The 72,089-nt window shown below is 30.7% G+C and overlaps 4 protein-coding genes, 1 non-coding gene and 3 pseudogenes across 5 annotated transcripts; 5 read left to right on the plus strand and 3 right to left on the minus strand.

Moving 5' to 3' along the window:
* Positions 1–3,495: 3,495 nt before the first annotated feature.
* LOC125859834 (F-box/FBD/LRR-repeat protein At1g13570-like) lies at positions 3,496–6,208 on the plus strand (annotated as a pseudogene).
* A 3,457-nt stretch (positions 6,209–9,665) lies between these two features.
* On the plus strand, positions 9,666–12,815 carry LOC125853637 (F-box/FBD/LRR-repeat protein At1g13570-like; annotated as a pseudogene).
* An 8,340-nt stretch (positions 12,816–21,155) lies between these two features.
* Positions 21,156–23,561, plus strand: LOC125859919 (F-box/FBD/LRR-repeat protein At1g13570-like; annotated as a pseudogene).
* Positions 23,562–34,750: 11,189 nt separating this feature from the next.
* On the minus strand, positions 34,751–34,824 carry TRNAV-AAC (transfer RNA valine (anticodon AAC)). The gene has a single exon. It is a non-coding gene; the product is annotated as a tRNA-Val (tRNA).
* A 7,337-nt stretch (positions 34,825–42,161) lies between these two features.
* LOC125860007 (dormancy-associated protein 2-like) lies at positions 42,162–42,602 on the plus strand. Its single transcript, XM_049539928.1, has one exon. It carries the CDS (start codon positions 42,162–42,164, stop codon positions 42,600–42,602), a length of 441 nt encoding a protein of 146 aa, XP_049395885.1.
* A 941-nt stretch (positions 42,603–43,543) lies between these two features.
* On the minus strand, positions 43,544–46,911 carry LOC125875894 (growth-regulating factor 9-like). Its single transcript, XM_049556959.1, has 4 exons — positions 46,620–46,911; positions 46,208–46,495; positions 44,659–45,249; positions 43,544–44,176 (listed from the first exon to the last, which is right to left on the minus strand). The coding sequence occupies exons 1-4, from the start codon at positions 46,660–46,662 to the stop codon at positions 43,836–43,838; spliced, it is 1,263 nt and encodes a 420-aa protein (XP_049412916.1). The 5' UTR covers positions 46,663–46,911; the 3' UTR covers positions 43,544–43,835.
* Positions 46,912–62,758: 15,847 nt separating this feature from the next.
* Positions 62,759–64,553, plus strand: LOC125871711 (fasciclin-like arabinogalactan protein 10). The gene has a single exon (XM_049552362.1). The coding sequence runs from the start codon at positions 63,050–63,052 to the stop codon at positions 64,295–64,297; it is 1,248 nt and encodes a 415-aa protein (XP_049408319.1). The 5' UTR covers positions 62,759–63,049; the 3' UTR covers positions 64,298–64,553.
* A 4,614-nt stretch (positions 64,554–69,167) lies between these two features.
* Positions 69,168–70,152, minus strand: LOC125871746 (enoyl-CoA delta isomerase 1, peroxisomal). Its single transcript, XM_049552408.1, has one exon. It carries the CDS (start codon positions 70,107–70,109, stop codon positions 69,363–69,365), a length of 747 nt encoding a protein of 248 aa, XP_049408365.1. The 5' UTR covers positions 70,110–70,152; the 3' UTR covers positions 69,168–69,362.
* Positions 70,153–72,089: the final 1,937 nt, after the last annotated feature.

A 72,089-nucleotide genomic window follows, 5' to 3' on the forward strand; every position in this document is an offset into this window, starting at 1 on the left:
GGTTGTCACGAACTTATTGCAATCAACCAATTAAAAATCTATATAAAAAAAAGGTAGAATAACACATAATCTGAACCACGTAATCTGAAGGTAAATTGACAAAACGAATAGCACATAATCTGAACCAGAGAAGATGTACTACTCAAGGTAAATTGAATTTTTAAAAGCTTCATTATCTCTGATAAATCAAATTTTTTATTTGTTTGTATATAAAATTAGCACTTGGTTGAGAAGAATTATTTTTCGTCAAAAATCTGTCAATCCCAAATCACAAGAATCAACAACAAATTATTGCAAAAAAAAAAATTCTTATAAAGAAGAACTTACCAATTTACACAGAGATAATAGGAGTAGGACTTCAATTATGCAGTGGAGAATACTTGTAAGTTGTAGATTTTCTAGCAATTATATATTTTGTTTAGAATTGTGCTAGGAAAAATTAGTCTTATATTTTGTTTAGAATTGTGCTATGGCTTTTGTTTGTTTTTAAATTCAATTTATAAAAGAATGGGACCGGATGACAAAAAAAGGTGGTTAAAAAAGGGGGTGAGGCCAGATGAGGTGGCAAAAATGAGTTTTAATAAAAGCAATTTTTAAAAAGTTTTTTTAAGAGAAAAGGCTGAATTAAAGTTAGGAAAATATTGCCTTCGCTGGGAATTGATCTTGTGCTGTGGCGCAGCGAGTTGGCGCATTCGACCAGTGCACCTACAACAACTTTTGTTTATTAGGGTGCACAACTAACTATATATTCATTGTAACAACTATATATATACGACTTTTTAAAAAAAGTTACGGGGTGCATGTGGGTTTGCCCTTGGGTGAACCCCAAGAAGTCATGGAAGTGCCATGTTTTTGCTTAAATAGTACTTGTGCTTTAGTTTGTCTATTATGACTTTAGGCAAACAAGTTGATGTCATGTGTTTAAATGATGTGTCAACTTCGAGTCAAAATAAAAACGAATTAAAAACCGCCACGTGTTTAAAAAGGCGTGTCTTGACCGATTACAAGCAAAAGTTACAATATATAGAGAGATACATGCATCATATAAACAACATTGTTTCTACAGAAAAAGAATGAAACAAATTTGCTACCATTTTTACACAATAAACATTGAGTCATTCTTTTCTTACAAATAATATTAGTCTCTTAATTGTTAGTTTCTTAGAGATCTAACTATATATGGTTCCTTTCAGGAAAATATAAGGTGGTGATTGTTATGGGTCCAACAGGACGGGTAGATCTAGCTTTTCCATAGATCTAGTCGATTCAGAGGTTGTGAATAATTGACAAACACATCCATCTAGATCTATGGAAAGTTTAGATTTTCCCGTTCCTGTTGCTCCCATGACTATTACTACCTTGTTATGAGATTTCCACTCCAGTACATATTCGCATTAAGAGGTTGTCATGAGATCTTTCACTGTATACTTAGATCCTATGTTGCTCGGACTCAGGTGGAGATATCTGATACGAGCTGCGGATCTAGAGGTCAGGTCGGATCCTCTATGATCTAAACTTTAAGATTCGTGAATATAGATCCATGTATGAACTGGGCTGTGATTGAGCTAAAAATAATGCATATACAGTAAACTTGAGGAGAAAATATTTATGAAGAGGAATATCTTGGAAGGAGATGAAAGGAAAGGGAGTGATAATAGAAATTTTAGCCTACAAGGTACTCAATTTTCTTCAATTTCACATTAGTTTTTTTTTTAGTTTCTCCCTCGAATTTGGTCAAAGTACCCCAAATTGATTGACCAGATTGGATACGAATCTCACATCCACTAACCCACACACCATCGTGTTAACATCAGTGCGACATTAAAAGTGAAAAAATCCGAACAACTTAGGTTAGACCCTCCATAAAAAAATATTTGTAAGAAACAAACGTGCAATACTCATGTCATGCAAAAGTTAAAAAGAGGGTTGAGATTAGGCCACGTCAATAGGTGGTTGGTTATATATACGCAACAGGAGGAGAAAGCCATGGAAAATATCTGGTATCATTTCTTCCTCATTTTCTTCTCTTTCTCTTCTCCCTTCTTCCTAAATTCTGATTCACTTCTCATCTCTTCTCTACAGATCTAATGATGGCTATGGAGTATTGCTTAGTTCATCGTAGTTAATTTTACTCTTGTAATCATAATCCATTTAGCATTTATAAATCAGAAAACTGTCCCAAAATCTGAATTCCTTTTCCTTTTCCGCAATTGTGATTTTGGATCATAACATAAGATGTGAAAACGGCTACACATTTTATTGTTTCCGGCTTTCGATATCTCACAGACTCTCAGTACAGGTAAAGTATCTTGTATAGTCTTTGATTATTTGCTCTCAAATTCTACTTCTTTGTTCAATAATCAACTTATCATGAATCCATCAAGTTAGGTTTTCTTTGGGATTTTTTTAATTTTAGGGATAATCATGTCCCTGCCAGTTTAACCGACTAATTAACCAGTACCATAGGTTGTAATCATCTTGTGTTTTCACGTTGCTGGAATTTGAACCTTACATATCGTAATTTTCAACCACTTTATTGATCAACTGCCCAGAAATGAGTGGTAATATCACCAGAAGATTAATTTCTAATTATTTTTTAAGCGGAGAAATCACGAGTACTTGGTGGATAATGGACTCACTCCTCTATGCTTCTTGACTTGAATATTAGGTTAGGGTTCGAACCTATTGCATGTAAGAATTAGGGGTGGATATTGGTAAAAGGATCACAAGTAACTAATTAGGACATGCTGCAAAAAGAATTGGATTGTTAATATTTGGTTATATGACTTTTTAACAAAGTCAATCAGAAAATAATTTAGACATTTGGTTTCCACATGTATTAATTGTTAATGGCATGGATGAGCCTTTTTTCAAACAAAATGTTATAATTATTCTTTTTTCAAAGTTAGATGGCATATTTGAGCCTTTTCTCCCGTTTTATTTATTATATATAAATGGGCAAGTTAGGCGTACTTCAAGAGCTAAAAGTAGGGAAAATGCATAAGTACCCCAACCTATGCCCGAAATCCCAGAGACACACTTATACTATACTAAGGTCCTATCTATTACCCCCGAACTTATTTTATAAATAATTTTCTATCCCTTTTCGGCATACGTGGCACTATCCTTGAAAAAATTATCAACACGTGCTGGGCCCACAAGATAGTGCCACATAGGCAGAAAAGGGGTAGAAAATTATTTATTAAATAAGTTCGAGGGTAATAGGACCTTAGTATAGTATAAGTGTGTCTCTGAGATTTCGGGCATAAGTTAGGGGATACTTATGCATTTTCCCCTGAGATGAGGGAACATTACTTTGTGGATCTTAATCTTGCATTACTCCAATCCCCTGGATGTTCTCTCTTTGACATGCTCCTGTTTTTATGTCTAAGGTGTTATAACTCATTGTGCTTTCTATACTATGTCTGTTTTATCTACTAAAATTGCATCATTGGATAGAGTATATAGTTACTACTATCTTGGGAAGTTATAACTATGGGACTTAATTGTGAACTGTGAGTTCAATTGGAAAGAAAAGTAAAGTGACCGCTTTTTCCTCAAGCTCAAATATTGAGGAACCTTGGCTAATGCAAGGAGGAAAATGCTTATATAAGTTTTCAATAGATTAGATTGGAATCGAGAAGAATAATGAAACCTTTGTAGGAGTTAATGGACTAGCTTTATCGATACTAGTGGTGTTTAAGTTCGCTGTCATCCTATCTTCCAGTAGTGGAGCCACGTTTACTGAAGGGGTATAACTGAATACCATTTTGCCAAAAGATTATATTGTGTATATAGGGGGATATCATTTTATGTGTACATATATACTTGTTGAATCTCCTGCACACGAGAACATTTTTTTGAATCTCTCAATGAAAATCTTGCCTTCACCCCTATATTGTCTTCAATCTATGTTCTTTCCCGTGCTCAATCATGTATCATTCTCCACTTTTGTATGTTGCTTTAGCTAGCTTTCTACAGTGAAGTTAGTTATAACAAATTGTAGTAACCGACTAACAAACTATTCAATCAATGAACTAACTAACCGACTTAAGATTTAATAAGGTGAACTGTGAGGAGAATTCCGTTCAGTTTGCGAATTTCGATCCGATTTCAGCAAAATGGAATTTACTTAAAGGTGAACTGTGAGTTTAATTGGAAAGAAAAAGTAAAGTGACTGCTTATATTGAGAAACCTTGGCTAATGCGAGGAGGAAAATCCATGTATAAGTTTTCAATATATTAGATGGGCGGAATATCCAGAAGAGGAATGAAACCTTTGTAGGAGATAATGGGCTAGCTTTATTGATACTAGTGGTGTTTAAGTTCGCTGTCATCCTATCCTTCCGTGGTGGAGCCATGTTTATTGAAGAGGGTTCAACTAAATACCATTTTGTCAAAAGATTGTATTGTGTATGTAGGTTAAATATTATTTTATGTGTACATATATACTTGTTGAATCCTCTGCATACAAGAGAACATTTTTTTGAATCCCTTGATGAAAATCTTGCTTTTGCCCCTGATCTTCAAACAATTATTTTCTCTCTTTGATATTGATAAATGATAAAATTTTATACAGTTGCAGACGTTGAACCACTAGTTATTTTCAATATATTACTGAAATGTATTTGGATATTGCCTTTATCTCTGATTTTAATTTTCAGAGTTGTTGACAAACTTGTTTGGTTAGACCATGAGGAATGCTTTGACATCTTGTGTAGATACAATTAGCAATTTGCCTTGTAATGTTTTCGATGTTATTCTTGGGTGCTTGCCTTGGAAAGATGCAGTGAAGACCAGTATCTTGTCAAAAGACTGAAGGTACAAATGGGTAACATGTCAAGAACTTGATTTTAATGATGAGTTTTTCAAGTCTTTCAAACAAGATGAAGAAGCCAAGATAATTATTTACCAAGTCCTATTAGTCCATAAAGGACCAATACTGAAGTTTAGACTCTGTAGTTTTACGAGTTGTCCTGATATTGATCATTGGATGCACTTCTTGTTGAAGAAAAATGTCCAGGAATTCACCCTTCATGTAAGATCAGGAAATCATTTACCTTATCACCTTTTTACATTCTAACAACTAAGGTATTTGGAACTTCAAGATTGCTTGTTCCACCCTCCACTCGGTTTCAAAGGGTTTGAGAAGCTTGTTAATCTCGACCTTATGCATGTCACTTTTGATCCATCAATATTAACAAATCTCATCTCTAAAAGCCCGTTGCTTGAACAATTGAGGTTGTGTTTCATCACAAATTTTGACACCTTTGAAGTTGATGCTGCTAATCTCAAATTCTTTGAGTTTATTGGACAAACAAAATCCATTTCCTTCAAGAACGCTCTTATGCTTGAAAAAGTTACCGTGTGTTTCATTGGACATCGACTTTTGACTGATACATCTCATTTTTTCTCTAATCTTACAAAGTTCTTTCATTACATGCCTTCACTGCTGGAACTGAATCTATGCGGTTCAATATTAGGGTAACGTACATTTGTGATATTACTATCATAACCAAATGATGAATCTGATTGGTATCTTAAAGTAATTTTTAACTTGCTTCTAGTACTTGATGGAGGGAGGTGAACCAGAGAGTTTCCCAACTGCTCTAGACAATATCAGATCTCTCAATTTTTCGTCCATGTCATTAAGCAAAATCGAGGAGGTTCCAGGTATTGTTTACTTGATTACAAGTTGTCCTAAATTACAAGATCTTACAATTGAATTTGTAAGCACTCTCTTGTTTTTTTTTCATTAAGGTGATTGAATTAACATGATTTGTTCTTCATCTGAACTCGCCAAATTAACTGTTCCTTGGAAATTCTTTTAGGACCCTGTGGTTGTGGAGGATATTGTTGAACCTGTGGTAGAATTTCTACGATGCCAATCATTCTCATTAGGTGCTGAAAAGCTTCAAAGAGTTCATGTGAACTTGTTTATAGGTCTTGAGATGGAAATGAAATTTATGAAGTTCATTTTGGCCTCTGTACTTGTACTTAAGGAGATTTTCATTTTGAATTTTGCGTATCTCTTTTATCGTTCGAATAAACAAATGATGGAGGGGATGAAAGAAATCAGCAGAGCATCACCTAATGTTGAATTCATATTTGAATAAGTCGAGTTGGAAGATCGCGGTGAACCCCAAGAAGTCATGGAAGTGTCATGGTTTTGCTTAAATAGTACTTGTGCTTTAATTTGTCTGTTATGACTGTTCAATCAAATTCAAGGCCAACAAAATGTTACTACGTGTTTAAATGATGTGGCAGCTCCGAGTCAAAATAAAAACAAATCAAAAGTTGTCAAGTGTTCAAAAAAGCGTGTCTTGACCGATTACAAGCAAAAGTAACAATATATAAGGAGATGCATATATCATAAACAACATTGTTTCTACAGAAAAAGAATGAAACAAATTTGGTACCATTCTTTTCTTGCAAATAATATTAGTCTCTTGTTAGTTTCTTTCTTAGAGATCTAACTATATATGATTCCTTTCATAAAAAGATAAGGCGGTGATTGTTATGGGTCCAATAGGACGGATAGATCTAGCCTTTCCATAGATCTAGCCGATTCAGAGGTTGTGAATAATTGACAAACACAACACATCTATCTAGATCTATGGGAAGTTTAGATTTTTTCATTCTTGTTGCTTCCATGACTATTACTACCTTTTTATGGGATTTCCACTCCAGAACGTATTCGCATAAGAGGTTGTCATGAGATCTTTCACTCCATACTTAGATTCTATGTTGCTCGAGCTCAGGTGCATATGTTCGATACGAGGTGCGGATCTAGAGGTCGGGTCAGATTCTCTATGATCTAAATTTTAAGATTCGTGGATATAGATCCATATATCGATGGGGTGGGATTGAGCTAAAAATAATTCATCTACATAAAACTTGCGGAGAAAATATTTATCAAGAGGGGAATCCTGGAAGGAGATCAAAGGAAAGGGAGTGATAATAGAAATTTAAACATACAAGGTACTCCATTTTCTTCAATTTCACATTTGTTTTTGTTTAGAATTTCTCCCTCGAATTTGGTCAAAGTATTCAAACTAGTTGACCAGATTGGATACAAATCTCACATCCACTAACCCGCACCCCATCGTGTTGACATGAGTGTGACATTGAAAGTGAAAGAGTCCGAGCAACTTAGGTTAGACCCTCTCATAAACAAATATTTACAAGAAACAAATGATGCAATACCCATATCACGCAAAAGTTAAAATTTAAGGCTTACAATTTAAGTGTTTCTCTGTCATGTCAATTTTCTGTTATAACATCAGTGACTCTGTCATTGACATGTTACGTTGTTACGTTTTATTTGTCTTCTAATTTATGGCTTCCTCTTGTTTATTAAGGGAAGTTCGTCTCTACTAAATACATATTTCTAATATTGCTATTCATTTACAGAGCTAGTGAATTATTATGATATATTTTTTTAATTTTTAAATAAAATTCGTTTGTATTTTATTTCTTGAATGAATCATTTAATATGTATATCCTTACTAGATATAGGACATGATCCCTTCCTTCAGAATGCAACAGGTTAAACCTTCTAATTTTATTTACGAACCTCCCTGAATCCTCTTTGTCAAGGAGTCACGTTAGTAGAGTAATAGCTAACTTAGANTGGGCCCACAAGATAGTGCCACGTAGGCCAAAAAGGGGTAGAATATTACATATAAAATAAGTTCGGGGGTAATAGAACCTTAGTAAAGGTTATGTGTGTCTCTGGGATTTTGGGCATAGGCTGGGGGGTACTTATGTATTTTCCCAAGAAAAAAAGATATAGGACATGGAGCCCAATATATGTTATTTTCTTTGTCTCAATTTATGTGATATAGATCAAACTTGAGAAGTTATTCAATTTTTTAGCATTAATTTTTACAATATTTTAAATTGTTAATGTATATTATTATTTTTGTCCCAATTTATGTGACATAAATAGAATTTCAAAAATTAACTTAGTTTTTTTATATATCTTTTAAAAATTTAAAGTTGTCAATCATTATAATTTATAATAATTTTTACGTATTTTCAGATAATATGTGTTAATTTTCATGTTTCAGTTTATCTGTATTGATAGAATTTTATGAAAAGCAACGGTATAGTTGGGCAATAAGGCCGGGTAATAAAAAAATATTCTCAAGGAAATCAATAGATAGATAGAGTAACAGATAAGGGCCCGTTTGGCCATAGATTTTTCAAATAATATTTGGGGGAAAATTTGGTAAATAGTGTTTGTTCATACAATTTATCATATTTGACACATATTTTTGGCAAATATCCCAAATTTCCAAATACTAGTTTTTTCTAGTATTTGGGTCAAATCTCATTATTTGAATTTTTTGAAAATTGAAATTTTACATCAAACTTTTATCTTTTATAAAAGCACCCTCTATAGTAGTTGTTTGCGTTGTATTACATAATTTTTTACGTGAACACCAAAGTAGTGATGAAATATTCAGTGAATATGAAAGTGATGATATGATTGTTGATGAACAATTGGCTCAGGGTAACAAAGCCATGTGCTTTGTCTACTTCACGATGTATGGAATGATGTTTGTTGCACTCACCCCAAACTACCACATTGCTCTAGTGTCATGAACACTACTTGTTATTTGTTGCAACAAAGATCCAATTGATTTGTAATACAAATTTATGGTTAGTTTTGATAGTTTTTAAAACTTATGGGTGTAAATCATATTTTTCTAAATAAGTGAAATATATCTCCTAAATACTAGGGATAATGGTCTGAAAAATACCTCAACTTTGATTGAATTTGCTGTTGCAATATTAAACTTTCATGAGGACCTATTACCTTCCTAAACTATTTAATACTGTATTTTTTACCCCCTGAACTATTTAATAGTGTATTTTAAAGGTATATATGTGCCCACGTGGACACATTACTATTTATAATTTTACATTATTTTTATGTCCACGTGGGCAAATATATATGTTTAAAATACGGTATTAAATAGTCTAGGGAGGTAATAGGTCCTCATGAAAGTTTAGTATCGTAACAACAAATTCGACCAAAGTTGAGGTATTTTTCAGACCTTTATCCCTAAATATTATGGCTAAACACATGGTAAAATTTCACCCAAATTTTTACTCAAATAATATTTGCCAATAATATTTAGAAATCTATGGCCAAACGCTAGCTTACATTCTGATTATCACACATTAGTTACTCTAATCAGTCAGGACTCAAACAATTTATTTATTTTTGGTTAAACAAACAATGTTACTCAAATGTGTACTTCAACTCGGACAAGAACCCGGAATTTGAAAACGTCACGTGCATCAATATTATCTTAGCTTAAATATGAACTTTAAGCTAAATTTAAAATAAAAATAGTGAAAAATGAAGATTCGGGTGCATCAATATTATCTTAGCTTAAATATGAGCTGTGATTTCATAGATAATTCTTCTAGTGTGTACCAACAACACAAGACACTCATACACTCCTCATGAGTGCACTGCTAATTGTATCGTAGTTTCCAGCCATTTCTCAGGAAGGACTCATTTGTCAATTATTTTTCATGATAAACTCAGCAATTGACAGACAAGCATATGTTGATGAAACACACAGGTGAAAGCTGCTAACTGATGGCTTCTACATTAAGAGAAAAGAAAATATGAAAGGGTTCAAATACACCCCTATCTGTCCTGCATTTCGGGTAAAATCTTACTGCCTCCGGCTTTCGATCCCTCTGAGACTCTCAGTACTGGTAAGCATCTTTGATTATTTGCTCTCAAATTGTACTTCTTTGTTCAATAATCAACTTATGAATCCATCAGAGTTAGGTTTTTGAATGGATAATCATGTCTCTGCCTGCCAGTTTAACCGACTAATTCTCCAGTACCATAAGTTGTCCAAATCATCTAGTGTTTTCACGCCGCTGGAATTTGAACCTTAGATATCGTGATTTTCAACCCATCAACTGGCCAGAAATGGTGTGGTAATATCACCGGAAGATTAATTCCTGATTCTTTTTGAACCGGAGAAATCACTCATACTCGGTGATAATGGACTCACTCCTCTATGATTCTCCACTTAAATATTAGGTTAGGGTTCGAACCTATTGCATGTAAGAATTATGGGTGGATATTGGTAAAAGGACTGCAATTAACTAATTAGGACATGCTACAAAAGAATTGGATTGGTAATATTTGGTTGTATGACGTTTAACAAAGTCTATCAGAAAACAATTCAAACATTTGGTTTCCACATGTCTTAATTGTTAATGGCATAGATGAGCCTTTTTTCAAACATAAATATCGTAGATGATCCTTTTCTCAAAGTTAGATGACATATTTAAGCCTTTTCCCCTTTATTTAAAAATATAAATGGGCAAGTTATGCATACTTAAAGAGCTTAAAGTAAGATGAGAGGAGGAAACATTGCTTTGTGGATCTTAATCTCGCATTACTCCGGTGTCCTGGATGTTCTCTCTTTGACATGCTCCTGTTCTTTTGTCTAAGGAGTTATAACTCATTGTGGTTGCTCTTCTAAGTCTCTTTTATCTACTAAAACTGCATCACTGGAAATAGTATATAATTACACTACTATCTGTGGAAGTTAAACCATATATAATATGACTTATTTGTGAACTGTGAGTTCAATTGGAAAGAAAAGTAAAGTGACCGCTTTTTCCTCAAGCTCAAATATTGAGGAACCTTGGCTAATGCGAGGAGGAAAATCCATATATAAGTTTTAAATAGATTAGATGGGTGGAATATCGAGAAGAGTAATGAAACCTTTGTAGGAGTTAATGGGCTAGCTTTATCGATACTAGTGGTGTTTAAGTTCGCTGTCATCCTATCTTCCAGTGGTGGAGCCACGTTTACTGAAGAGGGGGNGTATAACTGAATACCATTTTGCCAAAAGATTATATTGTGTATATAGGGGAAATGTCATTTTATGTGTACATATATACTTGTTGAATCCCCTGACACAAGAGAACATTTTTGTGAATCCCTCAATGAAAATCTTGCCTTCACCACTATTGTCTTCAATTTATGTTCTTTCCCGTGCTCAATCATGTATCATTCTCTAATGACGTTGAACCACTAGTTATTTTCAATACATTACTGAAATGTAGTTGGATATTGCCTTCATCCCTGATTTTAATTTTCAGAGTTGCTGACATGCTTGTTTTGTTAGACCATGAGGAATGCTTGGACATCTTGTGTAGATACAATTAGCAATTTGCCTTGTAATGTACTGGATGTTGTTCTTGGGTGCTTGCCTTGGAAAGATGCAGTGAAAACCAGTATCTTGTCAAAAGACTGGAGGTACAAATGGGTAACACGTCAAGAACTTGATTTTAATGATGAGTTTTTCAAGTCTTTCAAACAAGATGAAGAAGCCAAGAGAATCATTTACCAAGTCCTATTAGTCCATAAAGGACCAATACTGAAGTTTAGACTCTGTAGGATTACGAGTTGTCCTGATATTGATCATTGGATGCACTTCTTATCGAAGAAAAATGTCCAGGAATTCACCCTTCATGGAAGCTTAGGAAACAAATATCATTCACCTCATCATCTTTTTACATTCCAGCAACTAAGGTTTTTGGAACTTCAAGATTGCTTGTTCCACCCTCCACTCGGTTTCAAAGGGTTTGAGAAGCTTATTAATCTCGATCTTGTGCGTGTCACTTTTGATCCATCAATATTTACTTATCTCATCTCTAAATGCCCGTTGCTTGAACGGTTGAGGTTGCGTTGCTGCACAAACTTTGACATCCTTGAAATTGATGCTGCTAATCTCAAATTCTATGAGTTTATTGGAAAACAAAATCCATTTCCTTCAAGAACGCTCCTATGCTTGAAAAAGTTACTGTGGCTTTCCTTGGACGACAACTTTTGACAGATACATCTCCCGTTTGCTCTAATTTCCCAAAGTTCTTCCATTACATGCCTTCACTGCTGGATATGGATGTATGCGGTACAATATTAGAGGTAAGGTACATTTGTGATATTACTATCATAACTAAATGATGAATCTGATTGGTGTCTTAAAGTAATTTTTGACTTTCTTGTAGTACTTGATCAAGGGAGGTTTACCAGAGAGTCCCCCAACTGCTCTGAACAATATCAAATCTCTCACTATTTCGTCCATGTCTTTAAGAAACGCCGAGGTGGTTTCAAGTGCAGTTTACTTGATTACAAGCTATCCTAAATTACAAGATCTTACACTTGAATTTGTAAGCACTCTTTTTTTTTTTTCATTAAGGTGATTGAATATGGTTTCTTATTCATATGAACTCGCCTAACTAACCGTTCCTCAAATATTTTTTAGTACCAAGTGTGGGTGGGGGATATTTATGAACCTGTTGTACAGTTGCTACGAGCCCAACCATCCTCAAGCGGTGTTGTGAAGCTTCAGAGAGTTCAAGTGAACATGTTTACTGGTCTCGAGATGGAAATAGAGTTTATGAAGTTTATATTGGCATCTGCACCTGTACTTGAGGAGATCTTCATTTGGAATTGTACGCGTTTCCTTTTTCGTTCGTGTAAACAAATGATCGATGAGATGAAAGAATTCCGCAGAGCATCAACCAATGTTGAATTCACATTTGAAGAAATCGATATGGAAGGTGGATATGAACATGAAGAAGTCATGGAAGTGCCATGATTTTGCTAACATATTATTTTTTTGTAGCACTTAGTTTGCCTGTTATGCCCTGTCTTGTCTGTCTATATTATGCAGTATATATGTGCTTGACTAAGTAAGTTTTAACAGTTTGATGAACTATGACTCTACTTGTAATGGTCACTGTATTACTATGTTATTCCCATTTTGGCCCGTGTTATACAATTATGCATATTTAATCTTTTATTAACTTAAATGTGTAGTTTTGTCTATAAAATTGAATAAATGGGGTAATCTTTTGTCAAGGTGGAGTCTATCTAAATAAGCAGTAATAAAAGAAGTTTTCAAAGTGGATAATGAAACTTGGAGGTCCGAATAGGGATAATCGGATATGTTTGGTAACATCAAGGTCAATTTTTGTCCTATTTTTAATAGGTCAAGGGAATTGTCGGGCAAAAAATAAAAAATTAAACGAAGGATAATTTTGTTTCATTTTCAATAGTTCAAGATTCTTTTTGGCCATTTTTTTTTTTTTGGTTTTATGATAATTTTGTTTATCACTTAAATGCCTTGGATCTATAACAGATACCACTTCTTCTTTGTTGTTTGGGCATTTGGAACTGTTAGCAGTTGAGGACGAACTTCAGGCTTTCTATGAGTAGAAATCCAATTATCGAACTTTAGTATACACACAATAAACTGAAGTGCTGATGATTCAGCCCAAGTGTATTGGAGATTATAACAAGGAGACTGCAAAGAGCTAACATGTACCTAGCCAGCTGTCATTATTAGTTAGTTCCAGCTGTCATTATCAGTTAGTTAGAAGATATTTTGTATAGATAATTAGTCGGTTAGAAACTGTATATAAGGTGTGACTCAACAGTTGTAGAGGAGAGATATTAGTTCCATTCACAAGATATTCCCTTTTTATAAAGCTTCATTGTAAAGTTCAATAATGGAGGTTCAAGCTTTACATCTAGTTCTTCACTGATTACATACAATCTATGAGCAGTTTATCATGGTATCAGAGCGGATGTAGTCGATTGTGAGGCGCATCAATTTTTCTGTTTGATTTTCAATTTTTCGATAGTACTGAAAATTCAATTCCTACAGTTGCAGTAAATGAAGAGGAGGATCAAGTTGTGCAAGCACCAGTTGTGACTGAGACTCAACCTGAAGTAGATGCAGAGGAGGCTCATGTTGTGCAGACACTAGTTGTGCCTGAGCTTGCCACAACACATGACATGCTAGTAGTTGAAAATGTCCAGAAAAGATCAACAAGAACAACTAAAGCTCCTATATGGCAGAAGGATTTTGTGACTTCAAGAAAAATTAATCAAACCAGTTGTCTTTATTCTATTTCTGATGGTGTTGATTATAACAGCCTTTCCAAGTCATATCAGTGTTATATTGCCAATTCTTCAGCAGAGGTGGAACTAAATTCTTATCATCAAGCTATGCATGATGATAAATGAGTTCAAGCAATGAAGGAAGAGATCACAACACTGAAAGACAACAACACATGGGAACTTGTACCATTGCCTCATGGAAAGAAGGCTATTGGCTGCAAGTGTGTATATGAGTATTGAGAGGTTTAAAGCCAGATTGGTCGCAAAAGGGTACAACCAAAAAGAGGGTTTGGATTACCAGGAAACATTATCTCCTGTTGTTAAGATAGTCACAATAAGGACAGTATTATCCATTGCAGCAACAAAAGGTTGGGATGTTCAACAAATGGATGTTTATAATCTTTCTTGCAAGGAGATTTGACTGAGGAAGTATACATGCAGCTGCCACAAGGCTTCCACCAAGAATCAAAGGATAGAAATCAAGTATGTAAGCTAGTTGAATCACTTTATGGATTGAAGCAGGCCTCTAGACAATGGAATGTTAAGTTGACTAATATTGCTAGTTGCAGGCTTTCAGCAAAGCCACCTTGACTATTCTCTCATGACCAAGAGGACTGGTGCTGATACTCACATATGTTGATGATCTTCTGGTGGCAGGAAGTAATAATCAACTGATAGAAGAAGCAAAACAGGTCTTGAAAGACAATTTTAAGATAAAATATTTGGGAAGTCTTAGATTCTTCTTAAGAATTGAATTTGCTAGAAGTTCAGAAGGAATTTTAATGCATTAAAAGAAGTATGCCTTGGGTTTTATCTCAGATTTGGGATTAGGCAGTTCTAAGCCAATAGGCACACCAGTGGAGCAGAACCAAAAGCTCACTACTCATGAATTTGATGATTTTTTTGGAAATGATTATGATTGACCTTTATTGGATGTTAGTTAATATCAGAGACTGATTGGAAGATTGCTATATCTCACACTCACAAGGCATGACATTTCATATGTTGTTCAAAGCCTAAGTCAATTCATGTATGCCTCTAAGACCTCTCGCATGACTGCTGCCATCAGGATAGTGAAATGTGTTAAACATTCACCAGGCCTTGGAGTGCTCCTTTCAGCAACATCAACAGGTTCCTTACAAGCCTTCTGTGATGCAAATTGAGGGTCTTGTATTAATACTAGAAGGTCCATTACTGGTTACATAATCAAGTATGTAGATTCACCAATCTCATGGAAGTCTAAGAAATAATCCACTATTTCCAGAAGTTCAGCTGGGGCAGAGTATCAGAGTCTTGCCTCTACTGTTGTAGAAATCACTTAGATCATTGGTCTGTTTAACACTTTGGACATACCTCTAAGCCTACCAGTTCCTTTACATTGTGACAGCAAAACAGTTCATCCAAATCGCTGTTAATCCAATTTTCCATAAACGAACGAAGCACATTGACATCGATTGTCACTTTATTAGAGAGAAGGTCTTGAAGGGATTTGTGATCATCCATTATTTGTGCTCCTCTGAACAACAGGCTGACCTTTTTACTAAGGGGTTGAGTAGGTGCCAACATTCTCATCTTATGTCCAAGCTAGGATTGAAAAACATATTCATATCACCCAGCTTGAAGGGGGATATTGAAAATTATAACAAGGAGATTGCAAAGAGCTAACATGCACCTGGCCAACTGTCATTATTAGTTAGTTCCAGCTGTCATTATCAGTTTGTTAGAAGATATTTTGTATAGATAATTAGTCGGTTAGAAACTGTATATAAGGTGTGACTCTACAGTTGTAGAGGAGAGATATTAGTTCAATTCACAAGATATTCCCTTTTTATAAAGCTTCATTGTAAAGTTCAGTAATAGAGGTTCAAGCTTTACATTGTTGACACCCAATTTTGATCCTCCCCGATAATAATTAATTTCTGAGTTTCTTAATTTTCAAATGATTTAAAATAATTCTTTATAAAATTTAAAATATTTTTCAAGTTAGTTTAAATGGTTTGTCACTTTTTATAATTTTTAAATAATATGTGTATACTTTTGAACTTTATAAATATTCAAAAATCGTCTCAAAATATTTTGTTTAATTAAATATTTGGTTAGTTTGTTTAGTTATTTAGTAGTTTGCTATTTTGAGTTAATTAGTTAGTTTATAATTAAGTTAATTATTATATAATTATGTGTCTAATTAGTATATTTTATGAAGGTTCAAAAATTGTCTCAAAAAGATTTTAGCTTTATTTAAACATTTGGTTATTTAGTCGTTTATATTGTTAAATTAATTGGTTTATAATTAAATTAATTATTTTATTTCGTTAAGATTAAGAAACTCGTTACTTAATTAATATTAATTCGTCTATTCCGAACTTTAAACCGAATTTGCAATCAACTCAATTTGGTTAACTTCTTAAATTCAATGGGCAATCCTTTCGCTCCCCTCCCTAACTCATTATCAACCTTATTTTGGGCCTAATTTTAATTCAATTCAAAGCCCTTTACATTAATTCAACAACTTCCTTACCAATTCCAACAACAATTCCCAGCCTACCAACGTACAATACCCACCATAACATACACCAACCGACCCATTTTTTTTTCCAGCCCTTTTACCCTTTACCCGGCCCAAGCAGATCAGTAACAATACAATATAACAATCCAAACAATACAGTGAGGACAATAGTACTAGCCGACCCCTGTTGCCCTTTTTCTTCATGTCAAAAGTGACCAGAAAACGTACAGCAACGGTCCCAAACGTGTTGACACACGCAACAGCGGGACAGAGCATGCGTCTGCCCCATTTCCTCTTCCGGAATGGGGCGAAACCTGAAGAAAAAAAGATGTTCGCCCAAAATGGTGAGAGGATTCGAATTTGAATTTGGGGATGGGCCTTGAACCGATTTTTGGGTCCCTTTTCCCCCCATTATTCTGAACCCTAGTTTCTTCTATATATTCTTGGATGTTCACTGTAAAAGGGGGGGATTTTTTGAGTTTTAAATTTTTTGGTTAGGAACGTTTGTTAGAAAAAACAAAGGGGAAAAAGTTTTGGAGTCAAGAAAACAAAAGATACATAGAGCTATATAGGTTTTTTTAAAAAAGAAAATATAAACTTGAAAAATCAAGTATTACAGAGGGTATTCGGGAGTTGGTTTTCTTTTCCGAGACATTCTCGCTGCTCGTCGGAACTCTCAAAATTTGTGCGTGGTGGTGAAGTCATCGCTCCTCAGTCCGTAGCCTCATTTCGCTGCCCCGAGAAAGGTAAACCCAATCCCTTTTATTTTTCGCTATTACATTCTGTTTGAGATCGTATGTATCCAGATTCTCGTGTGCTGAAAATCCTGTATGCTCATGCCTTCGTTTCTCTTGTGTTGCGGTTGTTCGATGGGTGTTCTACATAACAAAAGATTTCAGATGTTTGAATCCAACTATTAGCATCTTTGTTTTCAGAGCCAATAATGGAAAACTTCGGTTTAGTTTGAGTAAATCTGCTCATGTTTGAGTTGTTCATTTGTTATGGTTAATCTCGATATTGCAAGACTTTGGTGGTCTGTTTCGTTGTCATCATCATATCTGCCGATCCGAACCTGTTATTAAGCTTGTATTGACCTGCTTCTTCTTTTAAGTGCCTCTTCCTCTATTATTCATCATGGGTCGTTCTTCTTGTTGACCTTAAATATCTTAAAAGCTATAGGTTAGTTGGTGCAGCAGTAATATGTGGTCTTATGGTGCTGTCCGTATTTGTTTTAGCTCAAGGAAGAGCCAAGTGTTCCTTCACCTCTCCGTGTAGATCATCCGAATTTGTTTTTTTTTTCTTTTTTTCCGTTTTTACTGTTATTGGTAGTGATAAGCTAATTTTAGCTCCAAGTTCTTGTTTGTTTCTGTATAATTTTTATTCTAGTTTGGGTAGTGGGTGAGCACGCTATTTCCGGCATATATCGTACCATGTGCATCGAAATGTTCCAAGCATGCCTTAGTTTCTTTTGCATTTTTGCTTTGTTTTGGTTTAAATAATATCCCCTGGTTTATCTTTTTTTTTGGAGTTTGGAAGCCACTGGGACCCCTTTTGCCATGATGTCGATCACCTATAATGTCAACTGCATAGTAGGTTGATTGGTAAATTTGCTCATACTATTAGGATTCATTATTTTGCACGCATATGAACAATAGCTTGAATGTATATTTATTTTGTTTGTTAATAGGATTTGGGTCATTAGCGTTCTATATTGTTTAGTTTGGCCAAGTTTATTTTACCACACATTATCATGAAAGTTGAATTGATAAGTTGTCTTAGATATATTATTATTTGTGCTATCTCGAGGTTCTAATTTGTATATTTTTTATTCTTATTTTTATTGCATGTATATTTGGCCGAGTTCCCCGTAAACTCCTATTTCTCTTCCCCCACATTCCGAGAGCGAGCCATAAAGGCTCATATCCCTTCAGTTGAGTTAATCGGGTCGGCGAGACTGATGAACAGGTGTTGGGAAATCCATACAAGGCTGAAAAATTATATTTTCAAGCTCCGAAAGAGTCAAAAACAGGCTGATATGCCTGCTGTATACACCGATATACGGGCAGAAAATACCATATACAGGGCAAAAACGTGAAAATATAGGTGGAAAACATGGAAATACTGAGTTAAGAGAAAATTACAGGTTCGGGAGTTCGAGAATTGATGGTATACGTGGCGTATATATTTGGTGTATATCATCTGGAAATGAAAAAATGGGTCAAAAGGCAATTTAATTGGATTTGGGCCAAAGCCCAAATCTAATTATCTCCTCTCCCTCTCTTATTATTTGTATTGTGTTATTTGACTAATTTTGATCATTTTATGGTTTAACTTAATTAAATTCCCGTAGATAGCCATTTCATTTTTATCTTATTCAAATTAAAATATCTATGTTTTATACTTAGCGCTATTTTATTTGTCTCGTCACTTAGGTTATTTCCCTTTAGAAAATTCCCCTCTAGTTCATTTCCCTTTAGATAAATAAAATGATAAAAAATAATAATAGTAATAAATAAGTAGCTTAAAATAAAAATGAGTTCTTACTTAGTTAAAATTTCCAAAAAAAAAAGAATCAAAATAAATGAGTCCTTCTTACCTAGTTAAAATTTCAAAAAGTTGGTTTAAATAGATGAGTCTTTTTTTTTTACTTGGTTAGAATCTCAATAAAATTAGTTAAAATAAATTGAGTTCTTTACTTAGTTAGAATTTTAAAATTAGTCAAAGTCATTAGGAGTTCATTTACTTAGTTAAAATTTCAAAATTAGTCAAAATCATTTTTAGTCAAATTGTCGGTCAACCGCAAGTTAGCGGGCATTCCGAGGGCCTAACACCTTCTCGGAATGTACATTTGAACTCAAATCCTTTTTCAATTGATTTTATCTGTTTAAATCTTTTGAAAAATCTTTATTTTTTCTTGATTTTTTTACTAAAAATTAAGTGGCGACTCTGTCCTTTTGGAAACCCGATTTCTCTTAAACCATAAGTTTAATCGGTTTTTTTTTTCGAAAACTCAGTCATTTTCCTTTTACATATCTTTTTAGGTAAAACATACATCTAGTTCTTCACTGATTACATACAATCTATGAGCAGTTTATCAAAGTGCACACAGTGGAAAAGGGTTTAACATTCGTGATTTGTCTTATATACGCATTTCGTCAATTATCAATTCACAGATGCATCCATCGTTATCTTTTATCAATTCATAAATGCATTCATCGTTATCTTTTATTTTACGTATAACCCCAAATAATATAAAAAATCGTTTCTATTGAATAAATAATTCTAGTATTTACTATTCATCAACTAGTAAATTATTATAATATATATTTTTCAATTTTCAAATAAAATTAATCTTATTTTACTTCTTGAATGAATAAATAAATAATTTCAATATGTATATCCTTATATGAAAAACATACTATGTGACTTTTATGGACAGTGTCATGAGATATTTAAACTTTTTATTTATTTTAAGGTATACTTAAGATTAAAAAAATAAGGTTTAGTATATATATATATACTAGAAAATTTTAAAATAAGTGATTTGATTGGTTGGTTAATTGGTATCTTGAATTTATATTAATCTAAATACAGTAATAAATAAATTCTGACTTAAGAAGATGCTATAACAAGTTAATTTTTTTGAAAATACGCTTTGTAGTGAGGAATCCGATTTATTAAAACCATACCATTGTTTTTCTTTGGTATCGGTATGGTTCGATTAATTTTTGGATTTTTAACTTCTAAATTGTCACCTCAAAATATACTATTATTAAAATATTTATTTCCCAAATATACGTTCTTGAAGAAGCACGTCAATTATTTATCAAGAAATCAAGAATGTTAAGCCTTCTTGTGTATTGTTTGATCTTAAACATTTAATAGAAATATTTTTCATACATTTTGCCATAAGATTATATTTATATTTGAAAAATATTATAAAATATATTTATTTATTAAATTTAACATATTATTAATATATAATTATATTTACATACGTATTAGAATATTCGGTTTGGAATTTTTTTGATTTTTTTTTATAAATTAAAAGGGTCATCCCAATTGTTCGGGATGGTTACAAACTTAAATAAAAATCCGTGATTTTATTAAAAAATGATATAAATCAATTTAGTACGGTTAAATTCAATCGATTTTTCATATTCTTTTGACACCCTACATCAACTATAAACTCAAATGCCTAATTAACACTAGATATAATTAGCTTGTGCAAGCACTGTTTATCCTTATTAGATTTATAAAACTTGTATATAAAACGATAATGGAAAAGAAATAAGAAGAATTTTCTAAATTTGAAAGAGTAGCTAACCTGAAAATTTATGAGATCAAAACTAAGAAAGAGTGTGTGAAACAAGAAAAAAGTTTACTAGAAAAAATAAGAGAAAAGAAAAAGAGCTTTTATATATCCATCTATATATGAGGACTGAGGTGGCTTTAGTCAAAAGAGATAAAGCCACGAAGCTAATGTATTGGCAGTTGAAGGAAAAACCACGTAATATTAAGGGTGAACTTCTTTAGAAGCATAGAACTTAAAATGACAAATATACCCACAATTTGAAATTTAATAACAAAAAACAAACATGTTAAATCACAAACATTAGGGGCATTTTTGTACAAATAAGAAAAGTAGGAAAATATAAATAAATTTCAACCTCTCTGTCCTGCATTTCGGGTAAAATCTTACTGTCTCCGGCTTTCGATCTCTCTGACTCTCAGTACTGGTAAGTAAGCATCTTCTATAATCTCTGATTATTTGCTCTCGAATTTTAGTTATTTGTTGAATAATCAATCAACTTATCATGAATACATCAAATTAGTTTTTTTTGGTATTTTTTTCTTTTTTTATGGATAATCATGTATCTGTCTGCTAGTTTAACCGACTAATTCTCCATTACCATAAGTTGTCCAAATCATCTTGTGTTTTGATACCGCTGGAATTTGAACCTTAACTATGGTGATTTTCAACCCACTTTATTGATTAACTGGCCAGAAATGGTGTGGTAATATCACCGGAAGGTTAATTCCTGATTCTTTTTGAACTGGAGAAATCACGAGTACTTGGGGGATAATGGACTTGCTTCTCTATGATTCTCCACTTAAATATTAGGTTAGGGTTTGAACTCTATTGCATGTGAGAATTAGGGGTGGATATTGGTAAAACGATCACAAGTAACTAATTAGGACATGTTACAAAAGAATTGAATTGGTAATAATTGGTTATACGTCTTTTAACAAAGTCAATCAGGAAACAATTTAAACATTTGGTTTCCACATGTATTAATTGCTAATGGCCTGGATGAACCTTTTTTCCAAACAGAAAAATGTGGATCTTAATCTTGCATTACTCCGATCCCCTGGATGTTCATGCTCCTGTTTTTATGTCTTAAGGTGTTATTAACTCATTGTGCTTGCTCTTATAAGTCTCTTTTATCTACTAAGCTTCATCATTGTATAGAGTATATAGTAGTACTATCTTTGGAAGTTATAACGATGGGACTTTTAGGTGAACTGTGAGTTGAATTGGAAAGAAAAATAAAGTGACCGCTTCTTCCTCAAGCTCAAACATTGAGGAACCTTGGCTAATGCAAGGAGGAAAATCCATATATAAGTTTTCAATAGATTAGATGGTCGGAATATCGAGAAGAGTAATGAAACCTTTGTAGGTGTTAATGGACTAGCTTTATCGATACTAGTGGTGTTTAAGTTCGCTGTCATCCTATCCTTCCATGGTGGAGCCATGTTTATTGAAGGGGGTTCAACTGAATACCATTTTGCCAAAAAATTGTATTGTGTACGTAGGTTAAATATTATTTTATGTGTACATATATACTTGTTGAATCCCCTGCACACAGGAGAACATTTTTTTGAATCCCTCAATGAAAATCTTATCTTGCCTTCACCACTATTGTCTTCAAATCTTGTTCTTTTGTGGCGCTCAATCATGTATCATTATTTTCTCTCTATGATATTGGTTAATGATTAAAAAATTTATGCAGTTGCAGATGTTGAACCACTAGTATTTGGATATTGCCTTTAGCCCTGATTTTAATTTTCAGAGTTGTTGACAAACTTGTTTTGTTAGACCATGAGGAATGCTTCGACATCTGGTGTAGATACAATTAGCAATTTGTCATGTAGTGTACTGGATGCAATTCTAAGGTGCTTGCCTTGGAAAGATGCAGTGAAGACCAGTATCTTGTCAAAAGATTGGAGGTACAAATGTGTAACACGTCAAGAACTTGATTTTAATGATGAGTTTTTCAAGTCTTTCAAACAAGACGAAGAAGCCAAGAGAATTATTTACCAAGTCCTTTTAGTCCATAAAGGACCAATACTGAAGTTTAGACTCCGTAATTTTACGAGTTGTCCTGATATCATTGGATGCACTTCTTGTCGAAGAAAAATGTCCAGGAATTCACCCTTCATGTACGCTTAGTAAACAAATATCATTCACCTCATCATCTTTTTACATTCCAGCAACTAAGGTATTTGGAACTTCAAGATTGCTTGTTCCACCCTCCACTCGGTTTTAAAGGGTTTAAGAAGCTTATTAATCTCGATCTTATGCATGTCACTTTTGATCCATCAATATTAACAAATCTCATCTCTAAAATCCCGTTGCTTGAACGGTTGAGGTTTCGTACCATCACAAACTTTGGCATCCTTGAAATTGATGCTGCTAATCTCAAATTCTTTGAGTTTATTCATCTGAACTCGCCTAATTAACCGTTCCTCAAAAATTCTTTAGTACCCTGTGGGCGATAATGTTGAACCTGCTGTACAGTTGCTACGAGCCCAATCATCCTCATATGGTGTTGTGAAGCTTCAAAGAGTTCGAGTGAACATGTTTACTGGTCTCGAGATGGAAATGGAGTTTATGAAGTTTATATTGGCATCTGCACCTGTACTTGAGGAGGTCTCCATTTGGAATTTTACACGTTACCTTTTTCGTTCGTATAAACAAATGATCGATGAGATGAAAGAATTCGACAGAGCATCACCCAATGCTGAATTCACATTTGAAGAAATCGATATGGAAAGTGGATATGAACATGAAGAAGTCATGGAAGTGCTATGATTTTGCTAACATATTATTGTTTTGTAGCACTTAGTTTGCCTGTTATGCCCTGTCTGTCTAATATTATGTAGTATATATGTTCTTGGCTAAGTTAGTTCTAACTGTTTGAAGAACTATGACTCTACTTGTAATGGTCACTGTATTATTATGTTATTCCCATTATTTTGGCCCCCGTGTTACACAATTATGCATATTTGATCTTTAATTAACTTAAATGTGTAGTTTTTGTCTATAATATTATTGTTTAGTCGTCGAAACTTGAAAAAAATCTGGCTAGTAAGTGAAATATGCGTATAGATAATTTTTTTTTTTTTTGGGTTAAAAAAATTGTTGAAAAGACGACTTTATTATATAATTTTTAATACTAGTTGATTGACTACTACTGAATTTGACTGCGCTTCGCGCGGTTATAAAAAACATGAATGAACTTATAAAATTATCTTTTTTTAAGGCATAATACATAAATATGTCTTTTAACTTGGTCTGGGCTTATATTTATGTCTTCCAACTTTGAATGTGCACAAGTAAACAGTTAAACTTGTATAGAGTTGAATAAATAGACGCACGCATCTTACGTGTCATCCTATAATGTCCTACCTATATTAAGCCACGTAACTTTATACAAGTTAAAGATCTACTTGTGCACATCCAAAATTGAAGGGCATAAATGTGAAATAATATCAAAATAAAGGTATACTTATGTATTATGCCTTTTTAAAAATATAATCAAGAACAAGTCAAATTTCACTTCAGGACAAGACACTTGAAAGAAGATTTTTGTATATAACCTTAAAAATTAAGCTTACATGTACGTTTCATTTTTAAGATAGGTAGCAATATCATCCTCTAAACATTAGAAACCTCAAACGTTTATTTATTCAACACTAATGTGAATATAAGAAGTTTGTTTTTGAGTTCAATTGCCATAATTCATTTGATGTACGGAGAGGATTAAAATTGATTGAAAAACTCAAGTTTGCCTCGTTAGTATAGTCTTTGTTAAACAAAATTCATTGTTTAGGCAATATGTAGTGATTAAAATTAATTAAATGAATTGTTAGAAATGAAATGAAAAATCAATAACTCATCAATTTTACTGTTTCATAAAAATGATCAAGTTAATTGAGTTGGTTCATCATCATCCTCCATCCAACTTACTCTTAGCAATAATCAAAGAACACATACAAGCCAAATATTTCAGTCACTACAGAGCTTTGTTTGGAGAATGTGATATGACTATTTAATGGCCAATATCTTTACAATAAGTTTGTTAATCAACAAAGAACTAAGAGTAGTGTACTTTTATGAGTTATGCCCCATTGGCCGGATATTCTTATATTAAGTTTGTCAATAAACAATTATCGACTGTGCACTCTGAAGAGTTGTGAAACTATGTGTATTTAATGTACATATTACTGTACAAACATACATATATTATGGATGTGTTGCAGTGCAGCCTCGTTGACAACTAAATAGATAAACACTTTGCTGTGATGGACAACATATGTTGGCCTTTTTGGCATCTAAATGACCAAAATTCATGGAATTTAGTCCGACTGAGTTTCAGTCCAGATGGACATTCTCTTGTTTTGTGCCTACACCATATGAATGTCTTGTTTCTGCAAAATAAAACAACAAAATTTATCCAATAAATTTGAAACAACAAAAAACAGTCTATTACAAACTGACTTCCATAGCCAGATTTAATTTTTACGAAACAATTATAATAGCGGCCACAACAAATTGAATTCAAAATACTAAAAGGTCATTTCCTTGTGGTACTACTTGCTAACAGAAACATAGCGCAACATTTGTACCAAAATAAATATTCAAGAACATCCAAAAAGTTTATCATGTACTAAATAATATGTTGTGAATCGAAAACACTCAAATACAATGTTTACTTTCGAAGTTGCACAGGTAAATTAACAAAATGGAAGAATCATTACAAGAGAAGATTTACTACTTCAGGTAAATTCATTTTGCTTTCTTTTTTAAATAAAAATTATGCAAGAGATAAAATAGAGAACTCATAGCAAAAGAAGGTTTTACTACCTTACATAAATCAATTTTTTTGATTTGTTTGTATAAATGAATTCATTAGAATATACGTGTGTCGATTTGATCATTTTATGCCAGCAAGAATTATTATAGACGAATCTAGCAAAACAAGAACGAAATTCTATTTAGGAATTCAATATACCAAAAGATCTAAAGACATCAAAATATCCTCTAACATTCAATTTGTGAACTGTAAAAATGATGTCCACCATGAAGTATCATTTCTCATATTCTAATCTTTTTTATTTACAAATAATGAGTATAGAGAGTACTGAAATGATATGAAAAGTTATGAGGAAAATAAATTTTTGATTCTCTTTTATGACAGTAAAAAATATAGATAAAAGTAAGAAGATAGTAATAAATTGAGTAAAAAGTAAAAGGAGAGAATTTTTTTAAAAGAACTACCATAAAAAGAAAAACACAGAAAAGAAAAAGAAGTTAAAAGTACTTTTTATTTTACTTTATCTGTAGTCACTTCTATCTCTTTCTACTTTTTTAATTTAACATTTGAAATATGAAATTATAAAAATATATATCAATTAAACTTAATATATATAACTACTTAAAAAGTAAATAAGATTATAGTTTATAATATTTTTTGAATTTTTTTAACATAGTACATAGATAACAAAAAAATATATGAAGTCAAGAATAGGAGCAGAAAAAACTAATTATAATATTTATTCAAAGAGATATTTTTGGCAAATTTTATAGATCAAAAGGGAAAAAAAAGGAAATAATAGAAATTTCATGAATAATAATAAATTATGATAATAAGGAAGAGTGATGGATGATATTATTTTTTTAAAAAAAAACTTTAAAAAATAGAAGATAGAAAGAGGAATTTAAGAAAAAAAAAATAAATAGCAATAATATGAGGAGAGAGAGATAAATAAGGTATTTGTTTTTTTTTTAAAAAAAAAACTGATTTTATAGATCAAAAGAAGATAATTTTTGTGAATAATAATAATAAATCATGACAATACGGATATATTTAAGGAGGAGAGATAATAAGATTTTCATTTTAAAAAAACTACTAAAACGGTAAAGAAAAATGAAATTAAGAAAAAATAATAAATTATAGTAATGATAAGGAGATATGAAAGGCAATAAATCGTAATAATGATGAGAAGAGAGATAAATAAGGTAAATATATTTATTATAATATAATAATATAAAGGTGAGTACCATAACTAAGTTAAAAAATATTGTATTAAATCAGATACTATTTTATAACTTTTTTGAGTTTGTGATAATAAGGTGGAGAGATAATAAGATTTTTTATTTTTAAAAAACTATAAAAATGGAAGGTTAAAAAATGAATTTAAGAAAAAATAATGAGTAAATTGTAGTAGTGATAAGGAAAGATGAAAGACAATAAATTGTAGTAATAATGAGAAGAGAAATAAATAAGGTAAATATATTTATCATAATTAATAATATAAAGGTGAGTATCATAACTATGTCTTAAAAAAATATTAAATTAGATACTATTTTATAACTTTTTTTTGAGTTTTTTAACATTAAATATAAATAAAAAAATATTTAAAAACTCAAGAAAAGGAGAAAAAGGAGAACTATGATTCTTGATCAAAGAGATATTTTTTATTCTTTTTTATATATATTTTATAGGTCAAGAGAGAAAAATTAAGAAAAAAAGAGAAATTTAGAGAATAATAATAATAATAAATTAATAGTTATGATAATGAGAAGGAGAGATAAATAAGATTTTATTTAAAAACCTTAGAAATAGAAGGTGGGAAGATGAATTAATTTTTTCTTATAGTAACAATGAGAAGAAATAAAAATATATAACAGGTTGCAGTAATATTACGAAAAAAAATAAATATTTGAGAATTATTTTTTATTCAAATTTTATAAATCAATAGAAAAACGCTTATTAAGGAAAAAGAAAATTTTATGAATAAGAATAATTAATTATGGTAATAAACTGGAGAGATAAATAAAAAAAATATTTTAAAAATTATAAAAATAGAAGGTAGAAAGTGTAATAAATTGTAGTAGCAATGATGAGGAGAGATGAAATTAAGAAAAAATAATAATAAATTGTAGTAATGATAAGAAGATATGAAAGACAATAATCGTAGTAATGATGAGAAGAGAGATAAATAAGGTAAATATATTTATCATAATATAATAATATAAATGTGAGTATCATAACTATGTTAAAAAATATTGTATTAAATAAGACACTATTTTATAATTTTTTTGAGTTTATAATAATAAGGTGGAGAGATAATAAGATTTTTTATTTAAAAAACTATAAAAATGGAAGGTTAAAAAACGAATTTAAGAAAAAATAATGAGTAAATTGTAGTAATAATAAGGAGAGATAAAAGACAATAAAGAGAAGAAAGATAAATAAGGTAAATATATTTATCATAATTTTAATAATAAAAGGGTGAGTATCATAACTATGTCTTAAGTTAGACACTATTTTATAACTTTTTTTGAGTTTTTTAACATGAAATATAAATAAAAAAATATTTTAAAACTCAAGAAAAGGAGAAAAAGGAGAACTATGATTCTTGGTCAAAGAGATATTTTTTATTCTTTTTTATATATATTTTATAGGTCAAGAGAGAAAAATTAATAAAAAAAGAGAAATTTGGAGAATAATAATAATAATAAATTAATAGTTATATAATAAGAATGAGAGATAAATAAGATTTTATTTAGAAAACCTTAGAAATAGAAGGTGGGAAGATGAATTTTTTTTTATAGTAACAATGAGAAGAAATAAAAATATATAACAGGTTGCAATAATATCACGAAAAAAGAAAAATAAAATATTTGAGATTTATTTTTTATTCAAATTTTATAAATCAAAGGAAAAAACTTATTAAGGAAAAAGAAAATTTTGTGAATAAGAATAATTAATTATGATAATACTTGAGAGATAAAAAAAAATTAAGAATTATAAAACTAGAAGGTAGAAAATGTGATAAATTGTAATAGCAATGATGAGGAGAGATAAAAAAAATAATATATTTTAAATATAAGATATTTTAAATATATATTTTTTTAAATTGAGACATCAATCCTCAGTTATAATTTTAAAATAAGGATATCAACATATAATTATTTCTTTCATGTTCATGTCATTGGTGTTTTCATGGATGAGTGCTAGAAGTTAAATTACATCCAGGAATATCATTGAAAATCTTAGGAGTATTTTTAATTAAATTTATAAAAATCTTCTAAATCTCAAGATTTATGTAACGCCATACCATGGTTTAATGTGTGTGGATTAGGTTTTTATACAATGACACCATACTAAGCAATTTATGTCCACCTTTCCCTTAATTTATATATCAAATCACTAACACAAGCAAGTGCGTACCTCATATTTTACCCTCTGGCAGAGACTCTCAAGCTCTCTCGCGATACTCTCTACAGCTTTACCAGAATAAATAAATAAAAAATACAAAATTCAACATTTCTGCCTAGCGTGTTGTCTTTCCGTGCGAGGGTTTCAGTGGGTAGCATTTGTAGTAGTCCTAGCCTTGATCTTGTAGTTCTTGCCTGTGATCCTATAGCCAGTTGTCATTTATTGCGTTTCACCTCGCACAGTATTTTCTTGATTTTATTGTCTCCGTTGTTGATTATGCACTTTTCTCTTATTGGATACTATGTCTTATATAATGTTTCCTCTTCTTTTACTTGGGTTGTAGTACTTGAGCTGAGGGTCCTCCGGAAACAGCCTCTCTACCTCCATGAGGTAGTGGTAAGGTCTACGTACCCCTCCCCAGACCCCACTTAGTGGGATTTCACTGGGTATGTTGTTGTTGTTGTTGTTGTATAAATAATCTCATTATTTAAAAGAATTAAATGGAGATCACAACCAATGAAAAAAATTGTAAAATACACTTATTTTTTAATTTCAAAATATTCACGTTGATCTACATGATCAATGCCAAAACTTATCTGTATATATTCCTCTACACCTTTTTATTTACTATATCTCCATAATAAATTCATACCATATCTTTCATAATAAATAAATAAATAAAAAATAATATGAATCCCCTACTTTCCTCCAATTACTTACAAAAACTTCACACTTACCTTTACACAAACATTTAACAAATCCAAATTAATTCATACAATTAAATAGTAGCATAACGTATAAATGAAAAAAAAATGGTATAAATACCACAAACAAAATAATAAACATCCACACACACCATTTATTTTCATAGTCACCATCGGCTCATAGTGGTTAATTGAGGGTAGTTTTTCAATATTCAATATTATTATATGGAACTTACTATTTATTGCAATACTCTATCCTTAGTTTGACTTTGACAAATACTTATACAGAAGTACTACAATGGATAAAAAATATAAGCTCAAATAATTAGTTCAGAGAATTGTCAAGGTAAAACATTAATGATGATATTCATGACTATATTAAATTGTTCTTCTAAACATTTATTTTTTAATACAGATACAACTGAACAATCAAGAAAATCGGTTAAAGGGATGTATGAAAATATTATGCAAGAGCGAATTGAATATTTCAGAAAGGAACAAGAGCAATTGAAAAAATATATATACAGAGGAGTTTCACAAGATAAAACAAACAAAGAATGGCATGACATTTTTCATGTATTGGTTTCTATATAATAGGGAGCTGAAATAAATTATGATTAGAAAATATATTCTACAAACATCAATCAATAAAGAATGATAGGCCGTTGTTGATGTATTTATATATTTTAGCAATGAAAATAAAGTATTTTTTTAATAGAGTATATATTCTGACTTATTCATTAAGAATGTATTATTCACATTAAATAGATACTACATTTGATAAGTTTCATTATGTATCATCATTTCAAATGAAAGATAATGATATGCTCAAATAATATAATGATATAATTGATCCAAAATAAAAAACATCCTAACACATATCTATTAATCCTCGCGCGAAGCGCAAACGTTGTTCCCTAGTAAATAATATAAGACTATCTAATACCTTTAATCAAACACGGGATAAAATAATCTCACATCTTATTTCATATTATTATATTTTATGCTTCACACCAAACGACTCGTTAAAGTTTATTAAGTTGGTCTGTTTTGGACCAAAGCTAACAGACTAAACTCTTGGGGGAATTTTTGGTGGGCCTTTGATCATGAAAAATAATTACTTTATTTGAAATTTTTAAAATTGAAATTGGAGATGTGTCTAGCCGTAATATATTTTTTAAAAACTTATATATGTGTCAAATGCTATAAAAAAAACAACAACAATTTATGGTTTGGATTTCTTGAATTCAAAGATTTAAAATTCAAATCAAAATTTTTGTACTCATTCTGAACCTTCTTAACTACTTTTTTTATGAAATTATATCAAACTTATTGTTGTTGTTGTTGTAGTTTGAATTGTCTCCATGCTCACCTCTAAAAATAATAATTTTTTATACTATTAGTTAAAAAAAAGTTTGGAAAATGTATTTACCAGCTTTCCGAGCATGACTATAAAAGGAAATAAAAATCTTTAAATTTTATTAAGTAAAAACGCTTTAAATAACGTCCATAATAATTAAAAGGTGAATCGTTGTATTAGTCCATAATAATGTACTTGATTTTGAATTGATATCTCGTTAAGAGTGAATTTTGAATCTCTTAAAAATCACTAAGCCGCCTTTTGATTTTGTGTTCAGCAAATTTTGCATATATATAATATAATTTTTTGTCAATCCCCCCTCTCCCCCCCTCCGACCTAAATTCGCTCCTACTATTGAGGTGTTTATAGTCATCAAAAACAATTACTTTTAAGGATAAAATGAAAAAAATACGTAATTTTATCTTAAATTTATAAAATAATAAATAATTTAAAACAATTACTTTCAAAACTGTGATTGATAATTTGACATAGAAGAAATAATTTATTTTACAATTTTACCTAAAGTTTTTGTTCTACTAGACCTTCGATAATTATATCTACAACAAGAAATATTAACAAAGATAAATAAATAAATATTTACCCTTTGACACATAAATATGTAAAATTAATATACTATTGCTTTTAAATTTTAATTAAAGAAAAGGAATAATCAACCAAATATGGCACTAAAAGAATTAATGCCGAAATGCCTAACCCACCCTCTTGAAATATTAAATGCTTTAAAAAGTCTGGTGTTTTAATCGAATATTCATTATTAAATTTCCAATAGTATATTTTTGGAGAAAACACATAAAAACCCGTTGAATTTAGTCGGATAACTACTTTAACACTTAAACTATACGGATATTTAAATATCCCATAATATCTTTGAAGTGAAATTGGAGTATTTAATGATACTTAAACGTATGTATAGTTTAGGTGCTAAAGTAAGTTATCTGACTAAGTTAGGAGGTTATTTATGTGTTTTATCTATATTTTTGTTCCAAAATACTACCTCCGTCCATTTTTATTTATCATGTTGCGTTTTTCGAAAGTTAAATTAGATTACATTAATTCGATATTTTAAACAAAAAATTTAGATATTCAAAAACTATACGAAAAGTACTATAAATTGCAATTTCTTGCATATCAACATGATGAAAAAATATATCGTAAAATGTTAGTCAAAGTTTTTATAGTTTGACTCTAAAAAAGGAAACCATGACAATTAAAAGTGGACGGATGGATATAATTATGTTAGGTAATTTTACTCTATCACTCTTTGAATATACTCCCTCCGTCCACTTTTATTTGTCATGGTTTCCTTTTTTAAAGTCAAACTTTAAGAATTTTGACTAACATTTTATGATGTATTTTTTCATTGTATTGATATGCAAAAAATTGCAATTTATAGTACTTTTCGTATAGTTTTTGAATATCTAATTATTTTTTTTTAAAATATTGAATTAATGCAATCTAATTTAATTTTGAAAATTAGTCAAATTCACTTTCAAAAAGCGCAACATGACAAATAAAAGTGGACAAAGGAAGTAGTAAATATAATGTTTTGAAATATGTAATAGGAAATGACTATAATTAACGATAAGCGTAAATTAGGAACTAAGTATAAAATTATCCATTAATTTCATAAAATGGACAAGTATTATTAGACATTTATTTTTAGTATATGAACAAGTATTTTAGACGGAGGGAGTAAGTGTTATCTAATTTATTAAACAGTTCTTATCAAATAAATGTAAATATGATTGAAGAAACACATAAATTTTGTCCTAATTTTACGATGATACTAAGAGCATATTTGACATTATTGCTACAAACAACTTATTTTTAGAAGCATTTTTTTTTAAATAGCTTTTTTAAAAAGTGTGTTTGAAAAAAGATTGTGTTTGATTAATTCATTTGAAAGTGTTTGATAAATAGATTGTGTTTGGCTAATCATTTTAAAAAGTGTTTTTGAGAGTAAAATTATGAAAAAAAACAAGTATCAATTCACTTTTAATATTTAGATTGTTTATAAAGAGATCATTATTTTAAATATCTACTATAAAGTCTAGAACTACTATTTCAATTTTATTAAATTAATATGTATATATTTAAATTTTGAATCAATATTATAACTAGATAAAATAAAAAAATAAATTAAATATTAGTATAATATTAACATAATATAATTTAAAACATCAAGCAAAATAAATTTAAAAATTATTCCACAAATTAATATCACTACATATGAAAATTCACCAGAATAAATAAATAAATAAATAAATATAATGAATATATTGGTAAACACGAGAAATAATTTTCTGCTTCTACTTCTGCTTTTTTTAAGAAGTAGAAATTTTTAACTTTTTCCTAACAGCATAAAAATTATTTTTGCTTTCAATTAAAAACAATTTTATATGTTAGCCAAACATCTTAATTTTTTTTTAAATGTGTTTTTCGTCAGAATAAGTGTTTTTGACCTACCAACGGCAAGTCAAACAATGTAACAATATTTTTTTTCAACTAAAGTGACACGGAGAAGGGGTGAGTAATATTTAGAAGAATTTGAAACGTCCGAATTACCAAGGAGGATAATAATAATAATAGCAAGTGGATCACGCATGTAGAATCCTAACATAATTATATTTCTATTGAAGGAGAGAATATGTTAAGATTTGTCTACACAAAATTAAAAAGATTATAATATCATCATCATCCCCTTTTGTTCCTTCTTCAATTGTCATGGGATTGTGTTTAAGCAAAAACTCTGCCTCCAAAAATAACGTAGAGAAGACAAAGAAGAAAAATAATTATGTTTATGGTACTAGAACAACACGGGATAGCACAACTTGTAGTAGTGGAAGTGTGGCTTATATATACGGGCTAGCGGCTACTGGAGGCGGTGGTTGTGGTGGAGGTGATGGTTGTGGAGGAGGTGGTGGTGGTTGCGGTGGAGGTGGAGGTGGTGGTGGTGGTGGTTGCGGTGGTGACAGTGGTTGTGGAGGAGGTGGTGGTGGTTGTGGAGGAGTATGCTAGGACCAATTTAGTCCCAATTTCGACTTCTTTGTAAATATTCATTGCGACAATGTTGGATATAAGAAATAGCACTAGTGGTATATACTCCTCATAGTGCAAATAAGGACCATATCATGCCTGTAACCCTTTTTCTTGGGCATGGATTTTAGTGTCCTTTTTAATTTGTTTAATTCTAATTAATTTTAGTGGTATTTTTCTTAATTATGTCATCTCTTGTAGTGATAATTTTACGTGGAATACATTAATTTCCTTTTTTATCAATGAAGATGTGAATTCTTAACTGTTTGGTTATCTAAATTATAACCTACATGCTATACTAACTAGTAGTATATTGCTTGCGCGCACACAGACAAAAAATATAAATAAATTTATATGATTATTGGCTACTTTATATAAAAGTAAAACCGGTGTTTAAATATTTGAAAGGGAAGAAATCCTATATTTCAAAGTTTTTTCTTTTATCATATAAGTTTAGTTTACCATCTTTTTAAGTTAGTTTTTGATTTAACAATGCAAAAAGTTTCTATGTGTCATATTCCTTGAGATATTACATTACTGCAGTAGTAATTAGTACCATATTTTTTACTAAATAATTAAGATATTCAATTTAATAAAATTTGTTAGTATTTTATTGGACACTGTGAAAGTTCTGAAAACAAAAAATATAAGATGGCGTCGCCCGGACTCGAACCGGAGACCTTCAGTGTGTTAGACTGACGTGATAACCAACTACACCACGACACCTTTGATGACAATGTTGAATGCAAATTATTTAAATATAACCATTAATTGCTAAGATCTCGTGTTCCCTTATATACCACCTAGTTGCAATGTTCCTTTCGTTTGCTGAACAGAAAAGAGGATGCCTGTTAGGGCTTTTTTATGTTTGAAAGATAAATTGGTTGGGTCAATGTTATAGATTAGGTCGAATTCACATATAACTAACATAAAAATCATAGTTATATGTTATAGCTATAGTTTACATAATTGTGCTCCATAACAAATTTTATGTTTGCTATGGAGCTTTTGATTTATATAATTCGTTAGATACATCCAATTTTATATAAATTGTTCAGTTTTGTATAAATTTATTTATACATTGTAATTTGTCTAATAAGATCTGTATTTGTATAATTATAAGTGTATAAGACGAAAATATATGTATTTGTATTTGTATATACACTTTTCTCTCGCTTTATACAAACACAAACGCATTTTATACATTTGTATACCGAAAATGGCTAATCGTATACCGAACCAGATGGCAAAAAAGGGGATGTTTGCTGCGAATTACAAATAAATAAACTATGACTATAACATTTAATTAATAGTTTGCTATTTCATACAATTTTCCCTTAAATTATTGGGGCAGGGAGGGTAATATCTAAATTTGATTAATTTTAAATTGAATAATTCTTTTAATTCTAGTTGTCCATGTGTCCTATGTTAGTCATAAGAGTATATTCAGCCCGAAAGTATAACAGGAAGGGTATATTTAGTTCGAAAGTATAACTTGGAGGTATATTTAAACTATTCCTACAGTATAGGGATATATTTGGCCTTTATCATAATCTAAATGGTAAATTTTATCTTATTTTTTAAAATCGTGTAATTACGTAATTTTCCTAAATACTAGGATACTTCATATTTTTGTAGCCTTTAATATTTGGAGGGCCTTAATTTACTTTAGGGCGCCCCGAAATTGACCATAGTCATAGTCTCGTGAATTGTAACCAATTATGGTAAGAATTAAAATTTAAAATTAAACCCAACCCAACACAAAGTGGGATGATAATAATAGGAAAAATTAGCTAACTAGTCAAAATTTCTAACATAATTATTAAAAACATCTACACTTTAACATAATTATTTAAAATGTCAATATGTCAATATTTTAGCAAATAAAGTGTATCCATCATATTCTCTCATATTTTTTCAATTTAAGTTTTATCTCTCTCATATATAGCAAATTATATGTTTATAATTATCCTCCTAAAATAAATCCTATTTTCACTCCCCTTCAACTACAATTTTCACTCTCCTTCAATCCCACTTTCTCTATTCATTATTTTTATTCCCCTCTCTTCGTCCAGATTCTTTCTTCTTCTTTTTTCAAAATGAAAAAGAATTATATAAAAGATATGTATCAAATTATCATTTGATCGGATAACTTCTTATTGGATTTATAATTATTAAGTTCATATCAATATATATGCATCAGATTATCATTTGATCAGATAAATTCTTTTTGGGTTTATATTTATTAAGTTCATATCAATATTTTTTAGTTTTGATTTGTATATTTTGAGTCTTTTATGTATTTTTGTGTTCCAATATAAAATCGTTTATTTAGTAAATTTTCTTTTGGGTCTGTATTTTTATTAACCTCACTACTATTTAATTTGTGTTAATATTAGTATTGTCAGTTGTATTTTTCATATGTCAATTATATTTTCAGAACATTGCATTTGTTTGAATGAAATTATAAGCGAATTAAATGATATATATCTTTACTTAAATTTGTATGCATACTAATATGTATGTTGTATTCTTTATATTTGAATTGTATTTTTCAGTAATATCGTATTTATTTTAACATATTGTATTGTATTCATGTGCATTCAAATCATTCATTTTGTATGTTATGTTCAAGTTCAATTATCAACTATAATTGTATTCAAAATAAATGTATTTTGTATGTTGTATATCAATTATTTGTACTCATATAGTTTCATTTTAACTTTTGATTAAACAAAAAAATTGTATTCAAAACTGGATTTTACATTTCAAAAATTGTATTCTAAAGTCGTTTCTTAATTGTTCATCAAATTAATTATTCACTTTTATTTATAACTTTTGATGTAAACAAAAGTTGTATTCTAAACTGATTTGTATTTCAAAATTTTCTTCCCAAACAGAAAAATAGAATTTAATTGAATTCACTTCAACAGAAATTGAGTAGTATCAATGGAAATTTAATAATTGATATTGGAGAATTTGATGAAGAAGAGGGATGGGTGCTATGCGTTTATTTTTAAATTTGTAACTTATGAGAATTTTAATTGATATGTTCTTTTTTTAAAAAAATTCTCTCCTCTAAATTTTTCATTTCTGTTATTAAAAATAAGTGTATTCTTTTAATTAAATCAAATAAAAAAAACATAAATCAAATACATAACAAACTAAAATTTTGACATTTTTAATAAATATTGAAAGTGTGGCTAAGGGGTCCTATTAAATGCTAAAATATGACATTTTGAAAAATTTCCCATAATAATATAATCCCAAGATTACTAGATTTTGGACCTTGATTAGCTCTATATAATCTTTGTCATTCTATAAGATTTTTCATAATATCATAAGCCACTTTTTCTACTTGTCTTTTAGATCACAGTACAATTATTCTTCATTGTACGTACCTTATACTATTAATTGTCATGGGATTGTGTTTTAGCAAAAAGTATTGCAGCACAAAAGAGAAGAAAAACGATTATGATCTGTTTAATTTAGGAAGGACTACTCTCGATAGTACTACTTATTACCCTACTACTGCCGGAGGAGGAGGAGAAGGCCACCGTCATCATCACGGAGGCAACTACCACCATCACGGGGGTGGACGTGGAGGTGGCGGTTGGGGAGGTGGAGGTGGCGGTTACGGAGGTGGAGGTGGCGGTCACCACTATCACGGTGGTCATCATCATTGAGGTGTGTGGTGGTTGTGGAGGAAATTAGCATCAAATTAATTTTAATTATTCGTTAGGAAATATAGGACTAGTATTTTTTTCATTCAGGATTATCCATGCCTTCAACTTTTTTTTTTTCTTTACAAGGCATGCATGGGTTTAGTTTGTTTTATTTTTCATCTATACAATTCCAATAAATCTTAATTAGTTGAAGATATATACAGTGTTGTTAATTATAGTGCAAAATTAAAATACTTTCTTCTCTCTATTCCTAATTCCCTGCCATAAGCATCCACATGATCACCTGCAAAGCAATTATCAGTAACAAAACATATTAATGGGAGGACTTAGAAGGAGATAAAATTCAAAATCAATAGATTGATGGCTTTATTGTTTGGATGGTTGTTATGTATTGTTTTATAATATATTGTATTGTGTTTTATTGTATCGTATTGTATTATTTTAATGAATACATTGTTTGAATGGATTGTATCGTTCTTCATCGTTATATAATGTCACACTCCATAATTTGAATGATAAAATTATAAGAAAAGTAGGGTTTTCCGTCGTTACATAATGTCACAAGTCCATAATTTGAATGATAAACTTCAAGAAAAGTAAGATTCTCTGTCGTTACATAATGTCACACGTTTAGAATTTGAATGATAAACCTACAAAAAAAAATTGGGTACGAGATAGAGTTACTATGAAAAGGAATGATAAAAGATGAAATCTGATAATGAAATAATATAAAAACAAAATAAGAAAGAAAATATTAAGGTAACGACGTGATCACACAAAATCAGTCATTACATTAAATGGTCTTTTCATCATTACCTAACGATGAATTTAGATGATACGATGCAATAGAATTTAAGTAACAATTAAAACAAACAGTTGTATTTAAACTAACAATTAAATACAATACAACGAGTAACAACCATCCAAACCAGGTAGACTCTGATTCCTTTCAACTTTTTTTTGTTTAAAATCATTTAGCAGGCCTTCCGTCTGATATGCAAACAGGATGGAAACTATTCCTAGTTGCAATGGTCCTTCCGTCTGCTGAACAGAAAAGAGGATGTCTGTTAGGGTTTTTTTATGTTGGAAAGATAATTAAATACATTGTCTTCTCTTTCAAGCCTCCATTCCTTATTCATTTTGGGCAGACGCTTCTCTATTTGGAGTTTATATAATTAATATTACTCCTCTTCATATTCTTAATTTTACGTCATCTTATGAAAAATTGTACGGTAAACCACCTAATTACAGTTTGCTTAAGGTCTTTGGGTGTTTATGTTTTCCTTGTGTTGCACATTCTTTTTCTCACAAGTTTCTTTTACGATCTAAGGCTTGTTTATTTCTCGGTGTATTTCCGCAACATAAATGATTCAAATGTTTGGATCAATCCACTAATCGGATAATTCTGTCACGTCATGTAAATTTTAAAGAATCCTTTTTCCCATATAGTTCTACGTTTCCAGCGACTCCTAGTACTCTTACAGTTCCTTTCTCACAAACCACCCCTCCTATATTTTCTCCAGTTCAGTTCCCTTATATGTATGTTTCACCAATTATTAACTTTGATTTTATCTCCACGTTCGATACAACTTCTTCCCCTTCTATCTCTATTTCTCCTAAAAACTTGTCTATAACTTCTTCTAGGATTATAACTTCCTCATGTTCAAATAATCAATTTCCTCAACCACCTACCCACACACATGTTGTGCGCAGTTCTCCTATTTTATCTACATCGCCTTCACTTATGCATAATTCACGTATTCTAACTATTTTTCTTTTATCCCCACAAAATCAACAACCTCTTTCTTGTGAAATTACCTCCACTACAGATCATGTTATGCGACATTCTCGCCAAGATGCATCATCTTTTTCTAATTTAATATCTTCTCCAACTTTAGATCCTAATCACTCAGATAGCCGTGCCCATGCCATGTTTACTTGTTTGATGATCGGGTCGCTAAATCCATGTGTTTTCCCCTCAGTTAATGTATTTATTTCCACTGCACCAGTTGAGCCAACATGTTTCACACAAGCATCCAAAGACTCTAGGTGGTTTAATGCAATGAGTGAAAATTTTAATGATCTCGTCCAAAATGATACATGGACATTAGTCCCTCCACCTCCCAATGTGAATATAGTAGGAAATAATTGAGTATATCGGATTAAGTATGATCTTACTGGCTCTATAGACCGCTTCAAAGCTCGTTTGGTTGCACAGGGATCTTCTCAACTGGCAGGTTTAGATTATACAGAAACTTTGCTCATGTGATCAAGTTAAGCAATGTTCATATAGTGTTATCTTTGGCTTTTCTTCATAATTGGTGTATGCATCAATTAGATGTATTTAATGTCTTTCTACATGGAGAGCTAAATGAAGATGTTTATATAAGGCAACCGAAAGGTTTTGAGCATTCTCATTATCCACAACATGTGTGTAAGCTAAATCGTGCCATTTATGGGTTGAAACAATCACCTAGAGTGTGGTTTACTCGACTTGCAACTTATATTTTGGACATTGGTTTTAAGTTGTCTACCTCCGATCACAACATGTTCCCTTTTCAACAGGACAGTTCTATTTTGATACTTCTTATTCATGTTGATGACATTGTTATTTTTGGCTCCTCAGAGCGGCTTGTTTCTGATTTTATCAAATCCATGAAAGCTGAATTTGCAATGAAAGATCTTGGTTTCGTTCATTAGTTTTTAGGTGTGGAGATAGTTCACAATACTATTGGGGCTCCTCTCCTGCAACGGAAATATATATCGGATCTTTTGCATCGATTTTATTTGGCTGAAGTTAAGCCTGTCCAAACTCCTCTTTATAGTAAGCTTGATTGACATTCTGTGGACACCCAACTTCTTGATGATCCTTCTCTGTATCGTAAGATGGTCGGCAGTCTTCAATATTTATCATTCACACGACCGGATACACAATATATTGTGAATATGGCTTCCTAATTTTTGCATCAACCTCTTCTTATTCATCTTCAAGCCGTTAAGCGAATATTCCGCCATTTTAAAGGCACTCTTGCTTATGGGTTACAGCTGAACAAAAATACTTCCACCTCTTTAACTCTATTCTCAGACTCGGACTGGACGGGATGTACATCAACTCGTCACTCTATCTCTGGATTTTGCATTTTCCTTGGGAGTAATTTGATATATTGGTCTACAAAGAAATAACCAACTGTTGCGCGCTCAAGCACTGAAGCTGAATATCGTGCTCTGGTTGTTGCCACTGGCGATGCTATATGAATATAATTTCTTTTACGTGACTTGGGTATTTATTTTCCCACTCCTATTATTGCCAAATGTGATAATATTAGCGCCATCCATCTTGCACATAATCCAGTTTTTCACTCAAGATCGAAACATGTTGCTTTGGACTATCATTTTATTCGCGAAAAGATTGCCCAAGGTGACCTTACGGTTTCTCATGTTCCCACCTCACAATAGCCTGCAGATGTTTTTACGAAAGGTGTCTCTGTTACAAAATTCAAGGAGTTTCGGGACAATCTTCATGTTTGTTCCTCCACTTCAGATTGAGGGAGGGTGATAATGATATTATTTTAAATATAATTTAAAGAGTTATGTACTTGTAATTGCCTTATAAACAGCACATGTTGAGGACCTTTCTATTCACACAGGCCTTGGTTCATTTTCTCCATTCTCTCTGTAACTTAAACTTCAACTTCAATGTTATAGATTAGGCCGGGTTAAATTATTGAGGCGGGGAGGGTTATAATTTGATTTATTTTAAATTGACTAATTATTTTTAATTCTAGTTGCTCATGTGTCCTTTGTTAGTCATAAGGTATATTTAGCCCGAAAATATAAGTGAAGGGTATATTTAGCCCTAAAATATAATGAGAGGGGTATATTTAGCCCGAAAGTATAACGGGAGGGGTATATTTTGCCCCAAAATGTAACTAGGGTATATTTAAATTATTTCCTACAGTACATACAAAGATATATTTAGCCCTTTACCGTAATCTAAATAGTAGAAATTTTTAAAGATTTTGTTATTTTAAATCGTATAATTACATAATTTTCCTAAATACTACCGTACTACATATTTTTGTAGCCTTCAATATTTGGAGGGCCTTAATTACTTTAGGACGCCCCCAAATTGACCATAGTCTCGTGAGTTGTGACTAATTATGGTAAGAATTAAAATTTAAAATTAAACCCAACCCAACATTAAGTGGGATAATAATATAATCCCAAGATTACTAGATTTCGGACCTTAGTTTGCTCTATATAATCTTTGTCATTCTATAAGATTTTTCATAATATCATAAGCCACTTTTTCTACTTGTCTTTTAGATCACAGTACAATTACTAATTCTTCATTGTACGTACCTTATATTAATTGTCATGGGATTGTGTTTTAGCAAAAAGTGTTGCCTCACAAAAGAGAAGAAAGACGATTATGATCTGTTTAAGTTAGGAACGACTACTCTCAATACTACCACTTATTACCCTACTACTGCCGGAGGAGGAGAATGCAAACGTAGAGGCAACCACCACCATCACGGAGGTGGAGGTAGAGGTGGAGGTGGCGGTCACCATCTCAAAAAAGAGGTGAACATAGAGAAGAAAGACGATTATGATCTGTTTAATTTAGGAAGGACTACTCTCGATAGTACTTATTACCCTACTACTGCCGGAGGATCAGGAGGAGGAGAAGGCCACCGTCATCATCACGGAGGCAACCACCACCATCACGGAGGTGGAGGTGGCGGTTGTGGAGATGGAGGTGGCGGTTACGGAGATGGAGGTGGCGGTCACCACTATCACGGTGGTCATCATCATTGAGGCGTGAGGTGGTTGTGGAGGAAATTAGCATCAAATTAATTTTAAATATTCGTTAGGAAATATAGGACTAGTATTTTTTTCATTCAGGATTATCCATGTCTTCAACTTTTTTTTTTTTTTTTACAAGGCATGCATGGGTTTAGTTTGTTTTATTTTTCATCTATACAATTCCAATAAATCTTAATTAGTTGAAGATATATACAGTGTTGTTAATTATAGTGCAAAATTAAAATACTTTCTTCTCTCTATTCCTAATTCCCTGCCATAAGCATCCACATGATCACCTGCAAAGCAATTATCAGTAACAAAACATATTAATGGGAGGACTTAGAAGGAGATAAAATTCAAAACCAATATACTGATGGCTTTATTGTTTGGATGGTTGTTATGTATTGTTTTATAATATATTGTATTGTGTTTTATTGTATCATATTGTATTATTTTAATGAATATAATGTTTGAATAGATTGTATCCTTCTTCATCGTTATATAATGTCACACTTCATAATTTGAAGGATAAAACTATAAGAAAAGTAGGGTTTTCCGTCGTTACATAATGTCACAAGTCCATAATTTGAATGATAAACTTACAAGAAAAGTAAGGTTCTCTGTCGTTACATAATGTCACACGTTTAGAATTTGAATGATAAACCTACAAAAAAAAATTGGGTACGAGGTAGAGTTACTATGAAAGGTATGATAAAAGATGAAATCTGATAATGAAATAATATAAAAACAAAATAAGAAGAAAATATTAAGATAACGACGCGATCACACAAAATCAGTCATTACATAAAATGGTCTTCTCATCATTACCTAACAATGAATTTAGGTGATACGATACAATAGAATCTAAGTAACAATCAAAACAAATAATTGTATTTAAGCTAACAATTGAATACAATACAATACAATACAACGAGTAACAACCATCCAAACAAGGTAGACTCTGATTCCTTTCAACTTTTTTTTGTTTAAAATCATTTAGCAAGCACTTTCTTGTAACAAAAATAGTCATCAATTAGCCCAGAGATACAGTAGGAAAAAGTACATGTCTATCATCTCATCAAACCTATTACAAAACAGAATTTTCAATCCTAAAAGATTTACAAACTAGCTAAGGACTTGTACACGGCCACAAAATCATCTTGATGGACACTTCTCAAGTACTCTCTAAGTTCACACATCTTCCCAAAAAGAACACCAACAACACAAAGTTTCCACGATTATCTACTAATGCGACACAAATGCTGGTATTTCATCGGTGATAGTGGTGGCATCACTAATACTGTTACTGTTAGAATCATCATCTGTAATGTTTTGGCGCCCTGGGATTGTGTAAATGGAGAGACTGGTGTTCAAGTTTCTTCGAGTATCATCATTTTCGGGTGGGCAAAACCTGTATGAAGGAGGTTTAGAAGGTGGAACAACAACCGAAACAGAGGCTACCCTTTTTCTGTTGGCTCCCCTGTGCATGTGAGTCTCACAGTACTTTTGACAAGGAACAACAGTCTTGCTGCATCTCCATTTCTTTCCATCTGATCTTCGGCACCTCTGTTGGTCAGCTTCTGAGCCTGTGTTACAACAAAAAAAGGTTTAACCGTTAAGCATGAACTATTCTCAACAATCATCAAGGTTGCTGAGCTAATAAAAGAAACTAACTTCTCCTTCCACTGTCACAGCTTTATGCAGAAGGAATTTAAAAACTACAAATAGATCATCAGGTTAAAAGCCTACCTAACAAAATCTAGCCAATGCAGAGGACTAAAATAAAAAACGTTATCGATTACTATCAAATATGAGGCAAGAAATTATTTAGTATTGCACAAACCCAAGCAAATTAATAAAAGGAGACCATACAATCCTGATTCATCTAATAGTTTCATGAAGCACCCACTATGAGGCACTGCTCAGAAGAATTTTTAAATAATCCACTGCAAGATAATTTTCCTGGAAAGGCATGCTACTTTTACAGTTCTTAAACCGATGAAAGACAAGGTAAAATGAAGACGGAAAGAAGTTCCTTGAATATAACATATTGGAATCGGTGGTTTACCTATAGAGTGTTGCAGGTCACTCTTTGTAGATAGACCAAAAATTGGAACCAAAGCACCATGCTTCCTAGCTTCTCCGCAATTCTGTTTTTGGTTGGTTTTGCTGGGACTAATACGATTGAAATCAATGTTCTTACTATCAGCATTGTCACCAGAAATGAAAGATGGGGTTCTTACGGACGTTGTGATGTCCTTTCTATTGCAAATCATGTAGTTGTCTTGCTTCTCACTGCCGTTGCCAGAATTGATGAATCTTAGTTTAACAGATGAGTCCTCGATGCCGTTGTATTGGTTACTTCTGCTAGTAGAAGACAAACAGGATGTTTTACTACTTGCAGGAGCACATTTGCTGCCAGGGTCATCGGAACTGGCATACAGTTTAGTTATCTTGGAAATGATATTTGTATCATCTGATCTCATATCATGTTCAGAAGATTCCACAGGCTTTCTTGAACGTCGACCTCGATGCACATGCTGCCCACAGTACTTCTGACCTGGAATCACATCCCTTTTGCACCTCCATTTCTTCCCATCAGTTCTTCTACACCTTCCTGGTTCAGGATCCGTCATGCTCGTATAATCAAATCTCCCCACTGCAACCAGAAGCCATATTATTAAACATTAAAGTATTACAACATGCTTCAAAGAACCTAAGTATTCACATAGCCAAGCTCTTCATTGTGCAAATGAGTACAACATGGATTAAACACTTACTCTATCCCTTACCTATCAAAGACTATTCAGCACCAGATATGCATTCCCCACATCAAACCAAGTATGATGTAAAGACTTTTAGATGATAAAAGCACAAGTAAGCCTATAGGCTACTGAGTTTCTAAAATTTAGAGCTCATAGACTCATATAGTAGGAATGACCATAATAAATAACGCTCGCACTGTTCCGAGGAAAGATGGCGGAACGAATGAACATGATTGTCCAAGGACCAATCTAATCAAATACAGGGCAAATGTTTTATCATAAAGCAACACTTAAATGCATAATGACCACCAAAAATATGCATCTCACAGTATAGGAAATAAAACAGTAGAGTCAATCTAACAAGAGAATCAAAAAGCATTGTAGACTTCAGAATATTATCATATCAAGGTAAACGAAAAGAGCCAAAATTCGAAAAAGAACAGAATCCAAAAGCATAACAGAGTCAGAATATCAACTCAAAGAAAAACAAAAGCAAATCTTTTCCAGCAACTGAACTTCATCCAATGTACCAAGTTTCAGAAACCAAAAAACTCATTTCCAATAGCATAAAGTCAGTTCAATGTTCTTGAGATCTTAGCATTCTTATCAATAGACTTTTCAACTCTGTTATTCAAAAAAAAAAAAGTTAAAAGTATCCAGAAACAAACACCACAGTTCCACTTCCCCCTATTAGACCTACTGAATACAAAAGGAGAATCATCCAACAATTTTCCAAAAGTTCAAGCAAAAAAAAAAAACACATTCTTGAATATTTTGCAATTGTTCTTGATGGAATTCAACAAACACAAAACTTAAAAAAGGCAAATTAAAGCCAAAGAATAGGAACTTTACAGGTAGGATATAGTTTGTAGATTCCCCCGTCACCCAAGGAGCTTGAAACACTATTCCAAATGATGAAAAACAGATGAAAAGGAACTGGAAGACCAGAAACTAAATACTTAAAAATCACAGCTTGGAGTTGAAGTTCTTGAAACTGAGCTGCTGTGAACAGAGAGTTAGAGGATTTGGAATCTTTTTCATCTTCCTCAACAACATGGCTTGAACTTCCATAGCCTAAAGACAGCTCTATGCAAGGTGGTGACCCTTCTTTCTTCTTTATTTCATCCTCTTTTCCTTTTCCTTCATCAAAATAAGCATAATTTCATCAGTAACACAAACCCCACATAAAAAAAATCCAATCTTTGACACACATAAATATAAACATATGAAGGTAACAATAAACAGAGAGAAGAAGGGTAAAGACCTGAGAGAGAAAGAGGGGTGGCAGAGAATAGATGAAGCTGCATTTCTTGACTTCACATGGAAGGAAAAGGAAAAAGCAAAACCTGCAACTAAACCAACCCAGAATTTACTATACAGAAATGAGAGAGTGGTTCAGCTTCTGAGACTACAGCTGATATTGCTGACACTTGCCAAAGATGCATCACAGCAAAAACTGATGAGCACAGTAAGAGAGAAGAAAACAAAAAAGCTACTTCCTTTATTCAATTTATATGATATGTATCACTTATTCAGAATTAATTTGAGTAAATTTTAAAATTTATATTATATAAGATTAATTAAATATTTCAAAACTATACCCAAAAAAAAAAATTAATTCCTCATTTTCTGTTATAGGACATGTTGACTCACACACCACATATGAGTCTTGTTTGAAATAAGTCATAAGTTATAAATTCGTTCAAATAAGTTCAATAGTAACAAAGTAGCTATAAAAAGTGAAGGAATACTTACTAATATAGCAAAAAAAAAAAAATATGTAATTTAGAGATTAGTACTATTAAAAAGACAAAAAAAAAAAAAAAAAGAGAGTAAGGAATATAATTGAAGAAGAACACGGCAGTGAAGCAATGAAGAAAACAAAAGAAGTTAGGTCACAGTGATTAGTGGGATGGAAGTGTCAGCTGCCATTTCATTTTTCCTACTCCCTCCGTCCCTTTTTAGTTGTCCACTTTAGAAATGACACACAGATTAAGGCAACAATGATTAGCACAGTGAAGTTACAATTTTACCCTTATGACAACTTTTCACTTCAAAATTACAACCACTTATTTGAATTCAAGTGAAATAAATTGGAGGGAAACAACATACACTTTTACAATTTTCAAGAAGTGTAAATAAGGGTATAATAGGAAAAAATTTGTTGTCCTTTCTTGATTTGTCAAAATGGACAACTAAATAGGGACAACTAAAAAAGAAAATATGGACAAGTAAATAGAGACGGAGGGAGTACTAGCTTTTGTCTGTGAATATGAACATGTAAGTAATTAAAGTAAGTGGTCAGAATTTGTTCTGACATTTGGTCAGTTTTCTTACAGCATTAAAGCCAAATAGCAGACTCCATCAGACAAACAACCTTCAGAAGAATTTCGTGATATCTACTACCATCACTTACCCACCTTTTTATCTCTTTACTCTATGGTTAATTACCACTACCTTTCTCCCTTGTATCACTCTTCTTCTTTTCTTTTTTTTCTTTATTCATATTGAAACACGATTAATTTAATAAATTTTTATTTATCAAAAAAGTACTTTTTAACAAGACATTTGATAAAGAAAGAAACAGTTTCATTATTACAACACATTCTTTGATGGTTCTATATCACTCTTGAGTACTCTATTGGGCTTTCTTCTTCTTCTACGTTTGGTCATAGATTTCCCAAATAAAATCTGGAGAAAAAAATTAGCAAATAGTGTTTGTTCATATAATTTGTCATTATTTGGCAAATAACTCAAATTTCTAAATACTAAAAAAAACTAGTATTTGGGCCAAATCTCATTATTTGGGAACTTTTAATAATTCAAATTCTACACCAAATTTTTATCTTTTACAAAAACACTTTCTATAGTTGTTGTTTGTGTTGTTTTACATATTTTTTTACATGAACATCAAAATAGTGATAGAATATTCAATTAAGTATGAAAGTGATAATATAGTTGTTAATGAAAATGATAACAATCCGCTGAGGGTAACAAAGTCAAGTACTATGTAATACACATATGGTTAGTTTTGACAGTTTTTAAAACTTAAGGGTGATTCATATTTCTTAAAAATGTGAAATATATTTCCCAAATAGTATGGCCAAACACATGGTGAAATTTCACCTAAATTTTCACCCAAATAATATTTGCCAAAAATATTTGGAAATCTACGGCCAAACGCTAGCTTAAAGATTGATTAATTTAAAGTTATGTTATATATTATTTTTTTGTTTTAATACTTTTAGATTTTGAGATTAAAATAAGTTTTTTTTTAATATGATATTTTTATAAATATTTTAAATAATCAATTATTGTGATTTATAATGCTTTTTACGTAGTTTTCAATTGTATATATTTTATTTCATAAAATTTAACGATTCTATGCATAAATTACTGTTAAAACTAAATGATTTGATTCTCAAATTTTTTAATTTTTGTCACATAAATTAGAATAAGGAGAATATCATTTAAAATGAAAATGCTCTCTAGTAAAACAAAATTATACCTCAAATTTGAATTTGAGATCTTTAGGATAAAGAGTTTTTGTGTATCTCACCATAGTCATTGTTGATATCTGAGGGGTTGTTTGATAGACTTGTATTAGAGAAAAATTATGCATATATTAATTTTTTCTTGTTTGACGTAATTTTTCAACATATATATAATTATATAATACTATATTATATTTTGATATTATTTTGTGTAGAACTAATGCATTACAAATAATGAAATTAGCAATATAAGGGGGGTTTAACACATGCATATGAATGATTAAAAACACACTTATTCTTAAAAAGTGTATAAAACTAGAGAATTAGGAGGATATTTTTGATTTTTTTGTATATAAACAATATTAAAAACAGTATACAACATATACAGATTATTTTCAACTCACTAACTCATATAATAAATAAACAATAATATCAGCATAATTAATTCATATGTGCTAATTCCGGCATGATTTACTTAATGCATTTGCTTTGTGAATAAAATAAATAATCGTTTGGGAGGAGAAACAAGATATATGAATTAGGATTGTATCCTTGTTATTCAAATTGTTTTAATCTATTTATCTCTAATACAACACTATTTTAAAAAAAAAATAATCCATATGATCATGTTAAAATTGTAATAATTTGATTTAATGAGACTAAAAGTTTATTTAATGAAAAACGTGCCAAGTGATGTATAAATGTTGTGCTATTATGTGATGTATTCTTAAATAACTTATGCATTTATTACTCAAACGAATTATATACGGGTAAGAAAAAAAAATCAGCCTTTTTTTATATAGTGAAATTGAGTTTTATACTCGAAAAAATTGGGGTCTTAACAGTTTTAAAAAAACACTGCAATTACAATTCATAATAAAAAATCTTCAAAACTCATCCCATTTTTATAAATTTATAACATCGACAATCCCCAATTTCTTTTCTCAAATTTGTGAAGCTACGCTCATTTTTTGGGAACATGGTTTGACTATTCACCTTATGTATGATAAAGTGTGATATTCGTGGTATACTTTTATCGTTTTAGATTGATCTATTCCTCGAAAATAATAAATATTTATTTTTAGCTCTACGCTTAAACGCTATTATTACTCCCCCATTATTTTTTTATTTTTCTTCATTGAAATGTTTTTCCAACACTTGAAAGAGCGTGTGGATTCGCATGAAGAAATTTCTAGTCCGAATTTGAAATTGATTTTATTTAATAGTTTGAGTTTGAATTTAGAATTGAACATATCCGACATTCCGACTCGAATGATTTAGGCTTAATTTTATGTGACGAAAAGAGATTCATGTAGTGTTGATTCACATATGTTTTTTTTAAATATCTTCTCCGTTCATTTTTATTTATCCACTTTAAATTTAACACATTTTTTAAATTAGCAAATAATATGATTATTTTACCATAACTTACATATTAATTAATATAAAATATTACATTTTAAAAAACAAGTGATTAATATTAAGAATATATAAACATGAATGAAAAAAAAAACTCTTACTAGGAGATCATATTATTATATGTGAATAAAAGAAGAAAAACGTCCCAACTGATGTATCACTTAAAGACTTTACATAATGAAGGTTGGTTTTTATACATGAAATTGAAAAAAAAATATTTGTTAGTAAGCTGATATGATCGAGTGGTGATAGGGATAATATCAAATAATTGTAATACAAAATTATTGTATAAAATAAGATAATATTTTGCTGATTAAGAAAAATAATAAAAGCAAAATTTAATTGACATTATAAGAAAACTAATATGCACATACCTTGCACAAGGTTTATTGACGCCTTAACAATATAATAAAACATTGGAATTAAGATTCATAGCCCAAAATCTTCAAAACTCATCCCATTTTTATAAATTTACAACATCGGAAGTACCTAATTTATTTTCTTCTCTAATTCTTCAAGCTACGCTCATCTTTGGAACATCGTTTGCACCAGTGGCGAATTTAGAGCAAAAAATAGGGCACTGGCATCTGTGGTCTCTTAGTAAAATTAAATATTTTATATATATTTTTTCTAAAATTTGTATAATATTAAATTTTGGCATGCCTACTACAAGAAGTCCAAATGATCCACATGGTTAAATGTTGGTCTCTTGACCTTGAGGATTAAGGATCAATTTCCACTTCAATACATTTTACTTGATGCATCCATGTTCGAAAAATTCTAGCTCTGTCGCTCAGGTTTTCACGCTACTATAGTACTATTACTGTCCATTATTTTCTTCCTCTTTTTGTGCATTTTTCTTCTTTAAAATGTTTTTTCAACACTTGGAAGAGTGTGTGGATTCACATATAGAAAATTTGAGACCGTTTGGAGTCAAATATATCCGACATTTCAAGTCCGGATTTGGAATCGATTATATCCAACAATTTGAGTTCGAATTTAGAATTGAATATATCCAACATTTTGAATTCGAATTTAGAATCGAATATATTCAATATTTTGAGTCCGAATTTGAAATTGAATATATCTGACAAGCTTAATTTTATGTGTCATTTGATAAAATATATTAGAGAAAATAATGCACATATTAGTTTTTCCTTATTTGGTATAATATTTCAATGTATATATAATTAAAAGTGTATTCTTTATTTGCTATTATTTTATATATAATTAATGCATAGCAAATCATGAAATTAACAATACAGAGATTTTTAGTGCATGCATAAACAATGATTAAAGATATAATTATTCTTGGAAGTGTATAAAACTAAAGAATTAGGAGATATTTTTGTAAACAAGCATTTTAAAAAATATTATACAACATATTATTTTGGGATAAGTGTCTAAAAAACACTCCAATTTTGGTTGAATTTGTTGTTGCGATATTAAACTTTCATGAGGACCTATTACCTCCCTAGACTATTTAATACCGTATTTTAAACATATATATTTGCCCACGTGGACATAAAAAATAATGCAAAATTATAAATAGTAATGTGTCCACGTGGGCACATATATACCTTTAAAATACACTATTAAATAGTTCAGGGGGTAAAAAAATACGGTATTAAATAGTCTAGGGAGGTAATAGGTCCTCATGAAAGTTTAGTAGCGCAACAACAAATTCGACCAAAGTTGAGATATTTTATAGACCCTTATCCCTATTATCTTTGATACACCAATACAAATAATAATATCAGCACAATTAATTTTTACATTACTAATCCCGAGATGATTTACTTGATGTGTTTGCTTTATGAACAAATAAAAATTTGTTTGGGAGGAAAATAAGATATAAATTAGAATTGTATCCTTGTTATTCAAATTGTTTAATCTGTATATCTCTAATACAAAACACTAATTATTTTTTTTTTTAAATGTGATCACGTAAAAAATTACGATATTCTTAAACAACTTAAGCGTTTAGCATATATGTCAATAAAAAGAATGAAGAAAAACGTACCAAGTGATGTATACTAAAAAAACGAAATTTATGTGACTATAAGGTTAAAAAAAAAAAAAAGACAGCCAGATTTTGTATAATGAAATTGAGTTATATACTTGAAATTGAGTTATATAATTGAAATTGAAAAAAAAATTGCAAGTTGATCAAATAAGCATTTACCATATATGTCAATAAAAAGAATGACGAAAAACATACCAAGGGATGTATACTAAAACAACGAAATGTATGTGAGTACAAGGTTAAAAAAAAAAAAAGACAGCCAGATTTTGTACAATGAAATTGAGTTATATACTTGAAATTGAGTTATATAATTGAAATTGAAAAAAAAAATTGCAAGTTGATCAAATAATTTTAATATAACATAACATAACATTTTGTTGAAGTGATAAAAAAAATTCTACATAACTAAAGTAATAATTTATTAACAAAAGAAAATTCATTCGCACATAACTAGCGCAACATTTATTAGCGTCCTAACATTATTACAAAATACTATAGTTAAGATTCATGAGCCAAAATCTTCAAAACTCACTCCATCTTTACAAATTTATATCATTGAAAAATTCTAATTTACTTCCTTGACAAATTCGTAAAGCTATGCTCTTTTTTAAGAATACGGTGACATCCATCTGATGTGTGATATTTGCGCCATACTTTCGTCATTTTCATCAGATTTATTCCTTCAAAACAGTCAAATATTTATATTTAGATCTGTCGCTGAAACTTTCGCACCTTTATTACTATTCACCTTGTGTGATATTTGCGACATACTTTTGCATTTTCGACAAATCTACTCCTCAAAAATAGTCAAAAATTTATATTCAGCGTTCTCGTCAAAACTTTGACGCTATTATTATTCCCCCTGTTTTCTTTCTTTTTTGTGGATTTTTCTTTTTCTTTTTAAATGTCTTTCCAACACTCCGAAAAGCGTATGAATTCATATATAGAAATTTCATGTCCATATTTGAAATCAAACATATCCGACTCAGATGATTCAAGCTCAGTTTCATATGATGAAGGGAGATTTACGTAGGGTGTGTTTGGTATGAAGGAAAAGGTTTTCCAGGAAAATAAGTAGATTTTTGACTTATTTTCTCATGTTTAGTTAGTGAGTAGAAAATGTTTTTCGAAAATTTTTTTTAGTGTTTGGTTTATAAATGAAAAATATTTTTGAGAAATATCTTTTATTTTTACTAGAGTAGAAAATAATTTTTAAAAACAAACTTAAATTTTTTTTTCAGGGTGGGGGGTGAGGTGGGGAGGGGGTGTGCGGGGCTGGCGGGGTGGGGGGATCGAGGGTAGAGGTGAAAAAATAAAATTTGAAGTTGAAAATATTTTTTAAAAACAAACTTAAAATTTTTTTGGGGGGTGGGGGGCTGGTAGCGGGGTGGGTGGGGGGGTCGAAAGTACGGGTGAAAAAATGAAATTTTGAATTTGAATTTGATTTTTTTTTTAAAAAAACAAACTTAAATTTTTTTTGGGGGGTGGGGGTTGAGGATAGAGGTGAAAAAATGAAATTTTGAAGTTGAAAATATTTTTTAAAAATAAACTTTAAATATTTTTTTTGGGGGAGGTGGGGTCGAGTGTAGGAGTAAAAAACTGAAATTTTGAAGTAGAAAATATTTTTTAAAAACAAACTTAAATTTTTTTTATTGGGGGGGGGGGGGTTCAAGGGTAGGGTGAAAAAATGAAATTTTGAAGTTGAAAATATTTTTTAAAAACAAACTTATAATTTTTTTTGGGGTGGGGAGGCTGGTAGGGGGGTGGGTGGGGGTTGGTAAGGGGTAAAAAAAATCAAAAAATTGAAATTAAGAATATCTTTTAACAATAACTTTTAATATTTTTTTTTTGAGGCGCGGGGGTGGTGGTGGTAGGGGGCTGGGGATAGGGGTAAGGGTGGGGTAAAAAAATTGAAGTTAAAAACATTTTTAAAAAACAGGCTTTAAATTATTTTTTATGGGGGTGGTTGGGGGGGGGGGGGTTTGAGGGTATGGACAAAATAAATTAATTTTTTAACAAATAAAAATTGTAATTTGAATTTGGAAGAGAGTTTTGGAAAATGATTTCCTTAAGTTTTGAAGGAAAGTCATTTTCCTTAAATTTGAGAAAAATGAATTGATTTGAAAAATATTTAACCCAATCAAATATGAGAAAATTGGACTCCCTACCAAACACACCCATAGTGTTGATTCACATATGAGTGCGTGGACACAATCTTATGATTCAAGATTTTGCTGGAGTTTCAAAACCAAGAAAAGGTTCTAAGTAGGGGGGTCAAATGGGAGGGTCGGTTAAAATTAAATATATTAAAATGAGGTGAAATAGAAATTGGGTTGGATCCTGATCCGCCCAAGATTACCTTGGACTGCAATAGGATTAAAAACACGTTGGGTCTTGATTCGCCCAATTTGACCCGCTTAATTTCAATAATTTTAATTTTTCCTTGTTATTTAAGTTTTATAACCACAATTTGAATTTCAATTAAAGATAATTTTTTAAAAAAAAAGTTACACATGGATAGATAAATTCTAAAAGATATATAATAGATAGTAATTTATTTCTTTGATATAGGAATATACATTATATCAATGCAAATAAAAAGTTTTTAAATGGGTTGAAATTAGAGATTAAATTGGACTCAATTGAGGATTCTCTTAAAATGGGTTAGGACTTAAATGAGTTGAGATTGAACTCAATTCAAATTATCATGAGTTCAACCCTTAAAGTTATGGGCGGATTGGACACCTATGGTTCTAAGGGTTTAAAATTTGTTGGATTTCAAAATCAAGAAAGGATTCATAATATTCAAATATTTAAAAGTTCAAAACTAAGGAATGATTCATGAGGTTCACATTTTCTGGAGTTTTAAAATCAAGAAAGAATTCATAAAGTTCAAATTTTTAACAATTCAAAAAAAAATTGTAATGATTTATAGGGTTTAATTATCTGCCAATATTTCAAATCCAAGAAATAATTCACGTCTAAACGTTTATAAATTCTTTTATATTTAAAGTAGATTTTTTTTATCCAAACTTTATTTTCACATTAAAGTATAACTACTTTCCTATTACTTTTTAAACAATGGCTAAAAATTTCATAACAAGCTCGAAAAGTGATCGTACGACCTAACTTTACCATGATTTTTTAACAAAATGGTAGAAATATTTAGCCCTAGTCCATCTCTGATTATTGGTAGTATCATGATTCATGGGTTCTACAACAAACAAAAATGGGAAAATTATATGAAATATCAAACTATTGATTCAAATTAAATGCTAGAGCCATAGTTTATTTTAATTGTAATTCGTAGCAAACATCCTTTTTTTTGCCATCTGATTTGGTATACAATTAGCAATTTTTGGTATACAATTAGCCATTTTATACATTTCGGTATAAAATGCGTTTGTGTTTGTATAAAGCGAGAGAAAGTGTATATACAAATACAAATACATATATTTTCGTCCTATACACTTATAATTATACAAATGCTGATCTTATTATACAAATTACAATGTACAAATGAATTTATACAAAACTGAACAATTTGTATAAAATTGGATGTTTGTAGCGAATTATACAAATCAAAAGCTCCATAACAAATATAAAATTTGTTATGGAGCGCAATTATGCAAACTATAGTTATAACATACAAATATGATTTATGTTTGTTATATGTGAAAGTTGTTCAACAAAAAATGATGAAGCATACAGGTCTTAGGAGGAGGGTCCAATAAGCCCCATTTGGGCAATTCCAAAAATTTATGGGGCTTTTATGTCACAATAGCGCAGGCTCATTTATGGGAAAGTGAAGGATATAGATCTCGGGTCATCCACACAAATGTTTTTATTGTAGAGTGATTTTTAATTTTTGGTTCTCAAATTTATGATTTTCGTCCTTCAATATTTTAAGTAACAAAAAAGTGATTGATAATACCCTTAACATTGGCAAAAAGAATCACAAGGCAAAAAACATCCCAATGTGAAATTCATAAGACACAAATTATGTTTTACGAGTCATAACTTAGTTCCTACCAAATCTATGATAATAGATGTATAAGTTCAGTTTTAGAACCTATAAAATTATATTTTAAAAATATTTTTTTTTACATTTATAGCTTGTGAATTAAATACTACACAACTCAAGCTAGACAAGGCAAATATTTGGCCGCACATTTCCATAAAATGAGAAGCAGAGAAAAATAAATTAAAGAACATTAGTTTGATAGTCAAGGTTAATAAAACACCTTAAAATAGTCGCGATTCATGCAAAAACTTGTATATATCCCATTTAATTGTATGGTTAATTTTCAAATTATCTGGTCTTTAACTTTTTTCCTTTAAACGGACTGATTTAATTTTTATCCTTGTAAATTAAATTTATACTTAATAGGAAATACGTTCTTTAATGATGTGGAGAATAACTTGTAAAATATTATAATGCAAAAATATAAATCTATTTCTCAAAAAAAAAAAAAAAAAAAAAATTCCTTTTGAGAGGCAAAAACTAATGACCTACACGAAGTAAGGAAAATTGCAAATAATATATCTTTTGGCCATAGTCCAAAGTCAAGCTTCCAGAATCCAGACAATTTCTTGATTGGGAGGGTGAGGGAGATAGGGCAAAGCACAACTAATTTTTTTGGCACAAATAGGTCGAAAAAATATTGGATAGAGATAAGAGGATATGGAAATATAAAATTAGGATAGACGGTTAATTAGGTACTCAAGTGTTATATAGTTTTTTCATTATTGTTACTCTCTTAATATTTTATTTTTCAATTTTATTATTATCAGTTGTCTCACTTGCTTCAATTATCATATCTTTTTTTTTTTTGTTGCTACTCTACTTTTCTTCATTATTTTTAGAACAACTTCTTTATTCTATATATCTTTTCAATACATGATTTAGATACGTATTACTTGAATCGACAATCTCTTGAAATTTAAACAATCTCTCTTTACAATTATATTGAGTAAGTTATTATTATTATTATTATTATTATTATTATTATTATTACTAGTATATGTGCCCGCGCGTTGCACGGATATTTAAAATGTATTAATTTTATAATTTAAAAATAATTAATATGAATTATTATTGAATAATAAAAATGCATATGTTAAAAACACCTGATGCTAATAAAAATAATTTTACCCTAATTTATGTGTAGTGAAATAATGTTCTTCGAAGAAATCAAACAATTCTAATTAACTTCTCCCTCTCATAGTATAATGAAGATCAATACCATATATAGTGTGCACTTGATATTTGTACTAATTGATTGATTTTAAATCCACGTGTCAAATTTAAATTTAAACCTATTATTAAAAATAATGATTCTACTTTGAAGTTTGAACTAAAATCTAAACATAATTAACAAATCATATTGCAGCCTCTTTAGCACACTCCTCTCTGGTTCAATCCTGCAAAATAAGACTATTTTCATTTAATCAAACATAATTTAATTAAATAAAAATGCACAAAAAATAAATTTTAGCGACAAATTAAAAAGAATCACAATTAAATTAAATTATTTTCAATGCAAAAATTTATTTCGATAGATGAAAAAAAGGGAATCATCTTCTTTTCCTTTGGTTTACTATGAGTCTCTTTTTTTTATTTTATAACTTTTTTTTATTTGTTTTGCCTTTCTAAAATATATCATAAATTATGTTTTTTAGTAATACCTATAAATTAACAATGACAGATAATATAGGATTTAATTTTAAATTTTTTGAACTAATTTTATATAAATAATTAATTATTAATTATTATTTTTAATATTAATAAAATAGAATTGCAGCGTTATAAGCAGCTCTAACATGCTATTATGAGTAAACCGTAAAAATATACATAACAAAGTCATTTAAAGTCAATTTTAATCCAATATTTTGAAAGCAATAGTATTAATTATTATCTTAGATTCAAATACATGTAGACAAATTTTATATGGGAGAATTAAAATATAAATGAAAATGAAAATCTGAAAATAACATTTTGCAAGTCATCATTCATTTTATATTTTTATTATATACTCTAAAAAAATCAATAAATATATTTTTTTAAAATAATAATTTTCCTTCTCTTATATTTTCTGTACGAAGTTTTGAGTTAAATATTGAAAATAAACATTTCACATATGAGAACTTTAAATATATTTTGGTACTTTTACTTTTTTGGGTGAATTATTTCATTATTCAATATTGATTTAAGTTATAGCAATTTTTTAATAATTAATTTTTATATTTTGAGAAATAGCAATTAAATTTTACTAATCTTTTTCATTTTGAATAAAATTTAAATTTAAATTTCATATGATTGTTACTCTATTTTAAAATTATTTTTGTCTGTTACTATCCCTTAATATAATACTGTTATTTTTTATAGTGAATTTGTTTTAGTTTTAAATTTTCATTAGATTGTTGTGAATTTAGTAATTGTTTTAATCTATTATCAATAATATGTATATGTAATTTTATTTTGTTTATATTATTATATATAGAACTAATTTAAGGTAGCTTGCACAATATTTGTATTTTACTTTCATTGCTCATTATATTTAATTTAATATTTAATATTTTACTATGACATTAATTATGTGGATAAGAAACGTTTATATTTTCCTATTTTACTTCGTCTTGCTTATGCTTTCCTCCACAAATGATTTTTCGAATGGACTTTTTCCCACGGGTAATGTGAAACTATTCAGAAACACTTATGTAATGCCTCATCCCATATAACTTACAAAATTTCGAGGACTGTTACAATTCTAAAATTTAAATAACAAAATATACAAATCGAACTACAGATATAGATCTCGAGGATTGTTGTAATTCTAAAAAATGAATAACAAAAATACAAACCGAATTACATATCAAAAAATACCAAAGAAATATGTAGAACTAAAGGAAGTAATTGATATACATACCAAAAAGACACATTGACATTTTAATACCTTGGCACTTAAGAAATCATGGAAAGCATTTAAATTAAAATCTTCTTTTAAGCCCCTCCTGCTCCAATTCGTAGTTGTCCATGATGAATTGTTTCAATCATCTAATGAAATAATCAAATTATGATAAAACTTCCGAACGGTTACAACCGTGTGGGAAGTTATAAGAGATTATAATAATATTAATTAATTAATAATTAATAATTAATAATTATTAATATTGATTATTAGATTTTTAAAAACTAAAAATTCTAGAATATTTGTTGTACTGATTTAAAGAATTAGTTTTCAAAGTGTGTGGAGTAGTAGTTTTGAGATGGTGTTTTCTAATGATAAGGTTAGTTATTTTTTGAAATTCAAAATTTTAAATTATTATTTTTTGAAATTATGTAACTTTTTTTTATTATCAAAATTGCAAACTCTTATGTAAAAATAAACTGTATTTTTTAAATTTTAAAAAAGAGAGGAAGAAAACGGGATAATTGGTTTCAAGCTTCAACCGTCCTTATATATATATATATATATATATATTATTTTATTTTTTTTTTATTTTTTTTTATCGTTTTCTATTTTTATTTGACTTTTTAAAATGTAAAAACTATGGTAAATATTTTGAAAAAAAATAACGTAGTTGTAGTATTTTTCAAAACATTTTAAAATTTAACTTATTTTTAAATTTAAATTTTATTTTTCAAAATTAAATAATTAAGAAATTTTGTGGAGATGATACATGGCACTTTTTCTTCTCCTATTATTTATAGATAGAAGATTATTATTATTATTATTATTATTATTATTATTAGATAATGCTTTTTTGTTAATAAGTTTTTAATTATATATATTTAATTGTTTTTTTAAAACTCAAAATTGAAGAATCTAACTTGTATGTTAAAATTCAACGTTTTTCCTTCTTTTGTTTTCTATTTTTATTTGACTTTTTAAAATGTAAAAACTATGGTAAATATTTTGAAAAAAAATAACGTAGTTGTAGTATTTTTCAAAACATTTTAAAATTTAACTTATTTTTAAATTTAAATTTTATTTTTCAAAATTAAATAATTAAGAAATTTTGTGGAGATGATACGTGGCACTTTTTCTTCTCCTATTATATATAGATAGATTATTATTATTATTATTATTATTAGATAATGCTTTTTTGTTAATAAGTTTTTAATTATATATATTTAATTGTTTTTTTAAAACTCAAAATTGAAGAATCTAACTTGTATGTTAAAATTCAACGTTTTTCCTCTTTTTTTTTTTAAAAAAAAAAAACAAAAATTCTAATTTGTCTTCTAAAACAGTAACTGTTTTCCCTTTAATAAAAAAATTACATTAATTCTATTTAATTAGTTTATAATTTAAAAATAAAAAATTAGAGATTAATTGTGGCGCTGACACGTAAGCGCTATCACCTCTCCTATTATATATATATAGAAGATATAGGAGATTATTATGATTATTATATAGATATTTAAAAGATAAAATAATATTATTATTATTATTATTATTATATTTTAAACTACTATTATATATTTATTTTTTTTTCAAAAACTGGAAAGTAAAGACTATAACATGTCTTCTAAAACTGCAACGTTTTTTAAATTTAAAAAAAAACTAATAATTTTAATTGGTTAAAAAACTGTAACCTTTTCTTTTAAAACAGTAACTTTTTTTTTCTTTGATTAAAATATTAAATTAATTCTATTTAATTAGTTGATAATTTAAAAGTTCAAATTAGAGATTAATTGTGGTGTTGACACGTAGGCGTTATCACCTCTCCTATTATATAGATATAGATATTAAATCCGCTCAAAATTAATTTGGATCAAAACGTATTATGTCAATTTGATATTGAACAATGAATAACATAGTTCTAAGTAGGCGTTTGGTCATGCGATACCATATCACGATATGGTACAGTGAGATGGAATCAGGGTTTGGACATGCGATTTTACGTTGATTCCATATCATGAGAGGTGATATCATATTCTCCAAAAACCATGATATGGAATTACATGGTGATTCCATATCATGATTTGAGATATTTTAATACAATAATTGATCCATTAGTTTATATTTTGTTAAAACAACCCCACATTTATATCTACTAGCCATTTATTTCATATGTAAATAAAATTTATAATCACATCATTATTTTTTAAAATTTATTATTCTCACCAACATAAAATTTATTATTCTCACCCACATATAGTCACTTTAACTCACACCTCACGATTGTGAAACTTTTCAACATTCACTTGAAACAATTAACCGGCATGTTAAAATAGTTGCCGAGGCAATTAGTAAGATAGCACCAACATTTATACAACCAAAAAATATGACTGGTGTACATTCCAAAATTCGACATCATACTCGATTTTTGCCTTGGTTTAAGGTGAAATTTCAATCACATAAATAAATTTATTTTATGGCCTTAATAAGTGCACATTTATATTTTATGTGTAAGTTATTAGTATTTAGTTACATATTTCCGCCACATGGTAACTTTAAATTACATCCTTAGAATAAATATTGTTTATTTACACAAAACTGTCTCATTTACGTCACATATGCTTTTAGTAATTCTTTATAAAATATTTTTTGGTAGATAAATATTATGTTGTTGATGCTGGTTTCCGAAACACAAAAGGATTTTTAGTTCCACACAAAGGACTACGCTATCATTTGCAAGATTATCGAGGAAGTGAAAGAGAGCCTCAAAATGCCAAAGAACTATTTAATTATAGGCATTCATCTCCGCGCAATGTGATTGAACGAACTTTTGGAGGTTGAAAAAATAGATTTAGAATACTGAAACAAGGCATGAACCATTATGATATTGATACACGAGTGAAAACTGTCATAACTTGTGCAGTGTTACATAATTATTTGCGAAAATACCAAAGTAGTGATGAAATATTTATGGTCTATGAACATGAAGATATAGTTGCGAAGGATATTGACCAACAAATGGCTCAAAGTAACAATGTTGGTTCGTCTTCTCGATCACATGATCGAGAAATGCAAGTTCAACGTGAGGAAATTGTTTGTACTATGTGGGAGGATTATATTAAAGAATAGTACACTACAATTTATGTTCAATTTTTTTTATTAAATTAAAGTTAGATAAAACAATTACTTAAGTGGAGAACAAATAATTTTGTAATAATTTATTATGCGATTTTATAATTTTCTATTTATTTGATAAGATTGAATAAAAAATTGGGGCTATTTTAATAGTTTTACAACTTATGAAATTTTTTTGTTTATAAGAAAATATACAACACAAAAATTTCATATCGCATGTCCAAACAAACTTTCAATTTCATCTCATGATTCAATATCATTATACCATATCGCATGGCCAAACGGGCCCTAAATCATCGCCTCCAGGTTAAAGACTTTACCAACCGCATTATTATACTTAAAAACTTACTAATAATTGACCTGAATTGCTATATTTTGATGTACCTATGAAAAGGCCAAAACCATACAACCAAAAGATTAAGGACATTTGTGTAATTTTGTGACGATAAAAGAGTTTTAAAGGTAATAATACCGACAATATCAGATATCTCCAGCTGTTGCCCAAATAAAAGTTGAACGGAATTCCCTCACACTCTTCTGTCTCACATGCTATCCATATATTCTTCACTCTCAACCCTAGTTAACTTAACCATAGTTAACCCTCACTTCTTAACCATAGTCAACCGTCTCCTCCACCAACTTTAATACCACACTTCTTTATTACCTTCCACTTTCACTGCGCATTTCACTTCTCTCTTTGCTAACGTACACCATGACTGCACTACACTTCTTCCTCTTCACTCTCTTTACCGTTTCCGTTCATGCACACAACATCACTGAAATTTTGAACCAGTTCCCAGAGTACAGTGTGTTCAACAGTTACCTCTCACAAACTAAACTCGCCGACGAGATTAACAGCCGTGAAACTATTACCGTTTTAGCTTTGCCTAATGGAGCTATGTCTGCTGTAGTCGACAAACATCCACTTTCCGTTATCAAAAATGTTCTCTCTCTTCATGTTTTGCTTGATTACTTTGATGGCACTAAACTCCATAAGATCTCCGACGGCACTACAACTTCTACTACTCTTTACCAAACTACCGGCAATGCTCACGGAAACGTAGGTTCCGTTAACATTACCGATCTTAAAGGTGGTAAAGTAGGTTTTGGTTCAGCTATTCCGAACTCACCGTTGGCGTCTACATATACTAAATCTGTGAAGCAAATCCAGTATAATATCTCTGTGTTGGAGGTTAGTGCTCCGATTATTGCTCCGGGTATTTTGACGGCACCGGCGCCATCTGGTGATTTTAATATTACTGGTGCATTGGAGAAAGCTGGGTGTAAAACATTTGCTTCATTACTTGTCAAATCTGGAGTTCTCAAGACGTATCAAACTGCTATTGAAAAGGGTTTGACTATTTTTGCCCCAAATGATGAGGCGTTTAAGGGAGCTAAAGTTCCAGATCTGAGCGAACTCAGTAGCGCTGATGTTGTTTCATTGTTGCAGTATCATGCTATTCCGAGTTACACTCCTATTGGAACTTTGAAAACGAAGAAGGATCCGATTTCAACTTTAGCTACTAATGGCGCTAGTAAGTATGATTTGAAAGCTTCAACAGAAGGTGATCAGGTGACACTTGACACAGGTGTTGATTCGTCCAGAATCGCTTCCACAGTCATTGACTCTACTCCCTTCTGCATTTTCACCGTCGACAGTGTGCTTCTCCCGGAAGAATTGTACGGTAAATCTCCTTCTCCGGCACCGGGACCAGCTCCGGAAACTTCTCCAACACCAGCACCAGCCCCTGCTCCGGAAGCCAGCTCTCCTACTCCAATGATGTCTCCTCCTGCTCCGCCGACTTCATCTCCGGCTGGTTCTCCGGCGGATAGTCCAACTGCAGATTCGGAGAACAGTACGGCAAAGAAGAAGAACGCCGGTAACGTTAACACTCCGGCGTTGCTGAAAGCTCTACTCACAGTGTCAGTCTCGGTAATTGTGTCCGTTTATTTGTCCTAGACCGCCATTTTCCGTTTGTTTAATATAATTTGGGTTTTTGGAGTCATATTTTTATTTGTGACTCGCTTGCAGAGAAGATTTTTATTTAATTTCATTTAATTTTTAAATGTCCTTTATTAGTGAGTGAGCCGTTGAGCTGACTAAAGGGCATTGTTTTTTCTTTTGTTTTCTTTTCTTTTGTTCTGTTGCTGTACTTTGTTTTTATTTTAAATCCTTTCTTATTTTTGGTATATAATAATGTTCCACTGTTGAGTTATTATCAGCTGTTACGCATATCACAGTAAAGTAGTATTGTAATTGGTGGGTAGAGTCGGTGAGTGTACAGCTAAGCAAATGAAGATAGCATTGGTAATTGGGCCCACTTTGTGATGGCTATTTGCCTTTTTATATGTGGTGAATAGATGCCGAATATGTGAATAGGGCATATTTGTTAGTTGGCGTAAACTAAACTTTTTTATAAACAAAAGTTAAATAACTATAGAAGGTTGTGATTTCCCGAACCTTCTAAAGTTTTGTTGAGTGTTCTTCAACGTTAATAGTCACTTATGGTGTTTTTAAACTTGGCTTACCTCCTGTTTTTATTGAGTGTGCAAGTAACATAGATTGTCATAAGATAAATTATCATAAAATTATCTTACCTGACAAATTTTATGTTTGTTGAATTAAATGAAAATTTAAGTATCTATTTGTGTTACACATTAAAGTGGAAAGTAGGGATGTTAGTTGAGATTTAGTGGTGGTAAATAGGTGTGCTGTGTCAAATTTGATCGGATTGAAAATGGGTAAACATAAATGAGGAAACAATTCAATATATCCATATTTCGCTTGGGTAAAAATGGATTGGGTAAAATTCATGTTGATCCATATTTTCACAAGTAAATAGTACTTTAGAATTCCATATAGAGAAAATATAAAAATGTTGAAAATACTTTATTTAGTTTTATTGTATCATAAAAAAGTAAATCCCACATCCGATGCAAAATTTGACTTCCTAATCAGGATCTGAACCACGACTCAGGATCTGAACCACGACTCGAAATCTGACTTTCGACTTGAGATTTGATCTTGACACTCAATTCGGGATCCAACCTTAAATCCTGATTGGGGGATTAGATATACAAATCGAGATTTGATCCCAATCAAACGTGAAATTCAAGAGTTGAGACTCGAATCGAGAATCAGGAATCGAATTTCAGATTTAATATCAAAAATTGATAGTCGAAATTTGAATTAGAGTGAAACATTGAGGTGTGAAGGTGAAAAAGTTTTGAAAAATAATATTTACCTTACTTTTTGGAGACCGGGCATAATTATGTTTTTATTAAATTTGTGCAGATGACATAATATCGGGGCTTTCATTGTTGTACTTTGTGATTAATGTCTTGAATACTTTCTCTTTCCCTAATTACTTATTCACTTTTGAATTGACACATTTATTAAGAAAATAATTAATGACATAGTGAATTTATCATTTTACCCTTATTAATTATGAAGTGGATGAAAAGTTTTACATTTTTCAAAATAATTAGTTATTTAATTGAGAGTATAATAGGTAAAAAGAATTTGTCATTTCTTGATTTGTCAAAATAGACAAGTAATTAGGGATAACTATAAAAGGAAAAATGGACAAGTAATTAGGGACAGAGGGAATATGATCTTTCCATATGTGAGGAGATTAGGAGAAAATATGACTATCCCGGCATCCCGCTCAATTTTATGCTTTTAAGGACTAAGGAGTCATTGGTTTATTGTTTAACTTTTTTTTTGAAAAAAAATAGTATTGACAAAAGGGGCTCTTCAGGTGTTAAACATTTTTGGGTGTTAAATATTCTTCATCTTTAATCCTAAAAATGGCATGGACAATTTTGATTCGTAAGAGGATGGCGAAGGACTACTACTAGTTCTATTGGCTCTAAGTTTGCATTCTTCCTAGCAATCGTGTTGATGTCAAGTAAATTTAGTAATGGTAAAATATCCTTTGAAATAACTATCAAATTAATCAAAGGGAAATCTATCATATTCTTTTCTCATTTTAGGATTCCTATTTTCTTGGAGATAGTCTCATTTGACTGTGGCTCGCGAGAGAGAATTCTTCTTCTTAACTTAGGGAAAGGGAACCTAGCTTCCTCTCAACGATTTTCCACCTAGCTTATACCTATATTCTTAGATGCGTTAGCTTAAAGATCATTGACTAAGTGTCATCTCAATAAAAATTAGTCAATTAGAAATCAATATTGAGCCTAACCTATATTGTAAGTGGTGCTAGCTTGAGGATGACGCTCCCAACAAGATGTTCTCCATACCCAGGGCTTGAACCTGAGACATCTGGTTAAGGGTGAAGCACTCCCACCAGTGCACCACAACCCATGTTGGTAATCAATATTGGACTTACTAAACCATCTCTATTTAATAAATATCTCTTAAAAATTGAACACTATTAAAAAGATGGAATAAAGATTCTAGTTGAAAAAATATACTAATCTTGAATTCTTTAAGTTAAAATTATTCTAAGACAATTTATTTTTACTAGAATGACAATCTTTGGAACGGAGAGAGTAATTAAAAGTGAAAGAGTAACCACCGCCACAATACCACATAGATCTATTTTTACTTTTTGGTGAAGTGTTGAACTCCTAACTATTTTATCAAATATCCTCAAAGGGACCATCATGGTCTAGTGAACAAAGTTGGAAAGAAGTGGACATGCTTTCGCCATGCATGATGGCTGATGGTGCATAGCATGCTTGTTCATTGATTGCTCCACCCACAAAGCTCTTGTATTTGAAGTGACTTGCAATAACTTGTCTTGAATTTACTTAAATATTTTGTAGCAAAAGAAATCAGAACTATGTAATAATACAACAACTTGTCTTGAATTCAGTTAAATGCTAGATGTGGAAGAATTCATAATTAAGCTGCTTTACTATGAATAATAGATCGACTCCATAGCATACTAAAATTAAAATTGTAGCCTAATTGTTGGTGAAAATAAACTTTCCGTCAAAAATAAATGAATGATAATGTCATTTTTCAAGTTAATATGTTGTTATTTTTAACGAGATTCAAGATTTTTATTGAATCTTGAATCTCGAATGTAATTGATATACATAGATAAATCTTGCTCACATATCTCTTATACCAGATACATATATCTAGTGTCAGATACATGTATTTAGTGTGATTCACATATATTTGGGATACATAGACAATTCTTGCTCACTTCCTTCCCGTTTTCGCTCACCTCTCTTCCTATTTCAACGTATCTGATAACAAAACAAGTATCTAGATATATCTAATTTCAAATTTGATATGAAATTATTAATTAGCATGAGAATATGTAATTATTTTAACTATAAGGAGAATTAGTGAATAGAAAAGAAATGTTTGAAAAGATTAAATTGTTTTTCCTAATTTAATCTTATTTTAACCCAATAGATTGATGGGTCATTGTGTATTCAATTCATGGATTAACTTAATAAATAGGTCATAATCCTAATTCCTACCCGTAAAAATACCCACAATTTGGATTGACTAGACAAGATGGAGTGGATTTCGCCACCCTTAAATTTGACATAATATGTGTCCAACATTCCTAGGGTCGGAATGATGGCAAAAATCCTTCGCAAAGTCATTGAAAAACGAATGAAATTAAGTAATTTGAATTTGAGGAGTCACTCCAAAGATACATAATGCTAGGGGTGTGCAAAAACCGAACCAATTTATAAACCGAACCAAAAAAAGTGTTATTGATTTATTGCTATTGGATAATTGGGTTAACGGTTTCTTAATGATTTTATAAAATCAATTCGGTATTGATTTTCAATATTGAATTATTGGGTAAACCGATAACCCATTAAGAGTTAACACTATAGTAATTTACTACTTTTACATATACATACATATTAGTAAATATTAATCTCAATATCTTAATAGTTATGTCTTTGTCATTTAACAATCAATTCATGCTTCGCTGTGACTTTGAGTTCACAACTTTACATTATACAAATCATCGACACCTAAAGTAAGAACCATATTCTTCTTAATTTCTCTTTGGGAAACACATGTCTAGCTCTTTTCATGTTTGTTATTATTATTTCTATTTTTTGAGCTTTTGTAAAGTTACATTATTGTCTTGTCGTGTCAAATTTATTAGAGAAGTCATATATTTATTTTATAAGCATTTTCTTATTGGTTAAACCAAAAACCGAACTGTTAAGGAACAAAACCGATAAACCGAAAATCGATAAATAATTATCTTATTGGTTCGTTATTGGTTTAGTGTATTTAAAAATCAAAAATTGATAAACCGAACCGATAATACATAAAATCGAACCGAATCGACCAATGCACACCCCTACACAATACTATATAATTCAAATATGAGAAAGTAGTTTCATTCGTCTTTTCAGTGACTCCTTAAATTTGATTTGTATAGAATTGTGTCATCATTTCGATCCTATCAATATAATTTTTCTTTTCCAATTATTAGATCATGCCATAATTCCAATTCTACCCATATAATTTCTGAGTAAAATTATATCATCATTTCGATTCTATTCATATAATTTTATTTCTCATATTATAACCTCTTTCGACCATCAATTTCAACACTCCACGTATGAACATGTTCCAACCATACTACATCAGATATATAATACTTAACATTAGATAAAAGGATAAACATTTTAATACATTTTATATTATATAATACTCATAATTCAGTGATACCATACTAATACAAGTAAAAGCGTACACATAATGCCTAAGACAGTAGGGCTTTAAAAAAATAAGTGCATTATCAAAGAATCGAACACTGCGTGATAANCATCATAACTCATTTTCAAACCAAACGACCCCTTAACATTAGATAAAAGGATAAACATTTTAATACATTTTGTATTACATAATACTCATAATTCAGTGATACCATACTAATACAAGTAAAAGCGCACACATAATGCCTAAGACAGTAGGGCTTTAAAAAAATAAGTGCATTATCAAAGAATCGAACACTGCGTGATAATATTTTTTTAAAATTCGAATAATATAATCCATGAGAGACTACTCACAGCTTGGCTAGTGTCTTGTTTGCCTCCTCGTCCCCATAATCTCCCACAGTCTCATCAGAACCAAGCGAATTCAGTAGCTCCAAAAATAGCGTTTTCCTACAACCAGCGTATGTTTTCCCATCCCAATTTCTGCTCACCAATTCCTCACCTAACTTAATTGCTGCCTCCACAGTCTCTTCCGCTCCACTATGAGCCGAATCGACAAAACCCATTTGGACTCCCATCTCAGCCGTTACTTTAGCAGCTTTCATCACCACCTCACGCCGAACCGCCGGCGACCCCATTCTGCACTTCACTAAAGCCGAAAACCAAATCGGTATCGGAAACCCAATATCCAGCTCGCTCATGTAGAGAAACCCTCGATCCTTGCGCATCAGGATGTAGTCATGGCAAAGCGCGAAGACGAAGCCGGCAGCGGAAGCGTGACCGGTGACGGCGGCGATTGTTGGCATAGGTAGGGTTATTAGGTCGGAAACGAGACTTCGGAGCTTTCTGGACATGAGTTTTTGGCGGGCTTTGTCCACTAAGGCCCACTTAAGGTCGTAACCATTGGAGAAGTATTTGCCTTGGGCTGTGGTAATCAGAGCGGAGGAAGAGGAAGTAGATTCGGATCGGACGCGGCGGAGAACGGCGGAGATGGAGTCGATAAGGTTGGGATGTAAACGGTGGTCATCGTTGCCGGTTAAAGTTAGGAGGAAGATATTGCCTCTCTTTTCTAATGTGCAAAGCTCTTTGGATTCCATTCTGTGGATGGAAAAGAAAGTGGCTGGACAGTATTAAATTATTATTTATAGACCATTTATACCCTTTGTTATATTTTGGGATCAAAAATGCCCCTGCTGTTATACTAAGAGACCACAAATACCTTCAAGAGTTAACACTCCAAATTTTTGTTGACGTGGCAAGCCACGTGGGACTAATCCTTCCACCTAAGCGTTGCCAACTAGGATTCACTATAAAAGAACTAGACCTTTAGCGGCAACAACAGTCGCCACAAAAGCCCAGAAAATCGTCACTAAAAGTTTTTAACATTAAATTATAATTTTGTGTTTTTTACTTCATTATTTTTAAAAAACCAAATATGATATCGATTAAGTAGGAGTTTGAAGACACTATATGTTTTATTTTTATGTCATATGTAAATGTATAAAATGTACAATGATGCATTATATATATATATATAGTAGGAGATTTGAATCGAGAAGTAATTTTGATTATTTTTCGTAATAATATTGGATGTTTTTAATATGGATATTGCAAGTTATGTATTTTAGAAAATTAGGTCGCAATTGAAAATTAATTGTCATATTTTTTTGTTGAAAAAATAGGTTTTATTAGCGAATGGTTGTTGGAGCCTTAGTCGCCACTAAAAATCACTCATAACTCATAACCTTTAGTGGAAATATTTTAGGATTTTGTGGCGACTTTGTCGCCACTAAAAGTCAAGTTCTTTTGTAGTGAATCTTAGTTGGCACTGCTTAGGTGGAGGGATTAGTCCCATGTGGCTTGCTACGTCACTAAAAAATTGGGGTGTTAAATCTAGAGGGTATTTGTGGTCTCCTGGGATAAATGCGGGGGTATTTTTGATTCCAAAATGTAATGGAAGGTATAAATGGTCTATTTCGCATAGTCCAGAGGCAATTTTGACCCTTTTCCGAAGGTAAAATATAGAAAAATTATCTTGATATATTAAAAGCTCAAACAAAAAAAAAACTTATTTTTAAAATAATGAACGAATAACAAAAACTGAATATTCAATAAGAAATTTTTATTTTTATATTTCAGATTTGTAAAAGTGATTTTCTACCAACACGTTTATTTTGTGAAAGTGGAAATAAATGATCGTCCAACTATTTGGAGTTGGCTCCCCTCCAGTTAGTCCAGTGCATTGCTAATCAAATGACACCTGTCTACTCTTAAATCTTAAGGTCACAATTTACGGTCAAAATTAAAACCAAATCAACTTAATCGGTTTTAAAATTATCAAAACCAAATATAATATACATTTATCGGTTTGATGGTTATCGGTTTCGATTTGGTTTGGTTCGGTTATTCGGTTATTAACCATACATAAAAATAAAAGAAACAATTCAAAATGTGAAAAAGTGACAACAATCCATTCAAAACGAAAAATAGTTAGAATGACTTAAATTATTGAACTTTCGATCACTAAATTTACTATCAATAAGCTTTAAAATTCACTATATTGGTCTAGAAGGAAGATACAATAACATTTTCAGTCCCACAAAGAATTGTCATATACATGAAATTAATAAGATAAATATTTTCATCTTGGACATTTTTGCTTTCAATAAGCAAATTATAAAGAAATTTTAATGAAAATATATATAAGATCTTTAAAGTCGTTTATAAAAAAATATATTAAGTATGTATATTAATAAAATATATGTATATAATTCATTGGTTCGGTTATTTCTTCGGTAATTTGAATAAAATCATAACCAAACCAAATACTATCGGTTTTCAAAAATCTAAAACCAAATCAAACCAAATCCAAATAAAATCAATTTTATTTTATTGATTTGGTTCAAATTTTTTATTTGAATCGATTTTTATCCAAACCGTGAACATCCCTACCCTTAAATCATGGTTAAAGGTACAAGATTTTGACCAATATGATAAGATATAAATAAACATCCAAAAGTTCTTTCCTTGTGGCAACATAATATATAGACAAAAATCTTGGTCCGATCAATCTCCCG

This window comes from Solanum stenotomum, chromosome 1 (assembly GCF_019186545.1).
Source record: "Solanum stenotomum isolate F172 chromosome 1, ASM1918654v1, whole genome shotgun sequence".
Taxonomy (NCBI): domain Eukaryota; kingdom Viridiplantae; phylum Streptophyta; class Magnoliopsida; order Solanales; family Solanaceae; genus Solanum; species Solanum stenotomum.

What these genes read in the sequence shown, in the direction of transcription:
- LOC125860007 (XM_049539928.1), top strand. Translation starts at nt 42,162, where the DNA reads ATGGGATTGTGTTTTAGCAAAAAGTGTTGCCTCACAAAAGAGAAGAAA.
- LOC125871711 (XM_049552362.1), top strand. Translation starts at nt 63,050, where the DNA reads ATGACTGCACTACACTTCTTCCTCTTCACTCTCTTTACCGTTTCCGTT.
- LOC125875894 (XM_049556959.1), bottom strand. Translation starts at nt 46,662, where the DNA reads ATGCAGCTTCATCTATTCTCTGCCACCCCTCTTTCTCTCTCAG. An exon ending in CACCCCTCTTTCTCTCTCAG is followed by an intron (nt 46,496 to 46,619) that starts GTCTTTACCCTT and finishes ATTTTGATGAAG; the next exon opens with GAAAAGGAAAAGAGGATGAA. An exon ending in TGACCTGCAACACTCTATAG is followed by an intron (nt 44,177 to 44,658) that starts GTAAACCACCGA and finishes GTTGTAACACAG; the next exon opens with GCTCAGAAGCTGACCAACAG.
- LOC125871746 (XM_049552408.1), bottom strand. Translation starts at nt 70,109, where the DNA reads ATGGAATCCAAAGAGCTTTGCACATTAGAAAAGAGAGGCAATATCTTC.